The sequence below is a fragment of the Rattus rattus genome, chromosome 10 (assembly GCF_011064425.1).
Source record: "Rattus rattus isolate New Zealand chromosome 10, Rrattus_CSIRO_v1, whole genome shotgun sequence".
NCBI classification, from domain to species: Eukaryota; Metazoa; Chordata; class Mammalia; order Rodentia; family Muridae; genus Rattus; species Rattus rattus.
The window spans coordinates 664,417-725,364 of NC_046163.1; the positions used below are offsets into that span (position 1 = coordinate 664,417).

At 48.9% G+C, this 60,948-nt stretch overlaps 2 protein-coding genes across 2 annotated transcripts; both read left to right on the forward strand.

The window, feature by feature from the left end:
* The first annotated feature begins 17,061 nt into the window (after positions 1-17,061).
* Positions 17,062-44,735, forward strand: LOC116911536 (leucine-rich repeat-containing G-protein coupled receptor 6-like). The gene is made up of 9 exons (XM_032915525.1): positions 17,062-17,141; positions 17,373-17,588; positions 22,743-22,814; positions 37,440-37,508; positions 40,476-40,547; positions 40,722-40,793; positions 42,518-42,586; positions 43,716-43,787; positions 44,666-44,735. The coding sequence occupies exons 1-9, from the start codon at positions 17,062-17,064 to the stop codon at positions 44,733-44,735; spliced, it is 792 nt and encodes a 263-aa protein (XP_032771416.1).
* Positions 44,736-46,983: 2,248 nt separating this feature from the next.
* Positions 46,984-58,630, forward strand: LOC116911537 (leucine-rich repeat-containing G-protein coupled receptor 6). Its single transcript, XM_032915526.1, has 5 exons — positions 46,984-47,024; positions 48,028-48,237; positions 49,956-50,116; positions 53,518-53,598; positions 56,091-58,630. The coding sequence occupies exons 1-5, from the start codon at positions 46,984-46,986 to the stop codon at positions 57,344-57,346; spliced, it is 1,749 nt and encodes a 582-aa protein (XP_032771417.1). The 3' UTR covers positions 57,347-58,630.
* Positions 58,631-60,948: the final 2,318 nt, after the last annotated feature.

A 60,948-nucleotide genomic window follows, 5' to 3' on the forward strand; every position in this document is an offset into this window, starting at 1 on the left:
TCTCTGCTTTGTATGGAGGCCCTGAAGGTCTCTCCAGGCAGAGGAGAGCAGAAGGTTCACAGCACCAGTTTCCTTTCCTGGGCTGCCTGTGGCCTGAGGTTTTCCAGTTGAGGCAGAAGGGTGGGCCCCATGCTTTTTACTTCATCTTGCCTGGAAATAGAACTCATAAAGCCCTCATTCTGGGGGCCGGCAGTGTAGTTCAATGCTTGAGTGATAATCTAACTGGTTTGAGGCCCTGGCTTTGATCTCCTGCACTGAGAGAGAGGCCAGGAAAAGCCTTCATTCTCTGTTTTTTTTTTTGTTTGTTTGTTTGTTTTGTTTTGTTTTGTTTTTTTAATTTAAAATTTTTTTGATTGCTCATTCTTTATTTTTTTAGCAAGTTTTTCTTAAGCCAAGAGCAATATTAGCTACCGTATTAGCTGTTATTATCTCTTATAATGCAAGACTTTTGTGGTTAGGAATATATTTGTTGGGGAGATGGCTCAATTGGGGTTTGCTGTGCAGGTATGGTGACCTGAGTTCGATACCCAGAAACCACGTTTTTTAAAAAAAAAGCCAGGTGTGGCAGCAGGCTTGTCATCCAAGTAGTGGGGAGCTAGGCAGATGTGTGGCTCTGGCTAGCTGGCCCGCCAAACAACTTGGTAAGCTCCAAGACAGTCAGAGACCACGTCTCAGACACGTGGACGGTACCTGAGAAATGACATTCAGGGTTGCCTTCATTCATATGTGCACTTCATATTCATGTGTACACCCCCCCCACACGCACACTCAAGAAATATGCAGACCCAGAACACATATATACGCATACCCAGAACACATCTGTGTGGACTTCATGAATGGCTGCCCCAGTAACGAGATATAAAATCCTCACGTCCAAACGCCCTATGGTATAGCTCTGCTTCCCTCTGACGCGTAGGATGCCCAGAAATCTCAGAGGTTGCCATATCATTGACCTTGAGGACAGCATGCTTCCTTACGAATGCCCGTGGTTCTTTTATTTCATTCTTTTTTTTTTTTTTTTTTTTTTTTGGTTCTTTTTTTTTTTCCGGAGCTGGGGACCAACCCAGGGCCTTGCTTCCTAGGCAAGCGCTCTACCACTGAGCTAAATCCCCAACCCCTTTTATTTCATTCTTGAATTGTTTTTTCATGAATCTACGTTTTCTTGGAACACAAGGAGCATTTTAAACCTGTCCTGTTTTTTCGGTCTCGCTATTTTTGTTCCTTGGAGGTAATCACGCACGTGTGTGCTCCATTCTCTCTGCTTGGATCCTTTGAAGTATCTGCAGTCCCCAATACCACAGGTCCCTTCTCTCTGCTATTTATCTCCTCTTCCTTTCCATCGCTCTCAGGCTGCCGTCAGCCCTTTCTTCTGAGTTTAAGGAAATGTTTCAGGCCTGCCTTACCTGTGCTCAGTCAGGCTTGTGAGGAGCCAGGTTTGGTCTTTGTCACCAACAATGTGAATGCGAATGCTGTTTTCCGCTTCTTTGCTTGCAAACGCGCCCGCTCCCCACCTCGCTCTGTTGTTTCTGTTTGTCTTTGAGACGTCCCTTTATATGTTGCCCATTTAACTTTCTTCTATCTCAGCCTCTTCTCTTCCTATTGATGTCTGCTCCTGCTTTATCGAGGCTCTGACTGCTCACACTTACTGTAGGAACAGATTGCTCTCTGAAATGTGATCCTCTGGGTTTTCAAAATGTTACTACCTCTTCCTGTATTTAATTTTCTTTCAGAATTAAAAAAGAATATTGCTCTTTAGCCACCCCCCCCGCCTTATATTTTAAATTTAAAAAGTTATGGTAAAATATATAGAACATAAAATTTGTCTTCGAATTATTTTTAAAATTATTTTGAGGAATGGCTCTATCTATGCCCGTATGTGAGTGCAGGCGCTGAGCAAGGTCAGGGGTTGGCTCCTCTGGAGCTGAAGTTATAGGCGGCTGTGAGCTGCGTGACGTTCGTGCCGGAACCTAATCAGAGCTCCCTGCAAGAACAACTCTCAACCACTTGCTCTTAACTCCTAGTCACCTCTCCAGCCCACTGAACTATGCTTAAAAGTGCAGGTTTAGTTCATAGTGAGACGGCTCAGCAGGTAAAGGCCCTCGCCACCGAGCCTGGTAACCCGTGTTTCGTTCTCAGGATGCACATGGCAGGAGGAGAGAACTGACTCGCCACGTTGTCCTCTGACCTTCACGTGTGCATTATGGTACACGTCACATGATAAATGTAGTCTTCCTTTTTTTTTTTTTTTTTTTTTTTTTTTTTTTTGGAGCTGGGGGGACCGAACCCAGGGCCTTTTGCTTCCTAGGCAAGCGCTCTAACCCCTGAGCTAAATCCCCAACCCCGATAAATGTAGTCTTAAAACTAAAACAGAGGGCTGGAGGGATGGCTCAGCAGTTAAGACCACTGACTGCTCTTCCAGAGGTCCTGAGTTCAATCCCCAGCAACCATGTGATGCTCACAACCGTCTGTAGTGGGATCGGATGCTCTCTTCCGGTGTGGGTGAAGACAGTGACAGGGTATTCACATATGTAAAGTAAATAAATCTTTAAAATAAAAAAAAAGGCTAGAAAGAATTTCCTTTCACCTTAATGCTTAGTAATAGTCCACTGGGCATCCAGAACTGACGTGTTTATTCACCTACCTGCTAGTGGGTTTGGGGATGTTGGCTGCATGCATCATAAGACTGTGAGTACATGTATGTACACATGTGTACACATATGTACACATGTCTCTAAGTCCATGCTTTGATTCTTATCTTCGAATAGGAAAAAAACCCAGCCCTATCTAGATGTAGATTGTCACCATGGAAGTGACGGGAATTTGACATGATTTCCTTCACCCTCCTTTCTGGGGAAGGGCAACCTGCTCTTCAGACACATGCTGGAAAGCAGGCTGCTGTGCACAGTTCCCAGGGAAGATTTTAGCATCTGACAGATATGCATCTGGCATTGCTTTGATGTCCTATGGTGGAATCCTTCACCCTCCGGTCTACGTGACAGTCCACATAGCCTACGAGTCCCTGACTTGACTCCCCACAAGAAACCAACAATGCTGAGCTCAGGTTCTGTCTCATACCAGCGGACTCGGAGTTTGTAGGGAGTTCTAGCAGGCTTTGTGACTCCGGGAAGCTCCTTGGGTGATGCTACAATGGAGCCAGGCTGGAGGAGAACCACAGCTTTGCTAGGTGGTGGCACACATCTGTGATCCCAGCACTTTAGGAGGCTCAGATGCAAAAAAAAGTGTTTGTGGCTGTTCTTGACTATGGTATGAGACCTGGGAGGGAGAGGGAAGAGGGAGAGAAAGCAGAAAAAGGGAAGGAGAAAGGAGAGGGAGAGAGGGAGAGAGGGGAGAGGGGAGAGGGGAAGAGGAGAGGGCAGAGAGGGAGAGAGGGAGAGAGGGAGAGAGGGAGTGAGAGGCGAGAGAGGGAAAGAGGGGGGAGAGAGGGGAGAGGGGGAGAGAGGGAGAGGGGGAGAGAGGGAGGGGAGAGGGGGGAGGGAGGGAGAGAGGGAGAGAGGGAGAGGGAGAGGGAGGGAGAGGGGAGAGAGGGGAGAGGGGGAGAGGGAGACTGAAAGAGAAGCACTGTCCTGTCCGCCACAGGTCAGCTGCACATGTTGGTTGCATCAGAAAGGTTATGCAGGAGCATGGTTTCCCAGCTTCCTAGATTTTGACCCATAGACATCTAGGGCAGGAGACAATGTATTTCCACCTTCTATCTACACTGGTTGGGCTATTCTGCTTCACAAGGCAAAGCAGAGGCAGCCCTTCCCCATCAGCAGAGATGCCAGACCCTGGCCTAGTGCTGTTTTTGCTCCAGGTTTTAGTTATACACACACGTGTGATTGTATGCATGTGCACATGTGAATGAGTGTGTGTGCATGAGTATGTGTGCATGTGCATGCATGCACATCCATATGTGAGTGTGTGTGTGTATGTGTGTGTGCACGTGTGTTTCTTTTGTCTATATGTTGGTAGGTATTTTGGTGACAGGTAATTAGTGGCTGCATTTCCCTCGGTTTAGTCGGTACAGCTTGAGCTTAAGTGTGCTTCGTTTGCTTGGCTTGTTTCCTCTTCAGGTGGGAGGAGAGGAACTGTAGCCACTCTCCCTGTTTGTGGATGAGGCTGAAGGTCCTTGGGGTCAATCAGTCAGGACTGTGGAGAGGCTGAGTATAAAAAAGGGATGATGCCTCGTGGGCTCTAAAAGGTCTTTTAAGCAACAGTATAAAGAGAAGAGGGAGAAATATAACTGTAAAAGTCTGCAATTCCTTGAAAGCACAGGATGAAGAAGCATGGATTCTGGGATGGGCCGTTCACTGAGAGGCATGTTTGCAGCTGAGGTGGGGGGTGGGAGAATGAGAAATGAAGCTGCTGAGTCCATTCAGGGCCAACTAAAGAGGCTACAGGTAACTACAGACTGTGGATGATGCTGAAGAAGAGAAAGGCAAGACCAACCTGGCAGCTCTCTAGTCTGTGGTATATGGGTGGACGGATGAGCAGGAGATAGGGGGATGGGGATGCCAAGAGAGATGGGCAGCATCATGTAGGTGTAACCTCTCCAGTTCTCATACGGTTCCAACAGGAGGGGAAAACAGATTATCGGGAGGCCTGGAACTCTGACTAGGAAAGCCAGAACCGATATAGGTTTTTACCTTTTTTTTCTTCTCTTGTTTCTCCTTCTAGAAGTGTTAAGATGTGGTTTGGCTTTATTCCCCCTTGTACCTATGACTGCAGAGCCTGCTAATAGTTTTGTTCAAGCACTGGGATGTCGCATATGCTCCCTAAACTCTGACATCACTGCCCCCTATCTGGAGAGGCAAGTTTGGGAACCCCTCCCCGCCATCTGCTTTCTCCTGCACCAACCACAGTTGCCTTTGCCAAGGGCAGGCACCAGGCCTAAGCAACCACAGGACTCAGCTCCCAAACACCTCTCACACAGCCAGGCCGGTCCCCAGAAACCAGCCTGCAGTTCGGAATCCAAAGGTTGGAGGGTGGGGGAGAGATGGGATAGCTTTTCACAGTCCCCACCCCCGGATTCCGGGATTGTCACCCACAAAGCTGGCCTTCTGCCCAGATTGTAGGTCCATGTCTTCAGGGGAAGCTCATGAAGGCTACATGGTCTCCTTCTGCCTTCCTCCTGGAGGGCATGTAATTATTTTTATATATTGCTGCTGAATAGAACACAAGGAATGGCTTGCAGAAACGCTCAGGTATCGGCCTTTGATGTACACAAAGGAAGCGGCTGCTCTGCCTCCTGGGGCTCCTGCACACCCATCAATTCTTCTGACAGATGGAAGGGAACGGTGGCTTGGGCATTAGCACGGCCCAGAGAACGAGCTGGAATTGCCTTCATGCTAATATCCTACGTTTGATCTAGGCTGACAGCGAGAGGGAAGGCATCTACAGGTGACATAAATCAGAGCTGATGAAATCCCAGCTCCCCGGCAAAGTCAGCCCTTCCTTGTGTGGGGCAAGGTAGATCCCCAAAGCCTCCCCGCTCTTCCAGTCACTGATGGGAACCCACTGTCCTTTAGGGCTCCCCACACCTACTCCCCACAAGTTCTCAGCTCAAACTCCTGGTGGCTTGGGTGTTCTCCTCTCTGCTCTTCAGTCCCTGTCTCCCTGAGACCTGTCTTCTAGGAATGATTGCTCTCCAGCTCTCCAGGATGCTTCTTCTGTATGGGTGTGGCTCTCTGTGAGGTCCTAAAGTTAGGCTCCAGATGTGGAGGTCATGGCTGGGAGCCATGGGAAAGGACCCAATGTTGGGTGTCTCCAAGGAACGGCTCTTGGCTCTCGGAACCTGATCTTCTCCCAGGATCCTCCCAGCAACAGGGTTCAGTGACTTTGGCTAAGTAACTTGGTCCCTCAGAAATCCCTGCCTGAACGAGGGTCCCTTTCAGTTTTTATTTCTTTCGACTCTGGACCCATATGCATACACTGTAGCTGTCTCCATTCACACCAGAAATGAGCATGGATCTCATTACAGATGGTTGTGAGCCACCATGTGGTTGCCGGGAATTGAACTCAGGACCTCTGGAGCAGTTGGTGCTCTTAACCGCTGAGCCATCTCTCCAGCCCCTCTGGGCCCTTCTTAACAGGCAGTTCTCTGAGTCGTGTTGGAAGTCCTCCTAACATCCCTTTCTTCCATTGCTAGAGACAGAACCCAGGGAATTGTACATGAGAGGCAGGTCTACTTGGGTAGTCTTTAGCACTCAGCCCGGGCGTTTAACTTGACTAATGAAAGGCACAGACTTGGGGGTCTAGGAAAAGAGTGGTAGAGCACTTAGCTAGCCTGCTCAAGACCCTGCTCAACCCCCACCCTAATCCACCGCAGAGAGGTTCAGGGAATGAGGTGGCATAGTTCCTAGGACTTTTCCAATATAATAGGGAAAAGAAGAATCAAAGCAGGGTGTGAGGTGAAGACACTTGGAGATCGGAAGTTGGCCTTAGTCTCCCTCCACCTTGATTGACATCCTTCCCGGCCCCCCATCTCTCTGCCCTCCCTCAGTCCACGTCTGTGTCTCATTTGCAGAAACTTTCCTCAAAAAGATGTTCTCCACTAAAAGGATACCAAATAATACTTCCCAGGTTTTTAAAACAATAGTGGGCAGATTCCACACTATAAAAAAAAAAGGTAATTCTGTCCAAATGGTAGGACTTTAGTCGTCTTGGGATGCTTCTAGGGTGTGGAGTGGAGTTTACTGCCTGAGCCTTGGCATCCCACTGTGTGCTTGGGAGCGGGACACGCTCAGCAAGGCTCCTGTCTTAGGACACAGGGACAAGAATAAGGAAAGTTTTGTCCAAAGACGGCATGGACTCCTCATAGATAGATAGAGCCCTAAGAATCCTTCTTGGGTTCACCCTCTATGGGTGAAGAAACTGAACCCAGGAGGAAGAGAAGGATGTGCTGGGAGTCACAGAGCGCTGTGATCCCGGCAGCTACTGCCTGAGCTGTATTCCTACCCTCAGCCTTCCCAGTCCCTATTGCTAAAAATCTGTCACACAGCACACCCAAGACCAGCACATTCTCCTTCCAGCTGCCTCTCCATCTTCCCTCAGCTCCCTCCCCACCCCTCGCCTCATTTGGCAGCTTCTGTTCTTGTACACATAGTGGGTTGTTTCTCCTTTCCCATGGTGGGCTTTGGCCAGGTGTTCGGGTATCTCCCCACTGCCAGACATCTTCCAGTTTCACTTGAAGGGACTTCAGTTGTCCTTTAGGCTCACTGTGAATGCCACCCACTCAGTCCTTTTGAAAGCCTGGCCTACCTTCCCTGTCCTCACGATCGTGACAATCACTCTGTCTCCTCTTCACACACCCTGTCCCCCGCTCTCCAGCACAAGAGCACACTCACGCTGCATCACGATTGGTGGCTTGCTGTGTTCACTTTACGCACTCTGAGTTCCCAAGAGGGCAAGAACCAAAGCTCACTTGTCACCGTAGCCTGATGTCTCACACAGAACCTAATTCCTCAGAGCTGTCCGGGCTGGCAGCCACCAGCATCGTGTGTCAATGAAAATGAAATAAAACATAACCCTATTCCTCGGTAATGTGACTCAGATTTGAAGTAGTCAACAGCCCCGGGTGCCTCGTGGTTATTGTGTTGGACAGCACCGTTCCTCCAGTCACACAATGTTCTATTGGGCGGTTTCCCCTAAACACCAGGGACACTCAGCCACCAGCAAGGAGACCTGAGGGAATTTCATAGCCGACATCACATGTGCATTGATTCTTGGCACAGCGAGGATGTTGGATGGGAACTTTCTGGAGCTGGGTGTGGAGTCCGATCACATGTTCTAGGCTTGGTTACTATTTCTAGAACCAACATTCTGTCTGGTCTTTATTTGGAATAAGCTCCAAGCGGCAACTCCTGCGGGCATGTGCAGGGACTGCCCTCCTTAGCTGAGACACCAGGTAGGGCCTTTCGGGACAAGCTCTGATGCTCGCACCTGCACAAGGGAAGGCTTGTCAGCAGCCCAGATCGCATGGAGGTACCTTGAAGATGAAGGGCTCTGCTTCCAGGGTTACCAGCTTTTCTCTTGGATACAGAGTAGGCTTCCATACTGCCCGCCCCCAGCCCAGGGTTAACTTCACTTTCACTAGGTGATCTTCCTCCATCTTGTCTGCTGCCACTTACCCTTCCCTGCGTCTGCCGCTTCCTCTCCAGCTTCTGTTCACACTCTTGCAAACTCTGACTCTTACCTAAGGCCTTTCCTGCTGTGGGCATTGGCTCTTACTGTTCTCATTGCCTTGTTGGCTCTTTCGCTAACACTGCACCGAAAACCCTTAGTCCTCCCTTGGGAGATAGTTCAGGTGCCACCTCCTCTGTGAAGCCTTCCTGGATTTCTCAAAGGCAAAAAAGGGTTGGGCCCTGGCTCTGACTCCAAGAGTGTTTTCTACAAGCTAGATCAAAGAATGTGAAGCTGTGTGTTTAAAGCCAGAGGCTTTGGAGTCAGACCAATGGCTTCTCCTCCCTGAGCCTCCCTCACGGCATGCAAAGGGCTGGGGTGAAGATTAAGTAAGATAGCATGTGTATAATGCTCACTACACCTGCCAGACACCTCGTCCTCACTACCCATCAGCTAGGACCACTGAGCCACGAAGACATAGAGTCTTAGTAAATATAATAAACGAAACAGGCTAAGAACGTCTGTGGTAGGGAGACTGTGTGTTACTTAAGTTGATTCCCAACGCTGGCATAAAAGTGTTGAGTTGAACCCATTAATTGGATGCTGTTTGTATGGAGGGGCATTTGAGACAACCCGATAGGCAGTGGGGGATACTTCCAGGGCAACAGAGCTGTATGGAGGTCCTCACGACACAAGAGCCTTGGAGTGGCGTCAGTGTGTACGAAGGCAAAGACACTCAGGTACTGGTGCCTAAGCTGCCTGAGTCTGGTACAGTCTGCTCAGTCCCCGGACAGAGAGTCCTTATGCCAAGCAGGGCTAGGGCATGCTGTGCACAGGGAGCCCACCCCCTTACCATGGGAGCCCCATGGCCTCTGTGCAGAAGCTGGCAACTTGTACAGAGGCTAGTGCTGGGGCGGGAGCCAGGGGCCCTTAATGCCTGCAGAGGCCTGGGGCTCCTCCTCGCTGCCGTGCAGGTGCCAGCCTGCCCCTTCTGGAACCCTCACTTTCCCTGGCAGGCTCTTGGTCAGGGCTGTTGGTCCCTCCAGGCAATCAACGGCTCCTATGTAGAATATTTTCTCTACATTATTACCATTTCCATAGCGGCTGCTTCTCTCTCTCTCTCTCTCTCTCTCTCTCTCTCTCTCTCTGTCTCTCTCTGTCTCTCTCTGTCTCTCTCTGTCTCTCTCTGTCTCTCTCTGTCTCTCTCTCTGTCTCTCTCTGTCTCTCTGTCTCTCTGTCTGTCTCTTCTTCTCTGTCTCTCTCTCTGTCTTCTCTCTCTCTCTCTCTCTCTCTCTCTCTCTCTCTCTCTCTCTCTCTCTCTGTCTCTCTCTCTCTCTGTCTCTCTCTCTCTCTCTCTCTCTCTCTCTCTCTGTCTCTCTCTCTCTCTCTCTCTCTCTCTCTCTCTCTCTCTCTCCCCCATCCTTCCCCTTCTACTTTCATTGGAGACTAAGAAGCCTCCATTCCATTTTCCCTCTCTCTGATCTCCAGCGTTCCACCAAAAGTCAACCTATGCCTCTTTTAAGCTGGAGATGGGGCTGCAGGATGAAAACCTGAGGCCTGGGTTTGGCTCAAGCAGTCAACAACTGCTTGAAGCTTCCTTGTTCTTTTTTTTTTTTGGTTCTTTTTTTCGGAGCTGGGGACCGAACCCAGGGCCTTGCGCTTCCTAGGCAAGCGCTCTACCACTGAGCTAAATCCCCAACCCCGAGCTTCCTTGTTCTTAATCTCTCTGTCTTCCAACTTCTTCCTCCTCTTCGCCGTTCCAGTTTGGGAATGGAAACAGAAGTTGCCCACAACTCCTGGAGAAGTTTTGAGTGAGGTTTAGTGCTGTTTTTACCATCTTGAGGTTTGTTTTGTTTTTCTGAGTCTGGACCCCCATCTCCCGGGCTGGCCTAGAACTCACTGTCCAACGCTTTTAGTCATGCTGCTTCTACCCACATGCTGGGAATACATGTGTGACTCAGCACATTCTCAGGGTCACCTTGACATTCTTCACTGACGTTGGACAGGATGTTTCATGCTCATTACGTGTTGGGTCTTGAGAATTATGTAGTGGGCCTTCAGGGTCGGAGTGGTGAGAGGCTCGTAAGAGAGCAGAGGCAGCTGGGCTGGAGTAAGGGTTGGGGCCAAGCAAGTGGCCAGAGGTTGGTCACCGGATGACTGCTAACTAGGGGTTCCCTCTCTGAACTTGAATGTCTGAAACAGGACCTCCATCCTCTCGTTCTCCAAAAGTACTGATGGACCAGTGAGAACGAGGAGCATTCAGGGTCCTCAGACTTGCAGAAGGGTTTTCTTCCAGTGAAGGGGCCACATTATAGGAGAGACCTAAAGGCCTAGCCCTCTCTGATTGGGTGAGAAGCAAAGCTCCCTCCCCAGATGTGTCCCAGCCACAAGGAACCTCCTTCATACCACCTTCCCTCCTGTTGCTGCTTTCTGCCTCCCTGCTCTTGGAGACTCCTGTCCTGTATCTGCTACATCTTTCACACCATGTGCCCTAGCTGGAGAGGAGACCTAAATCATCATTAACCTGAGCAGAAGAGATGGAAACTCTCTCCCGTTTCTCAGCTGTCTTTCTGGTCTCCCTGCAGCCAATTGGCCTTTAGATTCCAGCCAGTCTGGACTCAGAAAGCAAGCATAATTGCTGGGCACCAAGCCTGGAGCTTCTATAGAACTGCCCCTTTGAGAGAATCACTTGCAGGGGCTAGAGGTATGGCTCAGAGGTTAAGAGCCCCTGACTGCTCTTGCAGAAGACCCAGGTTCAGTTCCCAGCACCCACATGGTGGTTCACAGTCCCTGTAACTCCAGTTCCAGGGGATCCTATGCCTTTCTTCTGACCTCTGTTGACATGGCATGCACACAAACATACATGCATGCAGACAAAAACACTCATATACATACATCTAAAAGAATCCTTGGCAACTTCATGAGTCAGTTAGTGGCCCATAGAGGAAGAAGTACCTGAAAGTTATACTTAGGTCTGCTCCCCTGTGTCTGTAAAAGCCTCTGTTTTCCTACAACTAAGAGACACATCTTTGTCCTCTTGTCATTCTTTGTTATCTATCTATCTATCTATCTATCTATCTATCTATCTATCTATCATCTCTCTGTGTCTGTCTGTCTGTCTGTCTATCATCCATCTACCAACCAGCCTTTCAACCAACCTACCTACCTATTCTTGTTTATTTGAGACAAGGTCTCTGTAGCCCAGACTGACCTCAAACTGCATGACTGTGAGGTAACTTGACCGTGATTACCTCCCTGCCTCCACTTTCTACGCACAGGGATAACAGCCACACACTCTCACCAGTTTTATGTGGTGTTGGGGACTGACCCTGGGCCTTGTCTGTGTTAGGCAAGTGCACTACCAACAGCTACACCCCAAGCCCCTCTCATCACTCTGGGGGAGTCGGGCAGTAGAACAGAAAGAAGCCCTGAACTCGGGTTCCAGACCTGATGCTCCATTTGGCATTTCCCTTGATATCTCAGGGTATCAAGACCCTGGTGTGACATCAGCTAAGTCACTATCCTTCAGGTCCCCATCTCACACACATGGGGATGTATGTATGTATGTATGTATGTATGTATGTATGTATGTATGGTCTTCTCAGTCAGCCTTTATGGACTGTTTTCTGCTGTCTAACCTGAAACTCTCCTGCTACAGCCCTTGTAGGTTCTCTACTCATGTTGGTCATGAGACAGCCATGTCCCCTTTTCCCTGAGAAGTCTTGGAGGTAGACCTTCTCACCCTACCTCTTGCCTCTACCTCGGCAGGAGGCTGGGGAGTAGGAAGATGTTAAGCTGTTTCCCCAAAGTCCAGGCAAGCCACAACTGGCCTGCCAGGCCCCTGCTAATCTGTCCCATCACTGCGGGGAAGAATTCTAATCGGAAAACACTGGAGGGGCCAGGCCCACGTGGGGGAGAGGAGCGGTGTTGATTCTATTCCAGCGCTTAATTGGTATAATTGCTGTCTTCCGCCTGCCAAACCAGAGTCGGGGTTGGCTCTCCCACCTGCGGGCGGGCGGGAGCAACTCTGGAAGTTCTTAGTCCCCAAAGGCAGGTTCTGCTGGCAGTACAGAAGCCCCCATCAGCCCCTTCCACTCCCAGGTGGCAGGGAAGCCTACTTACCCCAGAGGCCTAGGCACCCCGGTGGAGCCTGAACCCTCCCTCAATGTGGCTGGAGGGTTTTCTACAGAAAGCTCCCATCCTGTGAAGGAGCCAGGTTGGGAAAGAGTGGGAGAGATTTCTTTGCAGCAGGGTGCTGACCCTTGCAGGTCTCTAAGAGTCAGGCCACCCTGGAGGTGGTGGTGGTGATGGTGGAGGATTAGAACTGGTTTACTGCTTTTCCCTGGGGCAGAAGGCTTGAGTCATTTGAACTCAACACCGTGTGTTAACCTCTCAGCCAAAGCCTCCAAGACCTACCATTGCCAGGTGCCCTGCTCCTCCCTGGGGTCACCAGAGCACCTCTAGATAGGCCATCTGTTAAAGGAATAGAAGAAAGGGGGCAACGGGGACATCAGTGCCATACGCAAGCTAAAAGGAGGGGATGTGTGGCTATATCTAACAGCTAAACCCCCACTCTCCACAAAGGATCAAAATTGGCAGATAAAATTCAAATACATTTCCAGATTTCCTTTAGTGGAGCTCAGTGGCTAAAAGCACACATTACCCTTGTACAGGATCCAGGTTCAGTTCCCAGCATCCACATGACTCACAAACCATCCCTAAGCTATAGTCTAGGAGATCTGTAGTCCTTTTCACCGGGCATACATGTACTACACATAAATGTACACATACACGCAGGCCAAACACTCATACACATAAAACAAATGGATCTAAATTTTTTAAAAAAGATTTTTTTATTTGTAAATGACATGTATGTGTATTTTGACATCTGTGGGTACACGTGTGAGTGTAAATGCCTACAGGGACCAGAGTCATCAGATTCCCCTGGGGTTGGAATTGCAGTCAGCTGTGAACTGCCTGACATGGGTGTTGCAAACCAAACTAAGGTCTTCTGCACAAGCAAGATGTATTTTAACCATTGCACCATCTCTCCACCCCCTAAAATAAAAATCTTGCCAGGGGGACACACTTACCCTTTATCTGATATTTAAATTTTACTGGGCATAGTTTTAATAGTACATGGAACACATTTTTGCTAAAAATCTTCATTACATGAAATTCAAATTTAACTGGACAATGCGTGTGCTGTTACTGCTGCTTGTGGGACAGGCTCTCACTCTGAAGCGCAGGCTTGCCTTGAGCCCATTACGTAGTCCAGGCTGGCCTTGATTTCTTGCCTGTCTTGGCCCTGTCTCTAGGTCTTGGTATTTCAGGTGTGTCCTTCCATACCCATCTGGAAGCATGCATTTCAGTTCACTACACCCAACAGTACTGTCCTGGGATTGCTCTGTCACGGCCCAGCTGGTGTGAGTGGAATGTGTTATTTCCCTGATCACCTCGAACACAAACACAGGCCAGAATGATTTCCCATTCTTGCCCTATCTTTCTCTGCTTGCTGCCTCGCTCGACTTTCTACTTTGGCATTTCCCCAAGCATCAGGAGCAGGGATACAAACACCTGTGGTCCAACAGCCTAGAATAGCTCTACTATAGATGTGTGGACCCTAGGAGATGTGTGTGCTAAAGAGGCATCCTGGCTCCCTGCCCAATGAGACTCCTGCAATCTGTCCTCCCTTGAGAGGTGACAAGAAGGAATCCTTTCACAGTGAGGTTGAAACGCACGATGCAGGAAGCCTTTGGATGCTAAATGACTAGCCTGGTTGCAGGAGCCCTGTCCAAGCTCTCTTGCCTGTGGTTTGCACACAATGCAGGAAGTGGACTGATCAGGACTGCAGTGTGCACATGGAAGCATGCAATACGTGTGTGTAGGCATACGTGTGTGTTCACACATATCCATTCACACAGAAGTGACTTTCTGGGGTTGACCAGATGGCTCAGTGGTAAGGGCACTTGCTGCCAAGCCTGATGAACCCAGTTCAGTTTCCTGAGTTGGGACCCTGAGACCCCCATGGTGGGAGGAGTGAGCTGACTCCTGTAAGTTGTCCTCTGAGCTCCACACGTAAGCCCACACACATAAACAAACTCAAAACAAGTTTGTTTGTTTGTTTGGTTGGTTGGTTTTTAAATAACTGACTTCCATCTAACTTAGGCTCACAGGATTAAGTTGCTCCCACCCCACCCCCACATACATCCTGTCCCACTTCCTGTCTCCCTTAAGTAGGTGAGCAGGTTCTCACCTCCCTTGACGTGTCTGGAGTGCCAGCATCACACAGTGGGAAGGTTCATGGATTTGAGTGTCAGCAGACAAGGGTTCAAATCTCATGTCCTTGGCTCACTAGCTGAGTGACTTAGCCCAATTCCGGTGAAGTGGGGGTAGTTAGAGCTATCTTGTGGTAGTGTTGAGCAGACACAGGTCATATACCTGTACCTGGGCCTGTATCTAACATAGGACAAGTGCTCAGAAAGAGAAACAGTGATTACTGGTGGTGTCATGGTCATCGCTGCAGAGCTGACTGCACTTCAGGGAAGGTGGCATCACCCATGTGGGGAAGTCAGGGTTCATGGCTCTGTGAATTACCCATTAGGCAGGCCAGGCAGTGGTAGAGGGCAAAGTTCAGGACTGTAAACTAGCTAGTTCCCAGCTCCCTGGCCCTTAGCTAGTGTTTGTCCCTAATACTATCCTTCCCCAATGCCTACTGGCCCTTATTCCAAGGAGACCTTCTCTCCTCCAGCCCTTTCGTTCTATTTTATTATTTGGGCTTTTGGAAGGAAAGATGTCTTAGAAGTAGGATCTTCCTTAGCCCAGGCTGGTATCCTGAAGTCAACAGTGACCTTGAACTTCCCATCCCTCTACCTCTCAAGCGCTTGGATGACAGCCGCCACCACTCTCAGCCTTTTCTTTCTTTTAAAAATGAGTATATATTAGTCGTATAAAATAATCAGTCTTGCTGGGTGGCAGTGGCACATGACTTTAGTCTTAGCACTCGGGAGGCAGAGGCAGGTGGATCTCTGTGAGTTCTGACCAGCCTGGTCTACAGAGTGAGTTCCTGGATATTCAGAGCTACACAAAGAAACCCTGTCTCAAAAAAAAAAAAAAAAAGAGTATGTTTTATCTTGATTCTATAGCAAAAATAGTGATGTTCTTCCTTGGCTTAAAAAGGAGGAGGAGAGGAGGAGTGGATCTGGTGGAGAGGTGAGGTAGAGGGGCAGGTATAGGGAGGAGCAGAGGGAGGAGAAATGACCGTAGGGATATAATGTATAAGGGAACAATAATTTTAAAAATCTGAAAAAAATCCCAAAAAACCCAGACCTTTGATGGCTCTCGTTTCCTATACCATGGCATTGTTCTGAGGCCCCCAAAACCTCACCAGGTACCTTGCCCCTTTTTTTCTTCATCCTTCTTCTGGAAGCCCTACATTGTTTCAGGACTCCTTTATTCATTATTTCCCAAATGTTGTTTGCTCTGCTTGGAGTGCCTGCTCTCCCTCACCAGACTGATGGCTGCCAGGTCTCCATGCCAGCGTCACATTCTCCTTCCCTGACGCCCTGGACTGGGTGTCACAGTACTGCACTGACTGTCAACCTGAATTTCCTCGTGACTATAGGCTCTGTGAGGAAGCTATGCTATCTTCCCGGCAGTTGCTGTTTCGCCAACACTGTCCTTGGCACAGAGCTTGGCGAGGGCTTTCTACCTGAGTGGCCTCTTCCTCAAAGCGCCAAGTAGTGTCTCCTAATGTGGTGGTTCCCACATCTGTCTAGAAACATCTATGACATCTTCAGGGATGAGCCCTATCCCCACCCCAGTCTTTCTGAGGTCTTCCAGGAAGGGGTGAGGCTGTGTTTTCACAGGGTTCCCTGTGGCCAAAGCTATCTTACCAACAGTGATGGAGACCCTGTCTGTGGTAACACGAATCCTTATGAATAGAGAGCACTTACTGTAGAGATTGCCGGCTTTATCAGGTTATTTAAAAAAATTAACTATTTTAATTAGTGTACAAAATAGTGCATTTCATTATGACATTTTCCTAGTGTATATCACCGTGTACCACTCATATATCCCACCGTACACTACTCTTCTTTGAACCTCCTGCTCACTTCTGCTGGTCTCCCAATGGTCTCACCTTCTTCTTTTACAAAAACATTTGTTTTACTTTAGTGTGTACAAGTGTTTTTCTTGCATATATGCACATGGCATGTATACTTTTGCATGTATGAATTTTTTCTATACATTTATTTATCTTTCTATATCAGCAATGCCTCTGTGTCTTGCCTAAGTTACGTTAGCAGAACTGTCCCTGATGGTCCTCATGCATCCTTGGGAGAAACTCCCCAGCTAGAGGTGCTGGAGCAGTAGCTGAGAGCTACATCCTGATTGATTGTCAGAGAAAGAGAGAGAGAGAGAGAGAGAGAGAGAGAGAGAGAGAGAGAGAGAGAGTGAGAGAGAGAGACAGAGACAGACAGACAGACAGACAGAGAGAGAGACAGAGACAGAGACAGAGGGAGACAGAGATAGAGAGACAGAGATAGAGAGACAGAGAGACAGAGAATCTAAGAAAGAGAGACCAAGAGAGACTGAAACTCTGAGAATCTTGGCTTGGTATGGGCTTTTGAAACCTCAAGGCCTATCTCCAGTGACACTCTTCCTCCAACAAAGCCACACCTCTCAATCCTCCTAATCCTTTCAAATGGTGTCAACTAAACATTCAGATCTATGAGCCTATGGGGGCCATTCTTATTTAAGCCATCACAAACGACGTATCTAGGAGTCCCAGGGCTTTGACAGGAGCCATACAAAACTTGAAGGTGTTTGAGGGACAGGTGGTGCCGGGGATGGGTGACAGAATGGCTTACATCTTTGAGGAGGCATTTTTTTTAGTCATGTCTAGAAGGGGGGAAAATTTCCTCTGTCACTGTAGGGGACATGTCCATTAATCTCCTTGGGGTGGACAGGATTGGGGAAAATGTCATACTCAGAGAAGTGGGGCTAAGGATGCAGGGGAAGTACTGGTTATCACAAATGGGCTATGGCTTCTATGTTGGATCTGAGAGGAGCAGTTAGGGTCATAAATAGAAATGCCATGAAGGATCAAGAATTGTGGGTTGGACTATTGAAGACATGGTAAGCAATACTGTAGAGTGCCTGTTGGGTCTTTCCAAGTCCAGCTCAACCCTAAAGCGTGATCTGGACCTGGGTTGGACTGATCCCTCTCTATCTTCTTTTTCTCCCACCAGGCGCCTAGATGCTAACCTCATCTCCCTGGTCCCTGAGAGAAGCTTTGAGGGGCTGTCCTCCCTCCGCCACCTCTGGTTGGATGACAATGCACTCACCGAGATCCCTGTCAGAGCTCTCAACAACCTTCCTGCCCTACAGGCCATGACCCTGGCTCTCAACCGCATCCGCCACATCCCTGACTATGCCTTCCAGAACCTCACCAGTCTTGTGGTGCTGTGAGTGCTGTTTCAGTCCCCACCACCTGCAGGGATGGGAAGCTGCGTGGTGCGTTCTCCAGTTGGGTCGGGGGCTTTGCTCTTCTTTGCATGTTGTCAAGCTTTCTTGTTTCGGTTTCTGCTCAGACAGTGAAGATGACCATCCTCGTTGATGCTATAGGATGATCTCAAAGCCAGATGACATTAAGCTCATGGAAGTAATCTGAGAGTCACTTAAGGGACTAATTATAATCAGAAACAGAAATATTTTTGCCCTTTTTGTTTTCTTACCATGCAAGTATAATAACCACTCCACGCTAATTGAAATATAAAGCAAGTGTTTCTTAAGGGATTCCCACCACAGTTGATAGTCGAAAGACGCAGTCATATGCTTTGGCATAGGGATACAATAAATCCATCTAATTTTGCAGGCCTAAAGAAGCAGGAAAGGCCATCACATGTAATTAGATGTCAAAGCCCCAGCAGGGTAATTACCTGGGAGATAGCATCCCTGGCAGGGATAGGGGCTGGGGTTAACTCTGTCTTCCTAGTGGGAACTTTACAGTGCAAATTAGCTTCTAGCTAATTGCTATGAATGATTGGTAAGTTCATCGTCTAATTACTAAGGGCTCGGAGGTCATGTGTAATTGCTCTGGGTTACATGCTAATTGGTGCAGGAACATGTGTGTTAGGGACTCTGCAGCGTTGCCTCCTTTGTTCCTGGGAATCTGGTGTGGTTTTCTAGGCCCGCGTGAATGGATGGTGCTTAGTTCCATGGGAGAGAGGAAGATGTAGGTAGTGACTTAATTGTCTAATGTTCTGTCTTGGGAACTTAGAGAGCCAACACAAGTGTTCCCAGTGGAGTCCACTCTTCTATTAGGATGGCCATATCCTCCATTGTTCTGGGAGTCAGTGCGATTGGTTTTAGCTTTGGTGATGTCCCTGGGACCCCACATGGGAATAGGGTCAAGTCTCTGTGACAGACACGATGACTGGAAAATGAGAACTTTAGGATGGGTCTCTGCTACGTGGGGAATGATATGCACTTACAGAGCCTCTGTGTGTGTGCTGAAGGTCACAGAAGGATGTGGCTGGCCTGGAGGGCTCAGTGAGGAAAGATAACCAGGGCAGTTATGACTTTTGTCACTGTAGCTAAGTGGTAAAGGCTGATTCATACCACAGGAGCAGCAGGGAGGCCACACTGTTATGGGTGGGAAAGAAGAAGGCTTCACAGGGGAGGCAAATCTGAGGCTAAACATGGAGAGACGTGGGACTGGAGAAGCAAGGGGGGATAGAGCATTGAAGACAGGGCAGAGGAGACTGAACGGGGCCATCCATCTGTAGCAGAGAGTCCTTGTGCAGAATATGGGAGAAAAGACTAAGGAGGTGACTTTGGGGACAGACCATGTCAGAGCAAAGATGCTGGCTTTATTTGCCAGTTGTGGGGGGAAGCCTGCAGGTTTTCAAGCAAACGTTAAAGGGAGATATTTTTAGGGTGGTTAGAGTTGAGGGATGGATGGAAACGCAGGGAGACCAGAGACAGGAAAATTAGTTCTGAGGTGCTTGTGTATCAAGGTTCAGCTTCGGAGGCAGCAGAAAGGATGAGTGGGTGTGTGCCTCTCGAAGGGGCATTTTGAAGGAAGAATTGATCTACCTCTGAGGTTTTCCCGGAGCAGGGGACCAGGCAGAAAAGGCGCAACGGAACTTCAAGGCTTGGCTGAAAGTTAGGAAGCCGGCATGAGATTCAGGCCCAATATAGATCTAGAAGGTGTGAGGTCCCACTGGGTATAAGAAGGGACAATTAAGGGAGAAAAGCTTGTGCAGAGGAGCAAAGCTGAAACACACCAGGTCCCTTGGCACAGAGTACAGGAGAAGCTCACTTCTCTGTCTCCCATTAGTGTGTGAAGGAGGGTTTCGAGCAGGAGGGATAATGAAGGCCAAGAAGACAGAGATGCCCTGTGGGGAAGCCCAGGAGGCAGATAAGGAAAAAATAACCACAAGAACAAAGTTAAAAACAAAGGGGTAGGGTTGGGTATGTGTCTGAGCATACCTGCAATTCTATAACCTGGACAGCTGAGGCTATAGGACGGCAATGCAGAGACCAGTGCGGGTTATATGACGAGACTGTGCCTCAAAACAAACAAAATGAAATTGCACACGCGTGTGGATGGGGGTCTGTCAGGAGACACGGCAGACAAATACAATGGAAGGAATTTGGTTCCCTCCAACAGAGCCCGTGCCTGGATGCCACTCTGACATGTATGGAACCCTTTCCCACACTGGTGCCACAAGCAGCTTCTCTTTAGTAATGTCCAGTAGATAACCGTGTAAGCCCCAGCCTAGGTCCCTGGCTGCACTACTGGAGGTGCCAGGGCTCCAGAGCTGAATGAATAGTTCAAAGGAGAGAGGGAGGCCCGGAGCTAGCATTCTAGAAGCTGAGATGGTCTGGAGCAGAGCTGCACGGGAAGGAGAGGGGAGTCTGGAAACCGAGGCAGGCAGAATATACACTTGGTGAGAGTTGAGATGGACGGGAGAAGGAAATAGTAAAAGTTAAAAAAACAAAACTTGCCAAGAAGGCAAAGGTTGTTTCCTGTCAGGACTAGAAGATCCCTGAGTTGAGGGCAGGGTCTGTCTTCCTTACTGGACCTGGCAGAGCAGGTGGGGATGGGCGCCTCACCAGACTGGCTGGATGACTTGGGTCCAGTGCCCTCATAGCTCAGCCGCATCTTCACCAGCCAGCCCGCTTCTTACCCCTCCTAAGCGATTTCCCTTTTCTGCCTAAAGATGTTTGTAAATTCTTGAACTTTAACAGCACAACTCAAATATGCCACAGTGTAGAAAGTTCTGCATCTAATTTTCCTGGAACAATGGATGCCTTTGATGGGAGATTCTGTTCTTTCTTCTAGAGAAAAAAAAAATTTTTTTTTTTTTTTGGTATTATTGTATCTTCAGGCTCATGCTCAGGGGAATCCAATCCTTGAGAAACCTCAGTTACTAACATATCCCACATTGATTTGGGTTTGTAACTGTTTTAACTTTTATTTCACTCTGCCATGTCCACCCTGAGTGTGTCTAGCTTTATCTTTTTCTTTGCTATTTATATGTGCGCATGCCCAAATGTATGCATGTGTGTGCCCTGAGTGCATGCTGCGCTCACAGATGCCAGAAGAGGGCGTCAGATCCCCTGAAACTGGAGTTACAGGTGGAGTTGAGCCACAGTGAGGTTGCTGAGAACTGAACCCCAGTCCTCTGTAAAAACAGCAGCTCGCCTACTGAATCATCTCTCCAGATCCCTGTGTCCAGTTTGTTTTTTTAACAAGTCAACTTTCACCACTGCCTACTCTGTTCCTTGTTTCAAATTGACTAGCTCTTAAAAACAAAAACAAAGGGGTTGGGGATTTAGCCAAGCGGGAGAGGCCTACCCAAGAAAGGCAAAGACCTGGTGTTTGGACCCAAAACCCAAAAAAAAAAACCAAAAAAAAAAAAAAAAAAACAAAAACAAAAACAATGTTTGGGGCCCCAGTTTTACTACCTTAACCTACCTACAATGTAATTTTTCACCTATTTTTTTTCTTCTTTGAAATGTCACTTAGATTGTTTTGTAGCAGAAGGTAACTGATCAGTTTCCTTCTATCCCTCATTCCTTAATTGTAATTATCTTTGAGGCAGGGTCTCAGTTAGCCCAGGCTAGCCTCCAACTCACTATGTAGCCAAGAGTAACTCTGAACTCCTTATCCTCCTGTCTCTTCTTCCAAAGTGCTGGGATTACAGGTTTTTGCTACCATGCCCAGCATTAATTGTACTTTCTTCAAGACTTGGAACTTCTCTGTTCCTTATAATCCTCTTCTTCCTTTGTTGACCTGTGGTTTCTTTTGGGGGCACCCTTGGGAAGCTCTGTTCCAGCACATCACCTCCAGGCTCTGTGGTTGACCCCTCCAAGCTGTAGTGTGTGGGTTAAGTCCATAGAAGTCACTTCTGTCCCATTCTGTAGCCTGATGAGGTGGGTGGGAGATGCTCTGAGGTGTTGGCCAGTCTTTGGGGGAGGCCACCTGGGCTGCTCCTCTGCCACATCATATGAAGTATGGAGTTCAAGTCCCTCTGTCCATGGGTGGCCCTGGGCCTCACAGACCTCTAGCTCCCTCCTCCATGATTAGCCTGAAGCTTTTGGTTTACCCTCTCTTTTGCCTGTTCCCCTTGGACAGGAGAGTATAGAAGAAAACAAGAATATTTACATGGTTAGCTCTCACCAATTCAGGAGGGGTTTGTGTGTGTGTGTGTGGGGGGTCGAGTCTCAGAGTTTGTTTTCTCATCAGATTGTTCTCTGACACAAAGACTTTTGAAGACCTCCAAACTGTTTGCTTGGCCACAGGCTCTACAGTGTGGCTACAGAAGGCTGGGTGCCTTGTCTGACTTTCGCTCCTTGTGAGAGACTTCAGGTGGAGTGGAGTTTGGTCTGGTTATTTTTGCTCAATTACAAGCAGGCAGGAGGCAATTTTGTCTTACCTTCAGTGAACTGTTTTCCTTGGGAATCTCTCCCAAACTCCTCTCTGCACTGCCAGATGGCCCAGGCATCTTCCCGACACCCACCGGTGCCTGGAATCCCTCCCCTCCACTCAAGCGCATTGCCTGTCAAGGCCCTGCTGAGGATGGCCACCTCTCCTCTAAGAGGCCTTGCTTGCTGCCTCAGCTCACCAACCTCCCAGTTCTCTCAGCATGACCACAGCTCTCTCCCCCGTTGTAACAAAGCTTAGCCTTTAATTATATGTTGTCTGCCGTGGTTGGCTGTTGGCTCCTCTAAGAACGTCTGGCCACTGAGTCAGGCTGGCTGAGTTCTCCAGAGCAGGGTCAGGGAAGAAGCCTCAGATGTGAACCCCTATGACATCAGGTCTCTCTCCCAGTGCTTAGTCAGAGCTTGCTGGAGCCTTGGTGGGGCTTTCCTCTTCCCGGTGTTTTCACTAGGAAGGCAATAAGGTACACAGCCTGTGGTCAATGCTGTCTTGGCAATTGCGGCTTCAGAAATGGGTCTTGGCTGATTTGCTTGTCCCTAGAGAAAAGAGGTTGGACCACTGGGGTTGTTCTATTGGTGCTTCGCCTCCATTTTGCTGCTGCGTACACTGTCTGCCCTGGCCCTGAGGTTGTGCCACACATTCTGACGTGTCTCTCCTTCCCACACAGGCATCTACATAACAACCGCATCCAGCATGTGGGGACCCACAGCTTCGAGGGGCTGCACAATCTGGAGACACTGTGAGTGGGAGAGGTTGTTTAAGTCCTAGTCTGCTCGGTGACTAGAGTCTGGGTGTGGGCTTAGGAAAGGCCAGCAGGGTCTGATCCGGCCCTTGTCACCCATGTGGGCATCCTGGGATTCTTCTCTGAGATGTCTGTCACTCAGCAAAGTTTCCTTCTCCCTTCAGGGGGGTACAAGGTGCGCTGTGGTGGTTCGGGGTTTCCCAGGAAGTAGTACAGGGGCCCCTGCCAGCAGAGACATCAAATAAAACATGGACTGAAACAGCCGACAAGGCAGAGGAACTGGGACACGACACTTGGAGACCAGAAGATTTGGGGGTGGGCTGAGGCTGACCTGGTGGCAGTTTTGATGGCTGCTGACAGAAGGGAGAGGAATACCACAGAATAATGTCAGGACTGTTTGCCAGCTGATCTAACTAGCTAAATGATTAATGGGGAAATGGCCCACTCAGCACCACAGCCTGCCTCTAGAAAGCATCCAAGCTGTTGGCTCTTAAAAAGCCATATTATTCACACACCACCGTTCAGGAATTCAGCTAAGGTCAGAACGCACCCAAGCCCTCCCATCACTTCCTCTGGAGGCCCGCCAGCCCCTGCAGAGTGGGCTGAGTGGGCCCCACTGCGCAAACAATCAGCCAGGCTCTGCAAGAGTGACTAGTCATGCCAGCTGGGGCCTTGAGCTCCCCGGGGGGAACTGGTTGCCACAGCCACCTGGTGCTGGACATGGGGTTGGAAGCTCTGGGACAGAAGGGGCCCAGGTCACCACAAGTGTATAAGCCGGCAAGGGTGGGTGGGGAAAGTCTCATGAGATCAGGAGCTGATCACAGCTCCTCTTGAGTCTCCTTCTCCGGTTATAAACAAGGCCCCATTTTCTAGCCCCTCCTCCCACACTTGCTCTTGAGGTGATGGGAGTCTTAGGAATCCAAGACGACTGAGGCTAAAATTCTGGAAGACAGGCTGTGATGTGGAAGCAACATGTTGGGAAAAAATCACTTCCATAAAGTCTACCCCAAGAGGTCTGGGCTATGGAATCTGTGGTTGTATGGGGAAACAGATGAGAGACTCAGACCGAGGTCAGTCACATCTTATTCCCTGTGGGTATGATTCCTAGGAACATGGCTGCTCTCTCGTGCTTGGTACATAGCAGGAGAAATGGCAGAGCTGGGCTCAGCTCTCCTGGAATCCAGACCCTTTGACTAACTGTGTAGGAAGGAGCACAGTGTCGGGGCAGCATGCCCCAGTCTGGGTTTAGGAACATTCCCATCTGTTCCTACTACTGTGCAAGCCTTAGACTATCGTCCGCTCCTCCTCCATAGCTGTGACTGATGACTAGATAGTTAGAACAGGCCAGTCTAGCCCGCTAAATCTTCATAAGAGAAAGTTCATTTCCAGGAGTGCTGTGTAGTTCTTCCCAAAGGGATGGGTCTGCCGGGGTGACCTCCCAACCGTGCCCAGAGCAGGTCAGAGTGTTAATGAGAAAATAGGAGTCTTTAGGAGAGTGCCTCATTATCCTATCACCTGACCCAGTGTGGATCGAATGAACCTACTGTGCGCTGGGTTTCTCCAGCCTCCCCAGAGAAGCCCAGCTCCTGGGTGGTGCTGGGATTGCATTTAACAGTGGGGCAGGAGGGAGAGCATAGCCATCCGCCCTGGAATGTGGGGCTGTTTAGCTTTGCCGGGAAGTCAGGTGAGGTTTGGGGCACAGATACCAAGTGTGGGTTGGCACCTCAAAAAAGCCAACAAGTAGCTGTTTCCTCACTTTTGGGGCACACTGCCTAGCTCTTTCTCAATTAGCCACTGTCTGGCTGTGCGGGGCAGCTGGCTCAGCCACTGCTGGCTGAGTTATAGAGCAGCCCTGCCGCTGCCAAGCACCCACTGTCTCTTTCATCTACCTTGGCCTCAACACACAAGGCCCCCGGGCTGTGCCCACTTTACAGATGGAAAAGCCAAGACCAAGAGACAAGGAAAAGTCCTCCAACCTCTACAGTGTGGAGGCAGAAAAGCCCAGTGGCCATTTCCCTTGGCACCAAGCAGCCTGGAGCCCTCACTGCCGGCTCTCCCAGCTGGGTGAGCTCAGCCATTTGCCTACGACAGAGCCTTCATTTTCTAACCTATAACATAATGTCACCGGGTCGTATGAAGTTGTTACGGAGTCTGGCAGATATCTAGGACCCTCCCCTCCTCTCCTGTTTTCTTCCTCAGCCCTTTGTATGAGGCTTCATCTCCGCGACGCCCCATTTCCTCCCCACCCTTGAAAAGCAAGCTCTTCTTCCAACTTTTGATCTCCAATTAAAAGGGGGGGGGAATGTGTTCTTTCTCTTCTGTTCCCCAGAGCGTTTTCTTGGGGAGCCTGCAGGGGAAGGCAGATGTGGAGGAGGAGGAGCGGCTGGGAGAATGAAAGGGGAAAGAAATGATAGGCAAGTCTTTTAATTGTTGCATAATTGGCGTACTCAGCAGCCTTGGTTATTCCTCCGGAGCTTTCATGTGTACTTCTTGCTGGAAGGGTACTTCTCCCTCGGGCCCTGTAAATCTCTGCCACTTAGACCTCTCTCATCTCTGGCAGCGGAGGGAAGATCAAACCCCCACAGCCGAGGCTGTGGTTTGGCTCAAGCTGTGGTTTGGCTCTTCTGCAGCCTTCTCTTCAGAGGGAGAGCAGCCCCCAGATTCGCCCGCCACCTGGGAGGAGGGGCCAGGTGCGGGCACGTACATGCGTGGCCACACAGGCTTGCAGACTAGGCACATGCAGCACACACACCGTAGCTCACGTCCTCTGCCACCCTCTTTCCACCTTGACCGCCATTCTCAAACCATCACAGCAGAAGTATGCCCCGCAAAATGTACCTGTGTAACCCAGCTTCTCTCAGGTTCTCGGTGACGGTGACCAGGATGCCAGTTCTGCTGCTGGCCCAGCAAAAGTACACGTTCTCACTTCTGGGAGCCAGAGGCTATCCTAGATGGATGCACATGCTTGTCATCTCAGCACCCAGAAGGTAGAGGAAGGAAGCTCAGGAGTTCAAGGCTAGCCTGTGCTACATGAGACTGTCTCAGTCAAAACAGAAAGAGGCCATACAAGTCGTGTACCACACAACCTTTATTCTAAAGAAGCTTTGGACAGAGTCTCGGGTGGGGCTCTGAAACGGCCTCTGCTGGTGGGCAGAATGACACAGCTCTTAAGAACAAACCTCGCTGCACTCTGAAGAGTCTGGCATTTCCAGAGTGGATGTTTCTCACAGTGTGGTCGTCACCATTCCAACCATTGCCAAGAAGCCTTAGCTTTAGGCAGACCAGACTTGCTCGGTCCTGCACCCACAAGCCTTTGATCTCCCAGGGTGAATGACCACCACTTCAGGGAAATCAGAAGCAGAGATGGTCTATCTCTAAAGCAGCCTGTCCTCTTTCCACATTAGACCCTCGAGTCAGTTCCAGGACTCCCTAGGTGTATAGGTTGAGGTAAAAAGGAAATCTAGATTGGAAAAGAAAAAGTTCCAGGAAAATTCTCCATGAAACCAGGTGCCAGCGTACCTTGGTCAATCACTGGAATTTCAAGTTTGAGAAACACAGGCAGTTATGCCAGACTGAAAACCAACAGTATTCAAATTCCCAACTATACACTTAACTAAAATAGAGGTGGCCAGGGAACCCTGGTTCCATCCTGAAGGGCCCATGTCTGAGAACTTGATGCCTACGTCTTAGCAGAACCCAGAGTGAGGGTGGGTTCAGGAACCTCTAAAAAACAACAGCTCCTTTCCTCAAGCCCAGGCAATGATCTCTGGGCCTTGTCATGACCTTGTTAAGTCCGGCCCAAGTTGGAGCCCGAGCTGGCTGGACGTTCCCCTCTGGAAGAGGGCCTGGGTCTGAGTGAGAACAGAAGCCTCCTGGCTCAGCTCCCTCTCTAATCAGGACCAGCCTTCAGCATGGGGCTGTGAGTGCAACGGACAGGGTAAGACTTTATAGAATTCCACCTTAAAGTCCAAAATTGCGCATTCCTCGTCAACTGACATCCCTGTGGTGTTTCCAAAGGACGCTCTTACTTCAACAGTAGCTGTGGCTAGAGAATGTACTCCAATCTCTTTATCATTGAAACCACAAATGGTCCACAGGTTTCACTCTCAACTCGCTGGGAATTGGCCCTGAAAATGTCTGGCCACTCCCCAGTGCTGGGCTGACCGTCAACCTTTCATCTGGAAGAGAACATCAGGTGGATTTCCACCAGGGTTCTTCCAGGGCTTGGGGCATTCCAGAGGAGATCAAGGATTAGACTTGAATCAGCAGACTTGGATTCAAATCCTGACACCACCACCAGCATGTAGCACGTTCAAGTCACGTGACCCCTCGAAAGCTTCAGCTGTCGCAAATAGGAAAGGAGGCCAGTATTTGACAACTCAAGGACATTGCGAAGGTCGCATTGAATGTGGGGACTCTGTGCAGCGCTTTGGCGTACCATAGGTGCTCAGCTTATGCTGGCCTTGCCTTTCGGACTCACCACTCGGTATTGGCTGGAATAGGTCTGAAGGTGGCAGAGAGGGTGCAGCCCGGAGGTGTTATTTTATAGCGCTCCCTGCGGTGACTCATCACTCCAATGAATCAGAACTCTCAGGCACTCAGGACGTGACTACTGTATTAGTTTCCTGTGGCTGCCATGACAAACTACCACAAACTTGGTGGCTTAACGGAACAGCAATTTATTCTTCCACAGCTCTGGAGGTCAGAAGTTCAAAACCAAGGGGTTGGCAGGACTGGTTACTTCTATAGGTTTTGAGGCTGGCTAACCCTGAACCCTGCACCCCCTCACATCCGATGGCTGCTGGCAATCCTTGGCTTAGAGACATGTCCTCCAGTCAGGCCTCCATCCTCACAAAACTTTGTGCCTTCTCATAAATCTCTTACCATTGGCTGGAGAGATGGCTCAGGGGTTAAGAGCCCTGGCTGCTCTTTCAGAGGTCCTGACTTCAATTCCCAGCAACCACATGGTGGCTCACAAACATCTGTAGTGGGATCTAATGCCCTCTCTTCTGGTGTGTCTGAAGACAGTGACAGTGTACTCATATACATAAATAAATAAATCTTTAAAAATAATTATCATTGGATTTAGGACCCAGTCTGATAACCTTGCCTCTCCACACAACTTGCTCTTTTCTGGTTTTGTATCTCAAGTCTGTTAGTCCATTTTGCTAGTTTCTGCTCTTCCTGTCTTAAGACAGGGTCTGTCTCTGTAGTCTAAGCTGACTTCAGATTCACAACAGTCCTCTTCTGGCCTCAGTCTCCCAGAGTGCTGGGCCAGCGGGTGTGAGCCACCATGCCCCAGCCTGTCTCTGTTCTAACATTAACTTCTTACCTTTAGGAAAATTAGTTCTCCATTCATCTCATTTCTTAACACACACACACACACACACACACACACACACACACACACACACACACCAGCTCCACACTTGTTGAGGAAGACAGGCAGGAACTGCGCATCCTCTTGTTCCAAATGGATAGGCCAAGGCCGAGAGTTGATGACCTATCTAAGGCCACTCAGTTAGCTAAGAGGCAGGACCAGAACTCAGGCTTCCCTGCCTTTGGCCCCATGTCAGCTCCTCAGACCACAATGCCTCTGGAGGCAGGGTATCAAGGAACTCCTTGCCCCCACATTCTTAATCATCTTACACTTGTGGGTTTATTAGCTGCAAATTTGTGGGCTTCTGTGGCTTATAGAGGAATTTATTGTTCCATATAAAACTTTTTTTTTCTGGCTTCCCCCACAGAACCACTAATGACTTTTAACAGGCAGAAAATTGAGCTGCCCAATGAGTTTGTCTTGCGTTCTGTGACCATGACGAGTTATTAATAGTTCTTCCCAGCACAACATTCTCTTTCCCATCGCCCTGTTGTTGGGGGTAGCCAAGGTCGCCTCCTGTCACTGCCGCCCCTTCCTCCCTGTTGGCAACAGAGCAAAAACTTCCACTCGACCCCTCGCTCTCCCAGGGACCCCAGGCAGCTAGTCTGGAATGGAGAAGGACGGGAGGTTAGGGACGGAGGGCTCCGCCAGGGATCTTTAACAGATGCCAGTGGAGAGGAAACTGAAGACTGGCCTTTGCATATCTGTAGGAACGAAGAGCTGGAAAGAATCAATTATCCCCACTCCCTTTGCTTTTGGTGCCTTCTACTCAGTCATCCCACAAACACCGGGCTTCTCTTATGCGCCAGAACCCATTGCAGGCTCCGTGGAAAGAGGAAGGCATCGCTGACACTAAAGGAGTTTACCCCAGAAATCTTGAGCCCCTTTAAATTGATCATTAATGTACTACTCACGTCTCGTTCCTCAAGATTCCAAGTCCTTAACAATATCATACCCAGGGGCTCACTCTGTGGGATGCTACACAGAGTTTGGTCTTTTAACACTGTGCATCCACCCAGAACTCCAGCCCAGACCCCATCCCTGAACATCAGACGTTAGTGTCCCCTAGGTAGTCTTTATAGCCCAGTAGCTCCCTACCACAGATGGGTGTGGGCCTTGCTCATTGCAATGGTCCCTCAACCTGCACACTCTGTTGAGATCAGGCCTATTTACAGCCTCCAGACAATCTACATTGACAGGACCCTGGGAGCAAACGTCTCAGGGATCTGATCAAAACCAGAAAGTTAGATCCTGTTCTGGGTGTCACATCTTTAGAGCGACAAGGGCTTTCCCAGGTGAGAGATATGAGGTGTCTACAAAACGTGATTCAAAGAGCTAGGGAGAAGCCTTGGGGATGGTGTGATGTTCCCCTTTGTTAGATACACTACATATGGCGCGCATGGCTTCCAGTCAGAAGTAAGAGCCAAGGGAGGTGAGGAGGTAGCGTTTTGGCTCAGGGTAAGGTAGCTTCAGTCAGTGTATAGATCAGCCTACAGTGGCTCCACTGGGCAGTTAGCAAACTCAGAGAGTGTCCCTACCGCTGGGGACGGTCTAAGCAAAAACTGGCTCTCCATCTGACCAGAATCTTGGAGTTGGTTCCTGCCGTGGACACTGTTTAGAATATTACCTTTTATCTCCTTTCCAAGCCTAGGCTTCTGCAATCCCAGGTGTTCCACTGGATCAGGAAAACAAGAAATCTCAGTATGAGAGCCCAGCTCCTGTTGTTAAAATCGGCCTGCCATTCCGAATGTGCGTCGACAAGGAAGAGCGTGTAGGCGGAAGGAGGGCGTGTCTGTGTCTCTCAATAGAAACCGATGACAATTTTACTAATTGCTGCAGTTATTAATGGGTGGCCTTTTATGTAGGCTGTTTAGAAGGTAAAACAATGCTATTAGTCATAAAGTGTTGGTTCCTGGCTGTGCAGTCATCCGCGCCATGCACGTGCAGTAAGATTAAAGACAGGTGCTCCCTCCGCAGCGTAGGGAGAGCAGTTAAGACATGCACTCACCGTGCTTGCTTGCCCAATTCCAGAACCCGGGAGACAAAGCGGCTATAAGTTTACAGTCTATCTGAAATGGCCATGCGCTGTGTCTCCTACCGTGGAGTCAGGCTCATCTACATACCCCCTTGTGCCCTTATCTGAGATCTGGTAATAAACATAAATATTAGTCTTGATAATAAAGTGTAAGTGGGAACCCAATTAATGTAATTCATCTTTCTTAATTGCTATGAGGAGTACACAGAGCAACTTGTATACCTACAGTTGTAGCGTGTGGTGAAGAAAGTGTTTGCCCGGTATGTGGAGTCTAGGAAAGGAGGATTCAAAAGGCGTTGGCGCTCTTTGATCAGCTACTCTGTGCTAGTCTCTGGACCAGGGGAATAGAGCCATGTTCTGCAATGGGCGTCCTCAACTTCAGGTAAAGAAGTACACGGAGGAAATCAAGCAACTTGATCAGTGGGATCTTGTTGGTGAATGGAAGCCCAAGAACTTCCTATGCTCACACGGATAAGCCACAAACATGGCCTCTACATAATAATCATTTGGCTGCAAGTGGTTATAAACACCTAGAGGAAATCCTATAGAACCTTCCCTACCACATTCCATCTTCCCCCTTCTCCTTGAGCCCTGCTGTTCATGGTCTTTCCAGGAAGCAACTCTGGGTGGTTGAGAAAGTGGCCAAAAGGCCTGAGTTCAAGGTCTGCCTCCCAGCAACTTACCTCTTCTCTCCAAACCCCAGTTTCCTCGTCAATAAAAAGATGTATGAAATCCTACCAGCGGTGCCCACTGCTCCACAGCAAGGGTCCCCAGAGATCTCAGGGACTGGACACTCTGCATACTCAGATGGAAGGGAGAGGTAGAGTTGGGAATCCTGAAGCAGCTTGGGACTTGGGCAGCCTTCTCAAACGTTCCGACCGACTGCTTGCCATGGGTTTGATTGGGTTTGGCTGGAAACTACTAAGCAGATGAAGGCGAAGATTAGGCACGAACAGCCGCAGCTTCCAGACTGAGCTCCAGTTGGAGGTGGGGATGGTCTCTCTTTAACCTTAGTCCTTCCCCATCTGCTTCTGGCTCCTGCGAGAGGCAAACAGATCAGCGAATGCTTCTTGGGCTTCTGGATGATTCTAGGGACTATTAAAGATAACAGACTAAAAAAACCATAGGCCCACGGATGAGTTTCCTGTCAGAAGCATAGGGCATCATAAGTATCAGACTAAGCTGTGGTTTCTAAGAGTAGATTCCCAAAGGACTGGGATGCCGCCCTGAATCCGCCAGTCACAAAGGCGAAAGGGCTTCCCCCCACGTGGCCTTGCGCAATGGCATGACTGATAATCTTTGACAATGGATATTCACATGTGTAGCCCTGTGCTGGACCGCAGGGGATCCAACATAGCACCTGGGAGCTCCCTGCCTCCCCAGGGGTGGGAGAACATATACGCACATAACCTCACTGTGCTCTCGGCCTGCCGGGGGCTTCAGTCCCAGCTGTTCCTGCTGAAGAGCTCTTGCCAAATGCTTGCCTGTCTCTGTGCTCGGTTTCCTGTCTCCACACAGTGCCTACCTCAAAGGGAATGGTGGGAATCGACTGGATTAACATACGCAAACCTCCAAGAAACATAACCCTTACACGGTAATTACTGTTATTACCAAGGCACCGGCATCAGCGATGGCTGTCCTGCACGCCGAGGAAGAAAGCGTCAGAAAACTACTGAGAGGGTGTGTGATTCTAAGTGTAGGGATGAGGTGGAGCCCCTGGTATATTTGGATGCAATTTCAGAGGATGACTAGTACTTCAACCGCTGAGGGTGTGGGGAAAGGGCATTCCAGGGGAAAGCGGCCCAGGCAACACCAAGAACTGAGGAAATACACTCAGGGTTGAGATGCAGATGGAGCAAAGGATTTGATCAAGGGCATGGGAGCCTGCTGAGGAATATGGACTTTGTTTTTTTTTTTTTTCTGAAAGCCGTTTTAGAGTTTTCAGTGTAGCAGAGACATCGGGTCAGCTCTGCATTTTAAAAAGAACTTTCTGGCAGATGTATAGCAGTTAGGAGTGTAGGCTCCACACTCTAGCCACCAGGGTTCAAATCCTGACTGCAATCCTGAGAATTCATTAAGACAGGCTACATTGCTGGGGTACATAGACAAAGAGGTGTGTTTATTTACTATGTGTCCTTTCACTGTCTGCGAGGCATACACAGATAGTTAAAGTCCTGGATTATGTAGCAGTTCCAGGAGAATATTTCTTTTTGCCATGTGACATTTCCTTCATAGGGTCACACAGGACCCTGGGTTCTTGCCATCTCTGGGGCATTTAGCTGGAAGAAAGGTAGACTAACCGTGGAAGAGGAAAGCCAGATATTTTATAAAAGTCAGGGATAGAAATGCAAATAAATGTTTACCTAACTTCTTGGGGAGGGGGGAATATGGTCATGTAGCCACACCAATTGAGAGGGAGGCTGGGAAATATACTCTAGCTATATTTTAGATATTCCTTCTGTCAGGCCATCTAATAGAGTCTCCTGCAATGATAGGAGTGTTCTAGATCTATGTTTTTAATGCAATAGCTGTGAGTCACAGGCTGCTGTAGAACATTTGAAATGTGGCTACTGAAACCGACATTTAAAAAAATCTCATTTACTTATAATTAAATAGCCAGACGTGGCTTGGGGCTGTCGTATTGAACAGTGCAGTTGTAGAGCAAAGAGGGGAGAGATTGGAGCATATAGTCAGTGATTTCTGCCAATCACTTGCTAGGTACTGATGACTGAACATCAGCTGTGCTTTCTCACTTCCCTTGAGTGGAAAAAAAATGATTGTGGGAACAGAATCCAACTTTCCAGACTGTTGAGGGAGGGAGATCATTCAGCCAACGCACCATACTGAGTGCTCAGCCAGTGTTGGTCTATCTACCTGTGGCGGAAGGTAGGGATAGTATGTGGCAGTTCATGAGGGAGAGCTTCCCTCTCCTCTAAATATTTCCATTTGCTTCAACAGAGCTAAGCCACATGTTCATATTCTCTGAATTGTGTCCTTCAAACCTAGTTCAAATGTCCCATATCCATAAAATCCTCCAGGTGTGGTCTCTCCAGGTGTGACCTCTCCAGGTGTGACCTCTCCAGGTGTGACCTCTCCAGGTGTGACCGCTCCAGGTGTGACCTCTCCAGGTGTGACCTCTCCAGGTGTGACCTCTCCAGGTGTGGTCTCTCCAGGTGCATGACAGTCCTGATGCTTTGTGGGCTGTCCAGCACCTGCAGCATCGTACTGAGGGAGCTCGTCTTGTCTCGTGCTTCTCTCCGCCTCATCATTTCCCACTCTGCCCAGCAGAATGCTTTGTATATTTTGGGACATTTGGCAACACGTGTCTGTTGCATTGAGTTGAATTCATTGGGTGCAGAGAGGGTTGCAAGGACACAGTTACTGAACATGAGAGCCAGATTCCACCCACATGGCACAAAATAAAGCTAGAGTCTGGCAACTTCTCGGGTCACTGAACCTATGTAGACATCCAAACGTGGCCACCTCACTGTTGTGGAGTTTGTAGAGTTCTTTTGGATGTTAGTACGAGTTTTTTTCTCCTATATTTCTCTGTAAAAATAACCTTCTAGTTCTCATGCCTTTTACCACATGCCTTTCCCCAGTGTCTGCCTACTTAGTCCTGGCAAAGTTCCTGACCAGAAACTGCCAAGGAGAACTGGAACCACTCAATTTGGCAGCCTGGACATGGGTCCAATGAGCTATATAAGTGCTCCGTGGGAGCAAAGCCACCCAGAACACATCCCATGGTCTCTGAGGTTCAAGGCAACCCTGACACTGTCCCTCCCAATGATCCTGTGTCATTTTGACATCCACCTTTAAAAAAAGTCCCAAGACTATGCCTCTCAATACCCTGAATTCTCATGAATTTATTGATATTTTTATTACTTCTAAGCTTGTTTAGAGCTTCTCAGCTAGCCATTCAGCACATACTTGCTGAGGTCCTGCTCTGTGTTGGATATTATTCTGGTGTTTCAGATTCAAAACAGACAATTCTCATGTTCAAGGAGCTTTCATTCTGGTTGGGTAGTAGGAAAAGAAAGGTCATGTGCCAATAAGTTCCATGAAGGCGAGGAAAGCAGGCAGTCTCTTGTGTCATAAAAATCACTCCAAAACGTAGTGACCTAAAGTAACACCTTATTATTTCTCATGAGTTCGTGGCTTGGCTGGGATCCCTGGGCTTACTGAGGAGGCTGTAGCCACTGGAGGCTCACAGAGGGCTAAGGGGTCTACCATAGCCGCTCTTACTTATCAGAAGCCTCACGCTGGCTGCTAGCTCACCCTCTCCATATAGTTCACCACTCATGAGTCCACTTTCAGCTTCCTGACAAGCTACTGTGAGGTAGGTTGTGAAGACAGAGGCTGCAAGGCTCCTATGACTTAGGGCCAGGTCATACTGTATTCCTTCTGTCTTGTATGGGTCACTGCCACTGACAAGGCCAGGCAAGTCTTCAGAGTGACACGTCTTTATTCCTTATGAAAAATATAATTCCCCGCGGGCAAGAATGGAGAGCTCCGAAAGGAGCTGAACCAAGTTTGAAGGGGACACGATTTTCAAACACTGAGGCGTGCAGACGAACCAGTTATGTGCTGCCACGTGAGGATAGGAAGAGAGGTAGAGGCGAATTGTAATGTAGCGTGAAGGCAGCGTGGGTCACAGGTTGTGCTGTTTGAAGTACACTGGGGGAGAAGGCCCTCTGAAGAGGGGTATCTTAGGGAGGGACCTGAGTGAACTAAGTAGTGATAAAGATACCTGGGGAAGGATATTCTAGGTAGAGGGAATATAGAGCTACCAAAGGCTCTCAGGCCAGGCCTCTGCAATGCATCTTCTTAGAGTCAATAGTATATTCAGTGTTTTGAGTGAAGAACTTATGGAAAATTCAACTCTTCCTGGACAGCAATGGAAAGTTCCGATAGGAACTTAACCCAGTTAAAAGGGGGGCACTTGACTGCAAAACACCGAGATGTGAAGATCCACATTGATGGAGTTGAAGATTCAAAACAATGTCTACCTCTGTCCCCTGCCGTCTGCTCCCGTGCCCCTCACCTGATGGGCTGTGACTTGTGCAGCCCTTGGTAGACCTCCAAGAACCCCAGAGTTAGAAAAGTCCTGTTTCCAGTCTCGGTGGCTCTGCTTTCAGTCATCTTGTCCCCCGTTTGTCCCCAGCCTTGCCCTCATGCAGCCTGCGGGAACGGCTCTGTGAGCAAATCAAAGTGTGCTACAAGGGAGAGCAAAGTGTCTGGCTTACGAAGGATGGGGCAGGGCAGAGGGGTTTTCTGGTGTAATTACACAAGGTCTCCAGGGCAGTCTGAGGGTAATGGGTAATAGTATGCCTGCAGAGGGGGACAATTATCTAGCACATTGACTGCCAGCTGCTTGTCACTGTTCCTCTGGCCTCCTGGGCTGGGTTCCTGGCTCTACCTGTGGCCTATTAAGTGTAATGACCCTCCTGTGCAGAAGAGCCTCTCATTATCTCTGTGTTACCATGATATTTATCGACAAAACTCTGACAAGCTGCTTTGCAATTAAAAGACCACCACATAGTCCCCTTCTGTGGCCTTGGACACCCATTAAAAGTTGTTGGGCTTCAAAGGCTGAAAACATCGGCTAGGGTCCTCCTTAAAAGGGTCAAGAGCCATTCCTGAAACTGACACCCCCACATCCTTCCAAAGCTGGGGACTGTGTACCCCAGAAACAGGACTTCAGAGGCATCAAGACCCCCTACCAAATTAGGAACATTACATATGGGTTAATTCATTGGCTACTGAGTGCCAACGCTGGTAAATTTCTTGAAAGTTGCTGTCTCTTCTGAAGACAGTTGCAGCCCTGAGAGACGGAATCCTATTACACAACGAAGTGAAACTTCCCAAAAGTCCTCTGAGGCTCTTCTCAGAAAGCAAGGAAGGCGATTGTAAGAAGGGAAGCCACACAAGCTGGCAAGGAGCTACAGAAACAATCATTCTTCTTCATAGTTACTCTCAAGAACCTCGTCTTTCCACAGGTGTCGTCTGCCTGTGGGCTTATCTACTCGTCAAGAGCAGCTCTGTGTCTGTTCTGATGAAAATTAAAATTAGCCCTCAGCCTGTCGCTCCTCTCCGCCTTTTACCCCACCATTGCTACCCAAGGGTGCAACCAAAAGGTCTCTTGAAGGAGTGGAAAAGATGAAGTTGTGATTGCTTGCAAATCAACCAGTGTTGGCTTCTATTGCCTAAGATAATGCTATTATGAGTATCGTTATACAAACATCTTCACACACAGGTACGGACTTCTCTGTACAGTAATGGACACAAGACAGCCTGAGTATGTGAAATTCAATTAGAAAAGATATCAAACTGCTAAAAGTTGTACACGTTTAGTTTATTAGAAAGCTTGTGTGTATTCCTGTCTTCTGGCCAACTTGGCTTACTGCCCCTTTAAAAACTTTCTTTCATTGTCTTCTGATTATACGTGTGATAAATGTTCCTTGTATATAAGAAAAATGGAAAATGCGGGAAAATGTAAGGGAAAGTAAGGATTGTCTCCCATGCCATCACCCAAAGGGGAAAAAAATCCGGCAGGTGTGTTGACATACAGCCATAACTCTAACACTGTGGAGTCTAGAGCCGAAAGATCAAAAGTTCAAGTCCGGGGGTTGGGGATTTAGCTCAGTGGTAGAGCGCTTGCCTAGGAAGCGCAAGGCCCTGGGTTCGGTCCCCAGCTCCGGAAAAAAAGAACCAAAAAAAAAAAAAAAAGTTCAAGTCCACCTGAGATACACAGGGAGATTTTTTGTCTCAAACACAAACTGCAGAGGCCATAGCTAAAATAGCTGTAATCTGAAGAACTCTCTGGAATCAATAGACTAGTAACATGTTAAAGATCACTTCCTTATCTCTCTTCTCTCATCCCATGAATCCAGACTTAAAATAGACTTTGCTGAACTTTTTTTTAGAGATCATTCTGAGGTAGGCAGATCCAGATATGCACACTCCTAAAATATATCCCCACTCAAAACAGCTCTGGTGCCAGGAAAGCTCCAAGCCCAAGGATTTGTGGAGTAGAAATGGAGTACAAACATTCAGAAAATGTGTTTTCAGACCTTGGCAGCTGGATCCAACAGATTGGAAAACCCATCTCCCGGGCCAAGCCTACAGCCAAGTTTCCATGTCCCGGGGACCCTGACATGCCCCGTTAAGCCTCTGAGCTAATGACTGCCCTGCTTTTTCATTCCAGAGACTTGAACTATAATGAGCTGCAGGAGTTCCCCGTGGCTATCCGGACCCTGGGCAGGCTGCAGGAATTGTAAGATCTTCTGCTGGTCTTTCGGGTGCTTCTCCCAGGGGCAGAGGCCAGCTCGTTCACCAAGTTGCCTCCTATAGTCTTTGTGACTGGTCCTTGTAAAAGCTGTGGCTGGAAACATTTCCCCAGCTCCCAGGGCAGCAGTAGTCAGAACTCTCAGTAGCTCGGCTTTGAACATTTCTTGGGGGTGTCTGCTCAGTATAAATGGCTTTGGGCCCTTTAGGCCTGGGAGCACATGTGCAAGAACCACCTCTTGCAGCCTGGACCTGGCTTTGGACTGTTTATGTATAGAGGGGGGCTGGTTTATAGGGTCACTCTTTAATACTATCCCTAAAAGGATTGAGAAATTGACTCTGGAACCCCAAGGGCATCTATTATGATGATTATTTCAATTGTGTGTGCATGTGCATACAAGTGTGTGCATGATGTGTGCGTGAGAGTGTGTGTGTGTGTGTGTGTGTGTGTGTGTGTGTGTGTGTGTCACATGCCCACAGCCCATGTGTGGAGGACAGAAGACAACTTTATGGAGCTTGTCTCTCCTTCTATATTTATGTAGGTTGCTCAGGTTGCCTGGCTTGTGTAGCAAGTACCTTTACCTACTGAGCCATCTCACTCCCAAACATTTATTATCTGTTTGAATATTCACTAGATCGGGTGCTGTACTTAGTGTTAATACAAAATAATGGTAAGTTAGACATGGGGTCCCCTAAAAAGGATCCCTCACCTCATTCACAACACAAAGCATCCTGAAAGTAGGAACAAGTCAAAGCAGCATATAATTCCAGCCTTAAACGGTGGCATAGTATATTGGCTAAAACAGCCACGGGAATTCAGAATGACCGCTCACTGTGGACTGAGGTTACCTGAGCCTGGTCTCAAAGGATGAGTGGGATTCAGGTGGTAACAAGGGTAGAAGAGGACAGTAGTTTTAGTCAGTGGAGAAGTACAAAGCACAGAGCTGACAGGGAGTGGTTAAGGTAGAGAGAATGACCACCGAAGGGACACCAACTTTGATGTGGGGTATGCTCAGTGACCTCAGAAATTTAATATACAGCTATTCTATAATCCAATTAAGGAAACAAGGAGCTTCATGGGTTTTGTTTTTTGTTTTTTGGAGAAAAAAATGTACACATTTAGGTATAAATATATACATCATACATACATACACATACACATACAAACATACATACATATATACATAAAAGCACACATACATAAAAAATACATACACACATACATACAAACATAATACATACACACATACAAACATACGTACATATGCATACAAACATACATACATACAAACATACATACATATGCATACATACATACATACAAACATACATATGCATACAAACATGCATACATATGCATACTAACATACATACAAACATGCATACATACATATATAAAACATGCATATAAACATACACATTTAAAACACATACATACAAACATACATACATATAAAAATATGCATACATACAAACATACATACATGCTTACAAGCCTACACACATATATAAAACATACATATAAACATACTTACATACATAAAACATACATACATAAAACATAAATATACATACATACAAACATACGTAATACATATATAAAGCATACATACATACAAACATGCATACATATATAAAACATACATACATACAAACATACAAACATATATAAAACATAGAGACATACAAACATACATACATATATAAAACACACATGCATACAAACATACATACATGCATGCATACAAACATACATACATACATACATACATACATACTTACATACATACATACATAATCTCCTGAGAAAAAGCTGCTTGAGGACATTTAAATTTCTCAACCTTTCAGAACTTAACCGAGCCCAAGGCACAAAAGAGATATTCCAACAAACATGGTGACCAGAAGGAAGAATCAACAAGCCTTGGTGGATAGCATTGGCCAGAGGTATCTGAGGATGAGCCTTGCGTGAGAGAGCATGGAGGTGAAAGGGATAAGAGGAAACAGGAGATGGAGAGAATTGAGCATGTTCTAGGATACAGAAAGCCGGAGACTTCTGGGAGGAGGGAGAATGTTGAGAGGCCTGCCCAGACCTCTGTGTGATTTGCAGCCCAACAAGTTGGTTCTTGGGAAAGCTTCACAGCAACACAAACACAGTTTCCAGCTTCCAGACACCAGACACTCAGTGGGGTACTTCATTACCCATCACCCACAGATGCAAGCTATGGCCACTGAACACCCGACTCTGTCCTTTATCCCCTCTGTTGCTCTGCCTCTGTGTTTCTTCACTTCAGGAGGCGCCTCCCTCACCCAGCATCCCCTGGAAGTTCTTTACTTCCTGTACCCTCCTTTTCCTTCCCACATACTCTTGGCTTCCTCTGTGGGGACTTATCATGGCTCCTGCCACAGATGACCAAGGAATGGATTCCTTCCTTAGGACCTGAACTCAGTTACTCACTCTGGAGTTATTCTCATGGGCTTTCTGAAGCTTGACACTTTGACACCTGGGAACTGTCCCAGTTTCACTCCCAACACACACACACACACACACACACACACACACACACACACACACACACACACACAGAAAGACAGATAGATACATACAGACACACAGATACACACAGACACACACACACACACATACAGACACACAGAAAGACAGATAGATACATACAGACACACAGACACACACAAACACACACACAGAGAGAAAGAGAGAGAGAGAGAGAGAGAGAGAGAGAGAGAGAGAGAGAGAGAGAGAGAGAGAGATTGAGTATGTTGAATGGAGATGAAAACAGGAAAACAGGCAGGCAGGATTGGAGCCGAAGTTTCCAGGTTAAAGTCCGATTGCTCTCAGGACCTGTCTAGTCAACTGTCAGAAAGCCCCATGAAGCGCCACATTCTTCCTCTCCCCACCTCTCTTCAAACCTTACTGCTCCTTGGTGCTGTCTTCCAGGGGTTTCCACAACAACAACATCAAGGCTATCCCAGAGAAGGCCTTCATGGGCAACCCTCTCCTGCAGACAATGTGAGTACTTCTCCAGCTCCTGGTGCTGTGTGTTTTAGGGGAATGGAGGTTGTGGGGGTGAATAAAAGGGATGCCCCTAGAAAGAATGTGGGAGGGCAGTTGATCTCTTCCCAGAAGAGTAGGGACATGAAAAAAAGTGAGATCTGAACTAGGACTTGGGTCTTTTTCTTGCAGACACTTTTATGACAACCCGATCCAGTTTGTGGGAAGGTCGGCATTCCAGTACCTGTCTAAACTGCATACGCTGTAAGTGGGCACCAGAGGCTGCCATTGGGTTCTGGGGTCCAGACTTCTCCCCTATTCCCTCCTGCCTGCTCTCTCCTGCCCTCTCCCTCTTAGAGGCAGACCTCTCAGTGGCCAGGCAACAAGCTGCTGGAAGGAGAGGCCTTTGAGGCCCTAGACTTACACTTGCTCAGACCTGTCCCCAGATCTGCGGGAACTGGATGGTCTCCCTCCCCCTTCACAACCTGGATGCTTTCCCCATATTTCACTGGATAAAGAGAGCCCTTCTTCACACCTGTGGGCACATCTCTGGCCTTTTTGGTTCTACTTGGCTTGTGGTGGTTGCTCCAAGCACACCTGCAGTACAGCATGAAGAATAGTGGTCAGGGCTGAGGTTCTGAACTCTGTGTGCCCTTCAGGCTGCTTCTCCCGTGCCCCGTGCACAGCTTCCTGGGGCCCTCTGTGCCTTTCTCACGCTCAGCCTGAAGGAAGTCCTTTGTTTCCTTTCCCGACTTGTCTAGTTCCAAGCCTAAGGTCCCACTTTTAAAAAAGGGCTTCCATGGATTGTTTGCAACACGCTGTGGCTTCGCTCCACACAGCTAAGCAACCTCCTCCAGGCGCGTTTCCCTCCTATGTTCCCATTGTGTTTCCTCCCCATTCCAATCATGAGGTAACCTGAGGTACATGAACCCAGACCTTAACTTCCGTTACTGGGATCCTTACTGGATGCTACTCTGTTTCCTCCGGGTCTCTCCCACATGGTTTCTTCTTTTGTGTGACAAGGTTTCACACGGCCAAGGTTAGTCTTTAGATCCTCCTTTAGCTTCCACTTTCCAAGGGCTAAAGGCTAAGGTTAAAGGCGTGTGACGCCACTCCCAACATTTACCTTTCAGAGAAGACACTCCCACCAGGAGCAGTGGCACATACTTGTGCTCTGGAGGTGAAGGCAGGAGGATAGGGGTTCAAGGCTAACTTCTGCTGCACAATAAGTTTGAAGCCAATCTGGATTATGGGAGGCCCCCCTCCCGCCATCTCAAAACAAAGCAATAACAACATGGAATATTTCATGGGTCTCTTGTCTGGGTTTGGTTTTGCCTTTTTCCAATCCTAGGCCTCAGTGCTGGAGTCGCTGGGCTCAATCTCAGCCTAGCTGGACTGGGCAGGGCTGTCTCGATTTAAGAAAGTGATTGGGAGGGCTGGAGAGATGGCTCAGTGGTTAAGAGCACTGACTGCTCTTCCAGAGGTCTTGAGTTCAATTCCCAGCAACCACATGGTGGCTCACAACCATCTGTAATGGGATCCGATGCCCTCTTCTGGTGTCTGAAGACAGCTGCAGTGTACTCACATACATAAAATAATAAATCATTCCTTATTTTTAAAAAAGTGATCGGGAGCTATGTATAGTGGTGTATTCCTTTGATCTCAGCACCTAGGAGGCAGAGACAAGTGGATCTCTGTGAGTTACAGGTTAGCCTGGTCTACATAGTAAGTTCCACGACATCCAGTCAGAACTACATAAAAGAGAGACACTGGTTATTTAAAAAAAAAAAAAAAAAAAAAACCTTAACAAAGTATTATAAACATAGCTCAACTTCCCATGGGGCCAAAGTGGCTAATTCGAAGGAGGCTTGAGGGAAATGATGTATCCCCCAAAAGGTAGAGCCCCTGAGCAGGAGGAGACTGAAGCAGAGATCACACAGGTTGACATGCCTGACACATCTCTCCAGAGCCTGTTTCTCTATTTGCAGATCCTTGAATGGTGCCACTGACATCCAGGAGTTCCCAGACCTCAAAGGCACCACTAGCCTGGAGATTCTGTGAGTGGATTCCCTTCCCCTCCACCTCCCTTCATCTGGATGACTGTCCAGGCCACATGCTCCTCCTGCCACCCTTCCTCTGTCTGCCTCTGCTACTGGCTCAGCCCCAGGGCCTTGGTCATCTCCAGATGTGGTGCTGCCTCCAGGCGAGGCAGGGGCAGCAGGAAGTGGGGAGGAGGCTGGTATTCCTCTGTTGTGTTTAGATTTGTCATGTCTGGCTTCAGAGCTCAGAGCCAGGGTACACTGAGGACTTTGACTTTGAGAGGGTCGATTCCATCAATGTCTTTCTTAGCGTCTACATGCTATATTTTGCATCATGGTGATAAGTATATAATAGGCCCTCAAAATACTCTGCACCCTGGGATAAGTACATAGTAGGCCGTCAACACATTAAGTGAATGACAGAAAAGGAGCAGGCACTTAACGTGAATGTTAAGAAGTCAACTCCCTGCCCACACCACACGACTCATTCATGGCTTGTGGCTGGGACTGGTGCTCTTTCCTCTGCGCCTCTATTGTCTTCCTCCTAGCTCAGTGGCGCGCGGAGAATATTCCATGAAAGTAATAATAGTTTCCCAAGGATGACCTTGGCCTTGGGGTCTTTCTAGGGCTACCCTGTGCCTAATCCAAGTTCATCCTCCAACCAACCCTCTGCACCCTAATCTTGTCTCCTTCCTCTGGGCACAGGGAGCATAGTGTGTGCCCATGTTCCTCCTGGAGCAGTTTCCTGGCTACTCATTGCCATGGCTGTTCCTCCCCTTGAAGGGACGATTTAGTCCCTAAGGCCCAGTGTTGCCGTCACCATTATGAGAGGTGGGATGTGGGTGGGTGAAGCTGTATGGGTAGATTTACATCTATACGAATCATTGGACGAGCAAAGCTCATGGATCGAGGCCCTCCTTCTCTGTACTTCCTACCTCAGCTCCCCTAGGTGGGCGGAACTTACTGCTCAGACGTGGGAGCCTGCTACTTCCTGTTCCCGTAGCCTCGCCCTGCCCTGTGTTTCCCACTGCTCTCTCTGGTCATCTCTGCGCTCCCGCGACAGTATTGGGTCCAGTGTTAGAGAAGGGTGGCTGGGAATGGCAGGGCTCTGGGCCTGGTGCCAGCTCTGTTCCTGTTCTCCCTGCAGGACCCTGACCCGCGCAGGCATCAGACTGCTCCCAGCGGGAATGTGTCAACAGCTGCCTAGGCTCCGAATCCTGTGAGTGGCTCAGGACCGTTCTACAGTCAACACTGTATCCCTGTCCCTGTGGTCACATCCCTTTTGGGAGAGTGATCAACTTGGACTTCTGCTGAGAATCTAGGAGAGACTATCCTCTCTTGTTCAAGATGAAGGACTTTGGTCTCCCAAATTGGATCTGAGTGGTTTGAGACCGTCTGCTTTTCACTAGCTGTATTCATTTGGATTTATTCTTTAATGTCTCTGAATTTAAACCTCCTGCTTAAAATGAGAGTCAATTTGTGAGACCTGAAAACAGTCTGTGTTTAATGCACATACCACATAGTAGGGCCTCGACACCATTTAGACAAGAGACTTATTTGCACCTGGTAGTTGGCCCAGTTTTTCTTCCTACCTGGACTCTAACCCCAGTCTGAGACTGCTCCCTAGGGATCTTACAAGCAGCTCAAGATAGGTACATTAACATCTGCAGATGTGGGCTCCAGACCAATTGTCTACTAACTGGCAGTGTGTCTGTGGGCAGGTTGTGTGCTGAGGACCCAGGTCTTAAGTTCCCAGCCTAAGGCAAGGGTTGGGCCAGATGAGGGTTCCCAGCATTTCTTTTCTCTGCTAGCTCTGTAAATGGATAGCAGCACCGTTTCCATGGGGACACTATTTCCATGAGTAGCAATGAGCATCTTGCTCAGCAATGCTCATATTTCCTACTGACTGGTTGAGCACCCTATGCCCCAGTGTTGGCCTCTCCCCTATGTCCATATCCCTCACTTTGAACTGTTTTCCCTGGGATGCTCCCAGCGTCCTGCAGGATAACATGTTCATAAGGTAGCCCCATTCCTGCCCCTGCCTTCTACCCTCATTAGCCACTGCTTCCCCTGAGCCGGGATCTGTATCTTCCCCAGGGAGCTGTCTCATAATCAGATTGAGGAGCTGCCCAGCCTGCACAGGTGTCAGAAGTTGGAAGAAATGTAAGTTTGGGGTCGACCAAGGCCTAAGTCATGCAAGGGAGACTGGGCAGGTCTGAGAGAGGGGGCCAGGGCCTGAGCATGTTCTAACCCTTCTTTCTTTTCTTTTTTTTTTTTTTTTTTTTTGAGCTGGGGACCGAACCCAGGGCCTTGCGCTTGCTAGGCAAACGCCTACCACTGAGCTAAATCCCAACCCCTAACCCTTCTTTCTTTTTCAGTTTGTTGGACCCAGATGGGATTGGGGACTCAGAAGGCCTGGGCACGTCTCCTAGGACTCACAGTAGATGACTTTACGAGGGACAGGTGCCCAAAGGAGTCTCAGGCTAGCTCTTTCTAAGTCAATAGCAACTATAAACTGGGTTGTGATTAAGCCAGTGGAGGGCCAGGGCCACCGTGGCGCTCTGTGTGAGACACAGCAATCTTCGGAGGAACTGGTAGCAGCCTAGGTTTGGGGGCATGTTTTCCCATCAACATTCACGTGTACATGTGTGCTCACGAATACAAAGATATGCGTGGTTACACGTGAGTCTCACAAGGAAAAGCTCACTTTACTCCTTTTTTTTTTTTTTTCTTTTTTTCGGAGCTGGGGACCGAACCCAGGGCCTTCCGCTTGCTAGGCAAGCGCTCTACCACTGAGCTAAATCCCCAACCCGAAAAGCTCACTTTAAAATATCTCTGATCCCCATTACCCATCTCCAGTTTCCTTAAACTACTATGCCGTCTGAGTTCTGTGTGGCTGCCCCCAATTCTAGGCAGGGCAATGCTTTATGGCGCCATGACAGGGAAGATATATCTGGGTTTGTCCGGTTTGTCTGAGTAACAATGACTTTGACATTGTTGGGGTCCAGGCTCTATCTCCTAGTCAGACAATAAGTCTACTAAACTCTGCTTCTCAATTCAATGCAGTCACTTGATTACCCAGGGGCTGGACAGTGCCTGCTGCTAGGCTCGGATCTGTAGGACCCATGGCTGTCAGGGGAAAGTGGGGGGCACTTCATCTGGGCCAGGAGCCAGACCCGGTGGGAACCCTGGAAGCTGACTCCCTTTTGGGCCACAGGGATGGTTTTGTGGCTTTGTCTCCTGACCCACTTACCCAAGGCAACCGGATCCCCTTGTGTTCCCTTTAATTCTGGTGACTTCCGCGGGCTGCGCCTTTTTTCCTGTGCCAGGAGAAGTGGGGGGCTCTCCTTTCTTCCTTCCACTGCTTGAGGGGCGTGGATCAGAGCCAGAGTCTGGGCCTGCAGGCTCATCTAGTCTCTCTTGCTACTCTAGTGGCCTCCAGCATAACCGGATCTGGGAAATTGGTGCAGATACCTTCAGCCAGCTGAGTTCCTTGCAAGCTCTGTGAGTACCTGCAGCACCCAGGGGTGGGATCTGGAGGACCCCCATGTCCCTGCCAACGTCATTTCCATAGCTCATGTGTCCACTTTAAATACTCATGACATGTATGTTTATTTCTTTTCCACAGTCCCTTCACATGCATGCACGCACATGCACACCACTTCCTCATTACCCAGGGAGTTCTGAGGCTCTGGAACCAAGACATGATGGTTCCATTCCAGGGCCTACAACCAGGTTGGGAACTAGGCAGCAGTAAGAACCTTCCCCCAGAGGCTTCAAGCCACTGCTGCCTGGGAAGGTCAGATGGAAAGTATGTGAGAACAAGCCCAAGATAGGCCTAGCATAGAGACAATGCCTTTCCTATGTGTCCCTGCTCTCTCCTACTGCCTGCTTTCTGCTCGCAGAGATCTGAGTTGGAATGCCATCCGTGCCATCCACCCTGAGGCCTTCTCAACCCTTCGATCCTTAGTTAAGCTGTAAGTACTCCTTGGACTCTCTCCCAGAATGCCGAGGGTCGGGCAGGACTGTGGGCTGGTTGGTAATACAGGAGGGCCACCACCACTGAGCAGGGACTTGTACAAGTGTTTCACCATACATCACGGGGAGGTCTGAGAGGCCTTAATCAATCATTCTAACTGTGTGTTTGACACACTGTGAGGCCTGGTAAACAGAGAGCCTGCTTCCTGCAAACCCTGAAATATCTGCTAACGTTCTGCAATGTTTTGACAGCCTTGGTCCACACTGTGCCCCCTCCCCTCCCCTCTCCCCTGGCCCCTATATCCTCCACATTCACCAACAAAGAGGACATATGTGTCTGAACTTCTCAATTCAAGAGGATGATGGTTGATGGAGAACCCAGGGTCTCAGAGAGCTGCAAGGCAGGAGGGACCCATGGAATCTTTAAGTCTACTAGGATGCAGGCAGAAAGTGTGCAGGGCTGGTGCATGGTCTTTGTGTCAGGCTGAAAAGAGCTCTGACCTGGTTGCCACACACTGTGTGGGACAGGTTACCAGCTATACACAGGTTCCTACCCAAGGAGGAGCTGGCACCCTCCCTGCCTGCCATGCTGTGTGCCCCAAAGGCATTCCCACCTACATGGAGACCTTTCTGACTAGCACAAAGACTCCTCAAAGCCTCTGGCCTTGGTCATTATCCAGCCACAGACCCTTACGACACCGGTGACTTCTCCAAGGTCTAGGAGGAGAAGCCTGCTTAAGGATCTGTCATGATTCCCATGTGCATGCAGTCCCCCTCCCTACTCTGTGGCTCTCTGGGCTCTGGGCCTTGGTCTTGTAAAATTCTCACCTCCATCCCCTCTCTATTTGCCATACTCTTGCCAGATAGGCAGGACAGATATTTTTATCCTTTGAAAGATGAGGCCATTGGAACTTGGGCAGATTTGTGACTCTCTTTGGTTACACAGTGAGTTGGTGACAGCGCCAGGTTTCCTGCCTGCCAGTCCAGGACTGTTTCCACGACGCACAGTCTGTGGTCCTAGTGTTTGCCTTGGACTCCCGGCTTGGTCTAATAAAGTCTCCAGCAGAGGTTGTGTATATCCTCACCGCTGGCTACCAGGCGGTGTCTGCAAGGCGGAGTGGATGATCCAATGCCTGCTTGGGGCTGGATGACCAGCTCTGTCCTACCCATTCGATCATTGGAGAGAAGCAAAGGGAATATGTGGGATAGAGGCAAATAACAGAGGGGTCTCCCAGTGCAGTGAGCAAGGGTTCCTAGATGGGATCCAGACACAGAAGCTACAGTTGTGGGGCTCTGTTACTTATAGATTGGGACAATTTGACATTCATTTAGAAGAGCCTCATAGCTGTTACCCAAGGTTTGTTGAATGAATGAGTGGCTGAGGTAACAGAAGGGGTCTCTAGAAACCCCTAAGCCTCAGAGCACGTACTGTCCCACGTTTATCTTCTGCCCTTTGCTCCTTTCCTCTGGCTTCATCCCAGGCACACTGGCCACACCCTCAACAAAGCCCTGCCCCCTCAACAGTCCCATGGACTGCCAATAACCCTGATCACCCACTGTCCTAGGGACCTGACTGACAACCAGCTGACCACACTGCCCCTGGCTGGGCTGGGAGGCTTGATGCACCTGAAGCTCAAGGGGAACTTGGCCCTGTCTCAGGCCTTCTCCAAGGACAGTTTCCCCAAACTGAGGTGAGAGCTTGGCTTGCCCTATGCTGGAGGAAGTGTGTACCAGACACCCTGAGAACAGAGAAACTGAAAAAGCCGCAGGGTCTCACCCTGAGAATAGCCTGGTAGCTTAGAGTTTGGCTCCACTGCTCTGTCAGCTAATCAGGGACATGACTCTCTTTCCTCTTATCTCCTCCACCCTCATCCCAACCACCAGTCTAAGGGCCCTGAGGCCTGAGGGGAAGGGAGTGAGCTGAGCAGAGGTTCTTTAGCCCTCTCTATTCCTTGCCTGGTTCTCCACAGCCTGGAGATCCCATCCTCACATAGGCATCGTCTGAGGCACAGAATCAGGGCAGAGCCCAGGGCACTGATGAGTGGAAAGCGAGCTGCACGGCCAGTCCCTGGTGCTAATGACATCCAGGCTCCCTCCATGAAGTGGCGGCAGCAGAGCAGCCTGTGTGGCCCAAGCCTTGTCTGCTGCAAGCTAATGAGATGCCCAAGGCATCTGTCCTCACCCTCAGAGGGCACAAAACCCAGTTCTGTTATGCCAGGAGCTGGGCAGGGGACAGGGTGTTGGTTTCGCAGAAGACAAGGGTGAAGAGTCACTGGGGAAATTGTGACTTTTTAAAAAAAAAAGAAAAGAAAGGAAGGAAGGAAAGAGAGGCTGGAGAGATGGCTCCGTAGTTCAGAGCTCTGGCCGTGCAGTTATGATAATAGACGTTTAGATCACAGCACCTATATAATAAACTGGTATCCCATACATGCCTCTAATTCCACCTCTGGGGAGTACGGAGACAGGAAGATGGCCTGGGTTTGCTGGCTTCTGGCTTAGCCAAGAAAACTGGCTGAGTTCAGGGAGAAACCTTTTCTCAATGAAATAGAGAGTAATGGAGGAGGGTGCTTGACACCCTCTTCTGGTCTCTGCTTGTGTGCATAGGAGCGTGTACATACACACACAGACTTAAAGAAAGCTAGCCGCTGTGCTAGGCCTACAAATGTGGGAGGTGGAAGGAAGAAGATGGGCGGTTCGAGGTTATCCTTGGCTCTATAGGTGGAATCTGTGGCCAGTCTGGGTCACATGAGACCCTGTCTTGGAAGAGAAAGGAAAGGATGGAGGGAGAGAAGGAAAGGAGAGGAGAGGAGGGAAGGGAAGACAAAGTAGGAAAAGGGAGAAAGAAAAAGAAAAAGACTCCATGTCCCCCTTCCCCAGGACCTGGTATCAAATGCAAGGGTCATGTGCCTGCCAGGCAAGTGTTCGGTTGCTGGTCACATCCCAGCCTCTGCCTCCTTGTTGCCTCCTTAAATACTAGACAAGAGTTACGGCTGAGGAGGAGCAGAGTGCTCCGGGTGCTGTGTGACCTTGGGGAATCTGTTCCCACCTCAGAGCCTGCTGTGGTATTTCTGAATCACAGGCAGAAGGCTTCTCTCTCCCTCTCAGTCAAGTGGAATGTAGAGGAGACTACAACCTCTCCAGAGCCCTTTGGGGTCGGGAATCAGTCTTCAAGACTCCCCTATGGAAGCATCTAGAGTTGTGGTTCTCTCAACCTGTGGTCTCCAACCCTTTTGGGGTGGAATGACCCCTTTATAGGATTCCTATAAAGCATTCCTATAGCATTAGGAAGGTTGAGAGCCACTGCCCTAGAGGGAACAGGGGGCTCTGGGGTTGAAGACCCTGTGCTGAGGGTATCCACACTAGGGTTTTAAATCCCAATCACACTAAGGCAGCCTTTCCCTGACTGTAGGATCCTGGAGGTGCCTTACGCCTACCAGTGCTGTGCCTATGGCCTCTGTGCCAACTTCTTCAAGACCTCTGGGCAGTGGCAGGCCGAGGACTTTCATGCAGAGGAAGAAGAGGCACCAAAGAGGCCCCTGGGTCTCCTTGCTGGACAAGCTGAGAACCACTGTGAGTGCCTGGGGACTCTGGGCTGCAGGCGTTGGGGGCTGAGGAGAGGGCCCTAGAAGGTAGGTTTAGAGAAGTATGAGTGGGGATCCTTGTGACCTGGAAGGAAGCGTCCCACTGTCTGCACACTCAAGAACACTTGTTAAAAACGAATGATCGTGGGGTTGGGGATTTAGCTCAGTGGTAGAGCACTTGCCTAGCAAGCGCAAGGCCCTGGGTTCGGTCCCCAGCTCTGAAAAAAAGAAAAGAAAAACAAAAACACAAAAAAACAAAAAACAAAAAAAAACCCAAAAAACGAATGATCATAAGGAGGGGAATGGGGATGTCAATACCTCCCCGGTGTTTGCAGCGCCCTCATGCAGCCCTCTCCGACTCTCCCTGTCCCATGGGTCACCACGTTGCCTTAGTGGCCACCCCTTGCAGCCCTCCACCCTTGGGTTGTTCTCAGAAGACAATGAATTAGCACAGCAGCTAATGATGATAGTATTAAATTAATTGAGCTAAACTTGTTTTCAGTGTGTGTGTGGGCTTACTCTGTGTACCAACTAGAATTCAATGGAACATTGCAAGGGAGTATTGCTCCCAGGGATGGGTGCCCTTTGCCTCCGTTCTTCCGGTGGGTTCAAGTGTGAAATTTAAGTGGCCGCTGAGTACGTGGCCCTGCTGAGTGAACAGGTTGTCTTGAACCAGATACATCTACTTCTGGAAGAGTTGGGGTAAAGAGAAAGTTGGAAGTAGGTGGCGGGGGGGGGGCGTCTGAGGGGTTGTCTATAAAGTCTGTCTTGGGAGAAGGGAAAGAAGGGTGCTTTCCTCTCTTCCAGGCCCTGTGTTCTCAACTGCAAGTACAGTTAGGATAGAGAAAGGAGTCTGGCCTGTTAAGATTTCATTTTCCATCTTGAACTTCTAGTATCTCAGAGAAGCTGAACAAGAAAAATTGAATCTAAAGCTGGGTGTGGTGCTGCCACACACCAGGAATCCAGCAGGCCCAAGGGGAAGGCAGGAGGTTCAGGTGTTCAAAGTCAGCATCATCTCCATAACCAGGTTAATGCTAGTCTGGGCTATATGAGGCCCACTCACAGCATCTCATGCTGGTGTTACAGTGTAGACAGAACTCAGTCCAACCCCAATGACATCATGTACACGTTTTAACCTGAGCTTAAGTTCCTTATCTTTCATTAAAAACAGATAATACAGTTCTCAATGGGTGTGAGGCAAAATGCGCTAGTCAGTGGGGACAGTGCCATTATATAATCTAGAACACAGATTATGGAAGTCAAATCCTGTAGTGTCTGGGGATCTCTGAGAACATCCCTCCTAGTGAAGGGAAACAGAAGCATCTCCTAAAGAGGGTGTTAGACTCCCCAAAGGGAGGAGGAGGAGGAGGAGGAGGAGGAGGAGGAGGAGGAGGAGGAGGAGGAGGAGGAGGAGGTTGCTAACTAGCAGGGCCAGCAGACAGCTAGCCCCAGGGACAGTCCCGGATGTCTGCTGCATACTCCTTGGGGGAGTAATAGGGGGCTGGAAAGAGAAATGGAAATTTCCTTCCACAAGGTGAAACTTTCCGCTAGGCTTAGGTCTTGGAGAACCAGAGGCCTGTTGAGTTAGTGGGCTGCCTGCCGCCGCCTGTAACGGGAGCTGGGGCAGGGCCCCCCACTTCCTGTGAAAGCAAAGGAGCAGAAAGAAAGCCAGGAGCTGCTGTTTCAGCCAGATTCGATTTCCTCTTCATTTGAAGAGTGGTTACTTAACACCTTGGCCGTGACTTTCCCAGCCTCAGACAGTCTGTAGGTCTCACCTCCTGTATTTCATTCATGCGTTTTGATTTCAAAGAGTCACTGAAATCCTTTCTGGAGGGCATGGGCAGGTGGGGAATGAAAGGTAGAGAAGGAAGGAAATGCCAGGACTCTGTGGGTACACTCTGGCCTTCCACCTGCTCTGAAGTTGTCCAGGTCAAGGGCAGCACCATAATCTTCCAGTCCTCTGGGAAACTCTTAACAGATGTTTACGTGTGTAAGTGGGGAGAAAAGAGCTACATAGGAACCTGACTTTGTGAACCAAAGATAGGGAGAAGTCAAGCAAAGTCATCTACATATTCTCCTATGGTAGGGTGAGCTGATGAGGCACTGTGACCTTCAGACATCAGCCTCAGTACAGAAACCAGTGGAATGTTTGAGAGGTGTGTGTGTGTGTGTGTGTGTGTGTGTGTGTGTGTGTGTGTGTGTGTGTACATTCATGTGGCTATGAGGGCCAGAGATTAATGCTCTATGTCTTCCTCTATTGCTTTCTGCCTCATTTTTAAGAGTAGGCCTTCCACTGATGCCAGAGATCATGGATTGGTTGCACTGATTGGCCAGGGAGATACAGGGATCCTCCTATTCCCCTCAAGCCCAGCCCCCCCATCTGTGTGTCCCTCCAGTGCTAGGGTCCAGATGCATGCTACCATGCCTGGCCTGAGGGTCTGAACTCAACTCTTAATGTTTGCTATTGAGAAAGGTTCCATGCAGCCCAGACTTACTTCACACTTGCTCTGTAGGTGAGGATGACCTTGAACTCCTGATCTTGTGCCTCTACCTAACAAATTCTGGAATCACAGGCATGTCCCACCATGCCTAGCATCAACATTTCCTCTTCTTCCTCCTCCCTCTCTCCCACCCTTCCTTTTCCCCTCCCTGCCTCCCTCTTCCTCCTCTTCCCTTCTTTTCCTCCCTCCCTCTTCCTCCTCTACCACCTCCTTTTTTTTTGCCCTGTCTGTCCTTGAACTCAATCTCTAGACCAGAGGGGCCTTAAACTTAGAGAAATCCACCTGCCTCAGCCTCCTGAGTGCTGGGACTAAAGGTGTGTACCACCAACTTCCAGCTTCCAACATTCTTCCTCTTTTTTTTTTTTTAAAGATTTTTTATTGGATTTTTTAAATTTACATTTCAAATATTATTCCCTTTCCAGGTTTCCTGGACATAAGCCCCCCTATCCCATCCCCCTCCCCTTTGTCTATAAGGGTGTTCCCCTCCCCAACCACCTCCCCCTTCTTGCCAACATTCTTCTTAATGTACGGTGCTCCTAACAGGACATGGAACTACAACGATAGGCTAGCTCAAGAAGGAACTATGTAATCACTAACTCTCCTTATTAGCGCAGCCACACTCTGTGCAGTACTCATGGGCTAAAGATGAGTGGGCACAAGAAAATGCAGAATAGCAGAGAGTGGAATAATATACCTTGCAGAGAACTAGAAATATACAATATCCACAAGTGGAGAACATACTGGCACCCAAGAGTAGAAATAGCAGGGCTGTTGAGTGTGCAGGGTTGAACAGTTAGACATCAGCTTAAATAAAAGGCATTGCCTTTTGTCAGCTAATGACAGGCACCAACACCAAGGACCCTAGACATCTTCTGTTTTCCCTTCTCAGATGACCTAGACTTGGATGAGCTCCAGATGGAGACAGAGGACTCAAAGCCACACCCCAGTGTCCAGTGCAGCCCTGTTCCAGGTGAGATGAGTGGCTGGGGAGCTGGGGACGGGACACCCATTTGCCTGGGTGAGAAGCCAGTTTAGCTTGTCTACAATCTATGTTGCATATATTTTCTTTGCCCAAAGCTCAGCCTGCTGGGGCGAGGGTCTCCTTGTGGAGAGGAGCTGGAAGTTTTTCCCTTGGGTGTCTACACAAGGGAAGAGTGGGTTTGGGAAAGGTCAAGAAGCTGTCACAATTCATTCGGATCAAAGGTTATACATCTAGAAATAAGTTGTCCTTGTAGAAAAGAGGTGAGGAAGAATGTCTCGGTGTCATTGCTGGGGCTGCTGGGGCTGCTTTGTGAGCATGCCCTCAAACCACACACACACACACACACACACACACACACACACACACACACAAACTCACACACACACACAGACTCTCTCTCTCTCTCTCTCTCTCTCTCACACACACACACACACACACACACACACACAAACTCACACACACACACACACACTCTCTCTCTCTCTCTCTCTCTCTCTCTCTCTCTCACACACACACACACACACACACACACACACACACACAGACTCACAGGGCCAGGAGAAGCTCTGAGAGATCACCTTCATCCCAAGAAGAGTGAAATCTCTTTACTAATGTCTTCTAGGGTGGGAAACTCTAGTGTCTCTGGATAAGTCCTAAAGTACTTCCTTAGAGCCAGGGAAGTCTCCTCTGGAGTCTAACCTGGGGCCATAAGAGCTGTGTTGCTGGAAAGAAAGGGGAGGGGCTCTTTTTTTCTCAATGCCACACAACCTAAGTTTTTTATTTGTCCAATTTTAAGTGAGAAGAGCCCCTTCCCTGTGTTTAAAATGTCAGCAGAGCCAGGAACGGTAGTGTGTGCCTTTAATCCCAGCACTCAGGACAGCGAGGCACATGGGTCTTTGAGTCTGAGGCCAGCCTGGTCTACATATCGAGTTCCAGGACAGCTAGAGCTACATAGTGAGAACCTGTTTCAAAAAAGCCAAACCAAAACAAGAAAACACCGACAGGCCATGCCAAAAGACAGCACAGTGCTTTGTGGGCCAAGAGCTGTTCAGAATAAACACAAAATTACAAACAGTTAGCTGTTTTTATTTCATCCCACCTTCATTTCCCAGATTTCCATACTTCTTTGCCCAGAAAGCTTTTAGTCTTGACCTTGCTTCATACCAGCTCTTAGCTCTTAGTGGCAAAGTACGCCCTCTAGTGGCGGATAGGGGAAAGAAGCGACGACATAATTTGCTAGGAAGCCGTGCTTCAATAACTCTGCCTCAGGAATTTCATGTCTGAAAATCAGCAATCAACAAGGATGAGGTAAAAGAGAAAGGTTCTGGAAAACAAGGTGCAACTTGAACTTGCTTTTAAAAAAGCTCACACAAATGGCCACAGAAATTGTTGCCCATCATATGATGGGGTAGTTATTATACAGCTATTTAAAAAAAAAAAAGGTGTTTGAGGTTTCTGAGAAATCATGCAAAAGCTCAGTTTAAAGAGAATAAAATCCCACCTTATTTTAAATGTATATTAAAACCTTGAAGAAGATATGCCAAAATTAGGAGTTCTGTCTGAGAGCTGAAGCCGTAGTTTAAAATTTCAAATTTCCACCTATTATTTCATAATCAGAAAAGCGTGTTTAAAATAGCACCCACAGAAATCTCTTAAATTCCCAAGCTTCCTAGCGATACATTGAAAAACAATTCTAAAGCCAAAGAAAATGAGGAAATAATATGTCCCAAAGTCACAAGGTGACTTAAGAATAGCATTGGGGAGGGAGATGGACAAACGCCAGGATCTTACCAATCTACTGTGGGGTCAAGTTGGAAAACTCCAGAAGTTCAAAGTATCTTTTTTTTGTTTTGTTTTTAGTTAGGGTCTCACTATCCACTCAGGCTGGCCTCAAACTCATTCCTGTCCTGCCTCAGCTCCCTGCGTGTTGGGATTACCGATGCGAACTACTATACTTGGCGAAGTTTTCTATATTTCGATTACACAGTCTGTCTTCCAAATACTGATTGCACGAAGTGTACTCAGAGCAAGGGAGAACCAGCCGAAGTCTACTCAGGACTTCGCGAGCGTGGAAATGTCAACGATTGCTTGGGCAGAGTCACCACCAGAAAGTGGCTGACTCTGGACAGCTCCACATTCTGCCTTTGCATTTCTTCACTCCCATAGGACAGTTTGTTCCCTCCATCTCTCCAAATCTTGCTCCTTTAGGAAGACGTGAGTTTCTTAGCATTTCCTCAGGCCCGGGTTTGCATGAACCACGCATCTATTTCTGTGTATTTTCTTTGCAGTTTCCTCATAGTTTCTCCCCCTTATTTCCAGGAATTTTCTGAACTTTCAAGTCTGCATTTCTGAGACAGAAATTCTCTCCTGTTGGTCTCCTTTGCATTAGAAGTTGTCTGAACTTAGAGCCTGGATTTTGCCAGTGAGCTGGGTTCTGGCTGCCCTGGCTCTGGGCTTACATCTGCTCCTCTCTCTCACAGGCCCCTTCAAGCCCTGCGAGCACCTCTTTGAGAGCTGGGGCATCCGCCTTGCTGTGTGGGCCATCGTGCTGCTCTCGGTACTCTGTAACGGGCTGGTGCTGCTTACAGTCTTTGCTGGCGGGCCCAGCCCGTTGTCTCCTGTCAAGCTTGTGGTGGGTGCGATCGCTGGCGCCAACGCCCTAACGGGCATTTCCTGCGGCCTCCTGGCCTCAGTGGACGCCTTGACCTTCGGCCAGTTCGCGGAGTATGGAGCCCGCTGGGAGACCGGGCTAGGCTGCCAGGCTACGGGCTTCCTAGCCGTCCTGGGGTCGGAGGCGTCGGTGCTGCTGCTCACACTGGCGGCCGTGCAGTGCAGCGTCTCTGTGACCTGCGTCCGGGCCTACGGGAAGGCGCCGTCGCCGGGTAGCGTCCGCGCAGGCGCACTGGGATGCTTGGCGCTGGCTGGGCTGGCCGCCGCGCTGCCGCTGGCCTCGGTGGGGGAATATGGTGCCTCCCCGCTCTGCCTGCCCTACGCCCCTCCCGAGGGCCGCCCGGCAGCCCTAGGCTTCGCCGTAGCCCTGGTGATGATGAACTCGCTCTGCTTCCTGGTGGTGGCCGGTGCCTACATCAAGCTCTACTGCGACCTGCCTCGGGGTGACTTTGAGGCCGTGTGGGACTGCGCCATGGTGCGGCATGTGGCCTGGCTCATCTTTGCAGATGGCCTCCTCTACTGCCCCGTGGCCTTCCTCAGCTTTGCCTCCATGCTGGGCCTCTTCCCGGTCACCCCCGAGGCTGTCAAGTCGGTCCTTCTGGTGGTGTTGCCTCTGCCCGCCTGCCTGAACCCACTGCTCTACCTGCTCTTCAACCCTCACTTCCGGGAAGACCTTCGGAGGCTCTGGCCGAGCCCTCGGTCCCCGGGGCCTCTAGCTTATGCTGCAGCCGGTGAGCTGGAGAAGAGCTCCTGCGACTCCACCCAAGCGCTGGTGGCTTTCTCTGATGTGGATCTTATCCTGGAAGCTTCTGAGGCTGGGCAGCCTCCTGGGCTAGAGACCTATGGCTTCCCTTCAGTGACCCTCATCTCCCGTCATCAGCCAGGGGCTACCAGGCTGGAGGGAAACCATTTTGCGGAGCCTGATGGAACCAAGTTAGGGAACCCACAACCTCCCATGAATGGAGAACTGCTGCTGAGGGCCGAGGGAGCCACATTGGCAGACTGTGGCTCTTCTGCAGGTGGAGCCCTCTGGCCCTCTGGCCCTCTCTTTGCCTCTCACTTGTAAATACCCCCCCCATTTGTCCTCCCTCCTCCCAATGATGGCTGCTTATAAAAGAAAGACAACTACAGCTCCACAGCAGAATGGCCAACGCCCCTGGCTCCATTGTTCACCCTGGCCATAACAATGTGTGCTTCCAGGTCTTGCTTTGTCTTGGCCTTCAGCTTCACGGTCGCCCTGGGCCTTCCCTGTCCAATCCGAGTATGTATGACAGAGACCTGGGAAATTTACTTAGGAGAAAGGAGGAAAGCAAAAGACAGTGAAGGCTGTGGGAGGCTGACAGAGTTGCGACCAGTGAGTACACAGTGAGCGGGGAGGCCTCACAGAGAAAGGCATTGGAAGACAACTACCAAAGACATTGGAGTGTCCCGCCTACGGCGTGTGGGTAGCATAGAAAACGTGTTCTGCGTCCCACCAATCTTGACCTATGCTGTGCCAAAGGGCTTCCAGTTAAGATACGCTTTGGGAGACATTGCATATTATTGCCCCTTTCTTAGAGTCATGGGGTCATGTTAGTGTCTAAAAGGTCCTGAGAATTAGGACCTTTTGGCTTAATGATGACAGCAGTTAAATGTAATTATTTGATGATAGGTTTCTGTTTGCTTTTCATGGAACACTTACAAATCTCTCGCAGAACTTAGCACGGTTTTCTCCCAGGGACCTCGTCTTAACACCGTGGAGTGCAACCCTATGACATCGCAAGATGCCACCCTCTTCGAAAGCCCCTAAGAAGCCAAGCGTCAGAGGTGACTGGCATCATCAGGACAGATTTTGCATTCTGCTCCTCTCCCACCCCACTTATCCTACTGGGGCAGACACCTGCAGAGCCTGCCTCAGTCCCACAGGTGGGGTGGAGAGAAAGAGATCCTTGTGCGTGCTCCCAACCCAACCCCAAGCAATAATGAAATTTCTGCCCTCAGCAAGACAGGATTCTAAGGTCCTGGCAAGATTTGCACTGCTCTATGGGCTTCCCCAACTCTTACATTACCTTCATATGGTTTTACACTGTATGCATCTCACCACAGCCCGGAACCTTTCTTCTCATCCCAATCCTGTTTGAGGGGGCGGGGGGCAGGGACGGACAACCCAAGACAAGGGATATTTGTGTTGTGGGTATTGCATCTTATGGAGGGCTGTAGCTAACTGGGACTCCTGGGTGACCCCAACAGGCCTTTGATCCTCTGTCTCTCCCCTCTTGATCTTTCTTACCTTATGCTTCCCCAAGTGCAGCTGAGGGACTACACAGTGGCTCCGCCCCACTCAAACACAGGAAATCAATCTCAGGAGAGGAGATAAAGTGAGAGAAGCTGGGGAAGTCAGTGGTAGGAGGAAGCGCAAGGCCCTGATTCAGCCCCAAAAAAAGAACCAAAAAAAAAAAAAAAAAAGGATGGCCAATAATTGCTCCTGGGACCACCCCCATCCCCCAAGCATCATTTCCATAGGAAGGACTGAGTTTGGGTCCTGAAGCCCAGTGGAGTACCTTTCTCTGCCTGAATTCTGTTGTGATCCCTGGCCAAGTCCTCTTTCCAGAAACCCCACCTTTAAAACCAGCTGAGAAGGTCCTTCTCTATGTTTAATAGTTAACTTTCCATAGCTTAGCTTCCCTGCAGTCTCCCGAGTGCCCAGTTAAAATTCTGCCATAGGTCAAAAGTGGGGTGGAGAGGTGAGTCAGAGGCCATGCATGGAGCTCAGAACATTTCTAAACCTCCTGTGATTCGTTGAGTAGCCCCTAGACTCTAGAAGGCTCAGATGCCAAAAAGGGTGACTTTATAATTTCTTAGGGTCTTCTCATGGGATCGTTTTCAGAGTGGGCATTCACAAACAATAGCAAGTTTATTAATTGTTTCTCAGTGCCTGATCTCTTTATTTCCCCAGGGCTTCCAACCAGAGCCCTTGGTTGAAAGTCTCCCACCCCCCACCCTGAGACTTGGTGGTTTTCTGAGATTCCCCAGGGATGGCAAAATTGGCATTCTTATGGGGAGCCCTGACTTCTAGCACGTTACCTAGATTTTTTGCCCTGCTCTCTCTGCCTATTCTACTATGGGATCACTGTTCCCTTTGGACTTAAGGAACCAACCTTGAAGTAGAGTGGGGTGACCACGTGTTGGTGGTCGAAGAATATAGGCATTGTTGCTTAAAGAGGTCTTCTATGAAGTCAGCTAGCCCCTTTGGGCTGCAAGCTTTAGCATGGCACAGTTGTCACCTTACTGCCTGCTAAGTCTGGACGTCGACCAAAGTTCAACTTTCTAATTAAAGAAGAGGCAAGGGAGAAGAGAGTTGAAGTGTCTATCATAAACTTTTATCCAAAATGTCTAGCCAGGAATGGTGGTGTACACCAATATCCCAGCATGTGGGATGTGGAGGCAGGAAGATGGACAGTAAGGGGCATCCTCAGCTACATGATGAGTTTGAGGCTAGTCTAGGCTAGACTCTGTCTCAAAAAAAAAAAAAAAAAAAAAAAAAAAAAAAAAACCAAATCAGGCAAACAAACACCGAAATACTAGTTCATATACCTTTACCCCAAATAAGATTGAGTAGTAAACTTTCTTTGTGTTTTATTTTGGGTCAAGTTTCTAGCAAGTCAGAACGCCATTCCTTTGGTTATCTCCTTTGTAATCAGTCGAAGACCACATGTCTTCTTCTAAGCAAATTTCTGGGTCTCTGTTCTACATATTTGGATCTGACAAGAAAGACCACAAGTCTTTGACTGATCACAGGATGAAAATTTGAACTGTTCAGAGCACCTAGGTCCTCTGTCCTTATCATTAACAAAATTTTCCCAAATAGTGGCCAAGGAAAAGAATCCACTCCAGGGGCTAAGATGGCGGTGGTGGAAAGGCCAGGACGTGTGTGTCCCAGCTTGAGCTCTGTGTGCTGTGCCATTAGGCAGTGCCCAGCGCTATCTTCTCTTAGAAGAGAACTCACAGCGGGCCACGGATTGTCAAGTATCTCATCAAAATGAAAAACCAAAAACAAATGTAGAGCTAACATTGGGAGACTATGGGTTGACTGGGCTTCTTACGGGCCCGACCCTCCCTCCTTACCTCCTCTCCTAGTCCTTTGGGCTCACTTTTCCAGGAAGAGTAAAGGCTTACAAAGTAAAGTAGGAGGAGAAGGAAGCGCTGGCAATGGGCAGTAGGCTCTTGGAGCGAGGATGGAAGAGGTATTAGGAACCCCATTGGTCCTTGCCCCAGTCCCTACGACTACCTCTGCTCTTGGTTACCAAGTTCTCCTACCTATGACTTACCACCTCCACACCCTTTCTGGGTTCCAGTCCCATGCCCCGCCCCACCCCCCAGCCATGTGAACTATAAAAATTGTCAAGATGTAAATATCTGGTTCTTCTGTATAATAAAGCACCTATGAAGTACCACTTGTGTCCTGCTCCTTTAGCTGTCCCCGAGGGAACCATGGGTGTGATGGATGTGGGATGACTTTGAGGGAGGGAGGTGTGGTCAGAGGGCCAAACTCATTCTTCTCCCCTTCTGAGTTCTGGGGCATTCAGACCATAGCCAAGGAGGCGCTGGGTTGATAACTTGGAGGAATCAAAACCAGTTTTGGTCATCCATGCTGAAGTGTGCTTTGTATACGCTGGGCCAGACAGTCTA

Excerpts from the sequence above, each read along its gene's own strand:
- LOC116911536 (XM_032915525.1), top strand. The coding sequence starts at position 17,062 with ATGTCCATTAATCTCCTTGGGGTGGACAGGATTGGGGAAAATGTCATA. Across the intron at positions 37,509-40,475 it reads CTGGGCAGGCTGCAGGAATT|GGGTTTCCACAACAACAACA; the intron begins GTAAGATCTTCT and ends GCTGTCTTCCAG. Across the intron at positions 42,587-43,715 it reads ACCACTAGCCTGGAGATTCT|GACCCTGACCCGCGCAGGCA; the intron begins GTGAGTGGATTC and ends TTCTCCCTGCAG.
- LOC116911537 (XM_032915526.1), top strand. The coding sequence starts at position 46,984 with ATGCAGGCAGAAAGTGTGCAGGGCTGGTGCATGGTCTTTGT. Across the intron at positions 48,238-49,955 it reads GACAGTTTCCCCAAACTGAG|GATCCTGGAGGTGCCTTACG; the intron begins GTGAGAGCTTGG and ends CCCTGACTGTAG. Across the intron at positions 50,117-53,517 it reads TGGACAAGCTGAGAACCACT|ATGACCTAGACTTGGATGAG; the intron begins GTGAGTGCCTGG and ends TTCCCTTCTCAG.